Source organism: Mytilus edulis, chromosome 1 (genome assembly GCF_963676685.1).
Source record: "Mytilus edulis chromosome 1, xbMytEdul2.2, whole genome shotgun sequence".
In the NCBI taxonomy this organism is placed as follows: Eukaryota; Metazoa; Mollusca; class Bivalvia; order Mytilida; family Mytilidae; genus Mytilus; species Mytilus edulis.
Window position 1 is genome coordinate 114,074,102 of NC_092344.1, and position 60,997 is coordinate 114,135,098.

Below are 60,997 nucleotides of genomic sequence, written 5' to 3' on the forward strand. Positions count from 1 at the left end.
GAATTTTATAAAATTTTGAAATACGGTTTTGGAATCTTTATGTAATAAAATTATGAAAAGAAAAATAGGTGTTAGTGGGCATTTTTTTTAATGACAATACATGGATAAAACTAGGGGATTCCGAAAATTTGGCAAAAAATCAAAAAATCGAGGAGCAAAAATCCTTAAGATGGAATATATGTTCCCGGTGATACAAAAGATGTTGTTCTGATTCAGGACGATTTACTGCAACCACAATTTAATTTTTGCTACTTTGGTTTGTGGAAAACTATATATATGCGTGCATTGTAACATGTCACAGACGTCATCAGCATTGATGTGCTCATTACGAAAAAAATGCTCCTTCAAAGTTATCAACGACTAAATTCGACACTATGCACGTTCCCATATTTGTTGACCAGTAGTGTATTTCTATGTCCCAACTGTATGAGAGACAGGTATTCGAGGTCCTCGATCTTCATATATACAAGTATATTCGTCCTATACCCTGTCGAGAGATTTTGAGTCTGTATTCGCATGGCGTTAGATATATACACATCGGAAGACGTTTACCATGAAGATGTGACCAATAACACTCCTTTCAGAGTTCATGCGATAATCTCATTTTTTTCACTTGATTTATATATTCTAAAAATATTTATGGTGTATCTAAGTAAAAAAAAATGAAATAAATCCCCATCTAATGATATTCGTCCTTTTATAAACTACCGTACTTTTAATAATCCAGGTTTGTTCTGATATTCTGTCGCCCAGTTAAACTATCATTTTATTTCATCTAGACAAGTTGTAATTATTTAAAACAATACCCATTTAATCAATTAAAAATCTCAACCAGTTTAACTGTTAGAGACTATAGAATTTGTTACGTTTGAATGTCTACCAAGGAATTCGGAGATAAATTTGATAAAATTAATAACACATCAATACCTGTAAATCAATAAAACATATTATTAATATAGGTAGTAAATCCGTACAATCTAAGACGGATGATTTCCTCGTCAATAGATGATATATTTCCGAGACACGTGACAAGCTACTTTGACGAAGTTCACAATCAATAAAGACAGAGGATAACAGATAAACGGTAAGTTCTTCAAAATAATATAACACCGAGTTTCTTGAAATTCTACCTAAGTTCTAGCAGTAGTAGTGCCAAATCAAAATTACAAGATTATTTGGACGTGATAAAGAATCTAACTATAAGGTTTATATTTTATTTTGAAAATGTAGTGCAGATTTTATGCTTTATTGTTTTTACAGTTGATGTTATATGCATTGTTCCACAGAATAATATAACAACTATTTATCAGTGATTAACTGTCGTCACGAAGTATTGTGTATACGTGTTGATTTTAATAGTTACGTTAAATAATTAAGTGATATACATTTGTTTCCGTACAATCTGTCGATGCACTGGAAATAAGCTTGGCAACATATTCAACAAACATTTTCCAACCAGGAATGGGTTGCTCATTATAAAATTATATCATTTTTTTTTTTTATGAAAGACGGGTACACAGGAACTGTATTACCAGATAAAGGGTCAAAGTCAAATGCAACTCAAAGACGAAAATAAAGTATTTAAGTACAGGTTTACATGTAACAGACACAGAAAAAAAGTAAAATTCCAAAAATATTGAACTCCGAGGAAAATTCAAAACGGAAAGTCCCTAATTAAATGGCAAAATTAAATGATAAAAACACATCAAACGAATGGACAACAACTGTCAGATTCATTTTCAAATGTAGAATATGGTGGATTGAACCTGGTTTATAGCGCTAAACCAAGTCAAAGATTAAGCTTAGGTCATGACAACTTAAATAAAAAAAAAAGAAAAAAACATAACTAACAAACAAACACACAAACAAACACACAAAAAAAAACGAACGATATAATACTGATGTTATATTTCATCGAAAATGAACGCATATTAAGCGACAATTCTCAGTTTCTTGGACAGTGTTATTGCAGTTGAAGCCCATCTTTTCCACTCAGATATAACAAAATTAGATTGACTGTAATCTTATTTTCAAGTTGGGACTCTTTGAACCCCCAATTTTTTGCATTTCTGCATCCGTATCTTCATATAAAACACAAGAATGCCTTACATGTATGACCGAACAGCGTTATATACCGGTATAAGAACCAACAAATAAAAGGAGTACGCTTTATTTTCGCGCAATATTCTTGCTTATTTTTTGTATGAAATTGTATTTCAAAAGAGCAACATAGTTATACACTTTTTCATTAAATTGGAGCAGTGTAAGAAAGTGCGTAAGTGTAAAGTTAATCAAATTAATAATTCTAGTTCATGTTTTGGCATTAAAATGGGGACATTGTGGGCTGTCTTGTCATAGATTACGTGTTTCTGTATTATCTTTTAAAAATTATATTTTATCCAAGCGTCAGCTGGCGTACTAAATGTTATTTTTGTTAACTATGATGAGTTTCTTTACAACCACTGGATCGATGACAATGCAAGTTGAGGTTTACTTGTCCCAGGGAATCACCAAGCATGTCGTTAATACGGCTGTGTTTACATAAATTATCATTGCTATGGTAACAATTATAACTAACTGTTTACATATTTTCGAATTTTTGGAAAAACAAAGTATTTTCTAACGTTAGTTGGCATTTATTTCATGCGAAATCAGGACGAAAACCTTTTACAAATTTTAAATGCGATGGATACGGTTGTCAATATGATACTACTTGGACGCCAATGAATCTCTCTCTCTCTCTCTCTCTCTCTCTCTCTCTCTCTCTCTCTCTCTCTCTCTCTCTCTCTCTCTCTCTCTCTCTCTCTCTCTCTCTCTCTCTCTCTCTCTCTGGGGCAAAGGATTAGACATCTGATTGCATAGGGCTTTAATTTATACAAACCGCACAGCCAAACGTATTTTTTTTCTTAGGGTTTTTCTGCCCGTCGGAAGGAAGTGACCATGTTTCTAAACCTCAGTAACACTTCGGGTTTAATACGAATTACAGTAAAAATCATACTCTATCCATCTGAAGATATTTTCATCGCCACTAATAAATGATGCTGGCGGAATGCCTTAGTTAACAAAAGTCAACAACCGTGCAAAGGACCGTATAACCAGTTTAAACTTCCTTATATATAACAAAAATCTCAAGATAGTATGATAAAAAAAAAAATTTTGAAATTATGATTTCGTTATGGAGGTCATAATTTTTTTTTTTTTTTTTAATCTTGTTGTTAATTGGTATATCACTTCATGTTATAGTTTACATTTATCAAGTCACAATATGTGACTGAGTATCAATTGAAAACTTGCCTTGTAATTCTTATTTATTACTTAAAATTAAAATTATTTGTATTGAATGATTAAATATTGACCTATAAGAACATTGTTCAACCTTTTGACATATATAATACTTTACTACCATATAAATTATGTTTAATGTTATCGTAAAATGAATAGAGAAATTCAAAAATGAAAACAAATAGTGTCTCCTTTATGTTCGTTCTTGAGAAATAATAGCAATACTCAGATATTCCTTCTTATGAGTAAATAGAATGGCAAACATTACGTTTGTCTATAAAATCTTCAAGGTATTCAAGTTACGATAATCCAAAGAACAACAAATATTGTTTTTAAAACTTGTCCATAGCACTTCAGACTATAATGGATCGACATCACTTAGTTATTCGAATAGAACATTATTAATTTTTTCACGACAAGGCCCTTTTTAAAACAAAACAAGAACGGTGACTTAAAGTTGTCAATTTCTGTGTCATTTTGTCTTTTGTAGAGAGTTGTCTCATTAGCAATTATACCACATCTTCTTTCTTATATCCAATGTAAATTTAAAAAAGCAAAAATTCACAAACTGTCAAACACAACATATAACAAATGGAAAACAAACGTCATATTTCTGACTTGGTACATGCATTTTCCAACGTAAATAATTGGTTGAACCTGGTTTTATAGCTAGCTTAATCTAAAACAAAATGAAGAAAAAGGCCTCATTTGGAGGGTCACTGAAAGGTACTGGGATCATAAAACAGTCAAACTAATAAAGTATTCATTAGACAGTGGAAGTTATACTCGGAGTCCTTTATTCGACCGACACGCGAAACCTTTAATTCTGCTTGGACATTTTCTTTATCTTTAATTATTCTCAATTTTTTTGTCAATTCAATAAATTGATACTCTCGACTTTATTATCTCCTAAAGTACACATCAGGAGGAACCAATCAATCAATGCCTTTTATTGTTTAACCATGCACGATATTTACAAATACATCATCGACATTTTCACTTTTTGTTGTTGTTGTTGTGTTGTACTGTTTTATTTTCAAGTGCCATTTAGACCCCATACTTTCTAGATTGTATACTGGGATAGTGCAACAATGATACTATAGCAATATAATCAACGTTTGGGTGCTGAATACCCATACTTGTTAGACCATTCATATATAACTATCTTTCCTTAGTGATGTGCTCTCAATTGTAAAATTCATTCAATCCAATAGAATCTTAGCCAGTTAGATAATTTATTACAGGCTCATTCTAAATCTCTGACAGTAAAAACTATGCAATTATTTAAATGCAGCTTGGAAAATTATATCACATATATTGTCATAATATTATTGTATACTCTGTACCTACTGTTCTCTGCTGTCTTTTGTTTGTCATATAGTGTACATATTTTCGTTTGCCATAGCATGTATATGCTTCTTGCAAATAAAATATTCATTCATTCATTCATTCATTCAATGCTCTTCAACTTTGTACTTGTTTGGCTTTATAACTATTTAGATATGAGTGTCACTGATGAGTCTTATGAAGACGAATCACGCGTCTGGCGTATTAAATCATAATTCTGGTACCTTTGATAACTATTAACATCACTGGGTCGATCCCACTGTTGGTGGACGTTTTGTCCCCGGTGGTATCACCAGCCAAGTAGTCAACACTTCGGTGTTGACATGAATATCAATTATAAGGTCATTTTTTTTAATTTTCTGTTGACAAAACTTAATGTTTTTCGTAAAACTAAGAATTTTCTTATCCCAGGAATAGATAACCTTAGCTGTAATTTACACAACTTTTTTGAATTTTGGGTCCTTAATGCTTTTCAACTTTGTACTTGTTTGGCTTTATAACTATTTAGATATGAGCGTCATTGATGATTCTTATGAAGACGAAACGCGCGTCTGGCGTAATGAATTTTAATCCTGGTACCTTTGATATCTAATTATACATCTGGAATTACAAAATATCATGTTACGTCTGAATATTTTCCAGTATTAGAGATAAGTGTTTGTTGTTATTTCAACTTTGTAGTTGTTATGGCTTTCAAATATTTTACATCTGAGCATAGTTGTGTGTGGACGTAGCGCGCGTCTGGTGTATACAAATATTTTTTAACCTGTTACCTTTTGATAGCTATTATTCGTTTGTTTCTCTGTCCTATATTTTCTCCAATTTATCTGTTTATTTATTGTAACCCTGTCGTATAATGTTGTCATTTTAATGATATAATTAACACTGCCATTAAAGCGGGAGGTTTGGCATGGCACAAAACCAGATTCAACCCACCATTTTTTCATAAAATGCCCTGTACCAAGTCAGGAAAATGGCCATTGTTACATTATAGTTCGATTATGTGTGTGTTACATTTCGGTGATGTGTCTCTGTTGTGTCGTTGTTCTCTTATATTTGATACGTTTCCCTCAGTTTTAGTTTGTAATCCGGATTTGTTTTTTTTCTCTATCTCTGATTTGAAATATTTATTTATTGTCCTTACTTATTATTTCTGATTTGCAATGTTTACGTATTGTCCTCACTTGTCAGTTCTGAATTGCAATATTTATGTATCGTCCTTACTTGTCACTTCTGATTTGCAATGTTTATGTATTTTTCTTACTTGTCAGTTATGATTTGCAGTGTTTATGTATTGTCCTTACTTTTCACTTCTGATTTGCAATGTTTATGTTTTGTCCTTACTTGTCACTTCTGATTTGCAATGTTTATGTTTTGTCCTTACTTGTCACTTCTGATTTTAAATGTTTATGTATTGTCCTTACTTGTCATTTCTGATTTGTAATGTTTGTGAATTGTCTTCACTTGTCACTTCTGATTTGCAATGTTTATATTTGTTCTCTGTAGTTCCAAATTTTGACTCCTGTTTTGAACTCATTTTGTTTAGCATTGCCTCTCGTCCTGATAATTGTTATATTACAATAACCAGAGTTCGTAATTATTCCCCCATCAGAAGTGTTTACAGTATGTCTAATCAATGCGGTTCCCATTTGAATCTTCACTGTTCTAACCTGTAAAACAATTAAGTGTTTAATGAACGATATTAGGTCGTATCCTTTAATTACAGAAAGTTGGTATACCTTTATTATAGTTTATATTCTCAGTTGTAATTATTTTCCGATCGAAATTTTTGAATTTTATTGTTTCATTGTTTGCCTCTGTTATCGGAAATATTCATTATTTCTTCTGTTTAATCAGACATTCGATCATTAAAATAGACTTTATTATTTACTAAGTAATTGACGCAAGCTAGACCAATTTATGACATGTCTGCTGTCAACAAAGTTAAGTTCATATTTGAGGTAAGCTTAGTTTTTCCTTGATTTTGTTGCACACCAGGGTCAATTAAAAAGTCAATCTTCAACAAATTCAGAATATCAGAGCCTAATATGTGAACTTTATAGTTTTAACAATATCATGCCTTTTTTCTAAATAGATTACATAAAAATAGTCGAAAACGGTTATTTTAACTATTCTGTCAAATCTGAGTATTTATCTTCAAATATTCATGATTGACATAATAAAGCTTAACCAAATTTTGTTGGAAGTAAAGTTACTGATTCGTTTTAATTTATTTTGGTAGACACATCATTCGATGAAAAATGACACAAGCATGCAGAATCTACAATTTGTATACAAATGCTTTCAACAGTAATATGTGGCCTGAATAGCATTTTATGTTTTGCAATGTGTAAAACTGTTGAAAAGTACTAAAACTAAAAAATAATAAAGATTCTTCAATATTCAATTTTCTATAGACTTAAGCATCTTTTATTTTGACCCTGTGAATGAAACAAACTTTAATAAAGATAATATTTTCCCTACCTCTTATAAAACAGACAGATTTTAAAACAGTGAATTCTTCGTTATTAGCTGATAGCCTGTTAAAAGAATTATATTTTCATATTTGTTGACTTATATATGAAACAACAAGTTGCTGCCTTTCTGGGGACACACGATAGTCCACGTTTTTACCTGTACCAACATGTATTGTCCTTTCCTTTGTCTGTGTCGGGATGTATTGACAATTATGTAGCAACAAGTTGCTGCCTTTCTTGAAGCCAACAATACCTATGGGATACAATACTGTTTTAACACCCATTTGTAATCAAATAGTTCGTTGTATGTTTGCGTTTATTTTTGTTCATTGTTTCTGTTGTTCTGTTGTTTTCCTCCTATAGTTGATATGTTTTCCGCCGTTTGGTTTGAGATCAAGATTTGTTTCAGTTAAATCGATTTATACCTATTGAACAGCGGTATACTAGGCTACTATTGCCTTTATCTACATTGATTTTTATTGTGTTGCATTGTATCTGGTCTTGTCTTACCTTTTTCATTATCTGCATCACATTTGTGCATGACCATGCCTAGTCCATTCCTCTACATGTGTCATAGTGTGTTGATCTCGTTTTTAACTTGTGGTGGTTGTATTTTGTCATGCCTACATACCTAGTGCTTTTCCTTACCTGTGCACAGCAGTTTTTTTGGTCATGTTTGGTCCTTTTCATTGACTATACTATGCAATATTGGGTCTTGCTTGGTTCTGTGTCTGTTTGATAGTTTTTTTTTAGCCTTTTTCTCTTCCCTACATCTGTTTAGCTGTATTTGCTCTTGCATAGTCCTTCTCTTAAACTGTGCTTGGCTGGGATTTGTTTGATTGTATATTTTCGTCATCTACGTTGTCATATTGGTATCTACCTCTCTATTTCGAACGCACGAATTTCAATTAATTTTGATCTTCATTTATTAATTCACCTTTTTAGACAGGTTTTGTTTTATTGATTATTTTAATGATATATATCAGATAGAGAAAAAAAACTATTCAGTAATACAGTAAGATTTGGTAAAATTGAAGGAAAACACGTCACTAACAGCAGTCCAAAAAACTGTAATGTGTATTGTAGTAAAAAGACAATTATAATTTTAATACCACTTGAAGTTATATTACATTTTGGCATTGATATTGAACGATTGTATTTTCTTTCTGAATACAATCAGAAATTTGAAGAGGCAATTGACAAAATGACACGGTATATGGCTTATTTATTATTTGCAATCAGATTACTAGGTTGGTGTTGTGACATAATAACTTGACATCAAACAACATTTCAAATTTTTAGTGATTTCATTGCATTTTCTTGATCGGACCATAAAAGAACGTGACACATTTTTAATCGCAATTCGGTTTCTTTCATTCCTAAGTTGAAATCGATTTCTCTTATTCTTATGTTTGTTGCATTTAATATATATTACTAATAATTTAACATAACTTTTTCTACTTTGGAGACAAAATTGTGTTTTAAAAAGATTTTATATAATCATAAGGTTGAATGTTGATTATAGTATTTGATACTGGTAGATATGTCATATTTTTGTGTAACATATATACTGATATTTTTCTTTTTGCATTCTGGAGTTATTATTTTTCAACTTTAAATTAACAATTATTTGCTTCTTATCTGAAATTAATGTTCTACGTAAAATAAATGTTAAAATGTCTCGACAGAAAATTCGATAATTTAATGAACCATTTGTTGATTTAGTAAACTGATTAAAAATAAGGGAAAACCAATTAAGACATTTATCTCTTAACAAGGTCGGTTGAGATTTAAAATAAAAATTCAATTAACCATTTAAAGATTTGCTTGAAAGAATCTCTATTATCGGAAATTGCAGACTAAAAATGTTTTTGACGCAGTTTTTATCCTCTCAATAAACACTAAAATGCATACTTAAGATAACCCGTCTGTTCTGCATAGTAACGTGCATTATCTTGCTTTGGTTGTGTTGTTGCTTCATGCATGTGAAAACACTGGTTTAGATTACCTTAGCTGTATTTGGCTAAACTTTTAGGAATTTTGGTCCTTATTGCTCTTCAACTTCGTACTTTATTTGGTCTTTTCAACTTTTTTGGGTTCGAGTGTCACTGATGAGTCTTTTTTAGACGAAACGCGCGTCTGGTGTATATACAAAATTTAGTCCTGGTATCTTTTTTGTGATTTTACTATTTATAGTAAATTTTTTGATTCCGAAAATTGAATGAGCAGCGATAAGAATCATGTAAGAATCCCCCCCCCCCCCCCCCCCCCAAATATAGACTGGAAAATACATGAATACGCCTTCATGTGATTACACAGTGTGACTATGGGATGGGAGCATGGACACTTAACATAGCTTACCTTTCCAGAGCACCAGAGTTGAACCCCCCCTCCCCCACACCTCAAACCCACCTTGTAAGTGGGTTCCTGTTAATTGTAAATATAAAGGCAACAGTAGTATACCGATGTTCAAAACTCAATAATCGATAGAAAAAAAAACAAATCCGGATCACAAACCAAAACCGAGAGAAACGCATTAAATATAAGAGGAAAATGACGACACAACATTAAAATGTAACACACACAGAAACGAACTAAGCATTAGATAAAATCCGATGAGAATAACAAATATAACATCAAAACTAAATACATGAATTTGGGATAGAAAAGTACCGTGACACGTCTTATAATAATGTGAATTCACACTCAAATATAAGAGGAAACAAACAAGACAAAAGAAACACAACGTTAAAATGTAACACACACAGAAACGAACTACAATATAATAATGTCCATATTCCTGACTTGGTACAGGACATTTTTAAAGAAAAAATGGTGGGCTGAACCTGGTTTTGTGGCATGCCAAACCTCCCGCTTTAATTGCCATGTTAAATATAACATTAAAATGACAACACAACATTACAGGACTAAAATACAAATAAATAGGAGAACATATTTGACAAACAAACACACGAATAATAGCTAACAAAAGGCACCAGGTTTATAAGTTAATACGCCAGAAGTGCGTTTCGTCCACACAAGACTTACAAAATCCAACACATTAAAAATAGACACACCCGAATTAGTCAAAGCCTCAACGCAAAGTGACGTCACATTTAAAATTGTAAAAAAAGGGACAAAAAAATGACGTCACATTTGAATTTGTAAAACAGTACACAAAAATTGACGTCACATTTGAATGAATAAAACTATCTATCAAAAATTAGATAAAATTAAGATTGATTTAAAATTATATTTGTACTAAATACTGATATTACATTTAATATGAAAATTGCAAAACTTATTAATATCAAACTGAGGTAGCAATTAGAAAATTAACTATATTCAATGTCCGGTTAATTCTGAATCAAACAAGAAAACGTAATACATCATACAAATTACGTTGAACCAAATCAAATCGAATAAATGAAAACGGTAATTAATTTTCTTTACCATAACACATGAATATAACCAATTTTATTGTATATTAATATAATATTTCCCACAGAAAGTAACCAAAAGTTAGCGTGCAATAAATTTTAATTTTGCACTAGTGCAATAAATCTTCAAAATTCATGACGTCATCAACCACAAAATTTTGGTTTAAACCAAGTTTTACTTTCAAATATTATATAACTACAATAAAAGGGTTATTGCATGAATATTGGGGAATATTGTCCCTCGTAGAACATATATTGCACTCGCAAGCTCGTGCAATATAAAATTCTACTCGGGACAATATTCCCCAATATCCATGCAATAACCCTATAATACTGCAATCAGCTATTTTACTATACAGATAAAGCTATACGTATAAACGTTAGCTTTAAACGTCAATGACCTCAACTAACCTATAAGCCCCGCCTTCTTACCGGAACTACTATATTTCTTCAACAACGTCACGTCACAACCATGACAACGTGTAGTAACAATGGTCAAACTTTTATGAATTTAAACTTGTTATGACAGTATGTCTTCAAATTGGTAATTTATATACCATGTTTATTGTTATTAAGTTCATTTTTTCTTTTTAATTCCTTACAATGTCAATGTCCTGCCGCCTGGACTACGGTCATAGGGAAATACCCCAAAAATGGTACCCCAAGAGGGAAATTCCAAACACTTTTTTTAATAATATTTGTTACATATTTTTTTTAATTTTTTAATGTTTTATCGATTTCAGTATAAAAACAATATACGTATTGTGTCTTGAAATATGAAATTTATTTGTATTCGGCACGAAACAGTGGAAATGCTCGGTAGAACCTCGCATTTCCCCCGGTTCTAAGCCTCATACAAATAAATTTCATATTTCAAGACACTATACGTATATTGTCTAAAAAGACGTCAAGACATTTGACAAAATCTGATGAGAATTACAAGTATAACATCAAAACTAAATACATGAATTTGGGATAGAAAAGTACCAAAACACGGCTTATAGCAATGCGAATTCACACTCAGCAAAACAGTCACAATCGGGAACAAGTCACGTTCGGTAATTAAAAGATTAGACGACGTAATGACAAACCACATTCTAACATGTGGTAAAAATGTCCTTAGCTACTTTGGTCAAAGACACATTGTATGGGTCAACCAATTCGTAATTGTGTCCGTAAAATTTTCGGAGTATCAATTTTAATCTGTCCTCCTCGTAGCTTTGTTGGGACAGTTTCTGCGTAAAGAGCACACTCCTGTATTTGAAGTCCGTATAGTGTGAACAAGCACGAGTATAACTGTTAGATTCTTTTGACCACAGTGTCGTCTGTTCTTCTTAGACATGTTATTTAGGTTATATCTACTTATTTTATTTCATTCAATATGCTGTATGGTTTGTTTTTACCTGGCAGTATTTATATTTTCTCCTTCTTATGTGCTATGAAGTTGATACACGATGATCTCTTCAAATTCATCCAATAAAATTATACCATTAAGAAATATACGGAGTTTTACTTCAAATACGTCACGCTTGAAAGGAACAGCAACAATAACGCAAAGATGTTCCGTCTCCTGAAGTTTTTTTAATGATTTTTCTAGTGATGTTTGCTTTATATAATTTGTCAAGGATATTTGCTTTATTTAATCTCCACAATCCTCCATTTCCACAAAGCATCTATCACAATGAAATCTTTCATTATAAATGTCAATATTTAATTTGAAGATGTAATTACAATTCCGAATGAGCAATATTTATTATATGCTTTAATACACAATTTAATTGCAATATGTAAATATAGTTGAGATATAATATTTACTTTTCATTAAATTGCTCATCAATCTTTGTTTCCCATGAGACAACAAGTTAAGCTATTGATTATAGAAAATATCAATTTCTCTGTAATTTGAATATTTATTTTAAAAATAACAAAAAAAAACTAAGTCTATCAGCATTGGGGGTATAGATCTATAAAAATATATATTCTAAAAAGAGAGGCAAAAGATCCCAAAAGGAAATTCATACTCAAAAATCGAAACAAACTGATAAACGCCATGGCAAAAGAAAGAGGAAAGAATAAGGCAAAAAAGACAAATAACAATACAAAAAAACTCGACATAGAAAACTAAAGACTGAGCAACACGAATACCAACAAAAAAGGGGGGGGGGTGATCTCAGGTGCTTCGGAAGAGTCATCAGATATGGTTCTAAATGTGGTATCCATCGTGTTGCTCATGTACAAAATAAATAGTATGAAACCATAACGCCTGTTTACGTATAATACTTTAGCTTTACCCGAAAATCTTCGTGTAGCTTCAATTTAAAAGCGTATCCCCAGTGTATTGTGACAATTTCTTATATTAGATAGAAGATTCAAAATTAATGTCGGCTGTTCAAAACAATAGGATAGTTCCTTGAAATACTAGTAGTTCACCTCAAGGTTATAAAATTTAAAACATGATCGTATATTAGAGTCAATGAGTTTTGAATTATTTGCAGTAGATATTTGATTGTATTTGTCTTTGTTGAAATGGTGTGAGGTCAACCATAGCACCAATTTAATACATCTTTATTATATACCTTACAAATGTTTTGCTGCTTTATCTCATTGGGTTTAAATATCGTTTCCAATGCCATTTTATGATAAAACCCGAGGTCATGCTAAAGCTCCTTTTTATTTAAATATCAAACGTAAATCAAGGTATACCAAAATAATGGTGTATTTTAATTTTGACAATTTAATTGTCGCTCAGTTGCTATTTACACCTTTACTTGTTAAAACTGACAAAATTTTTTAAAATGATTAAAACTGGAGTTTAACTTTGCAGGTAGGGAGTTTTGTTTTTATATGAATTTATAACTCGGTTAAAAACAAATGATGAAAATCGACTTAGAACAGGCAGACCGAAAATTTTGGAAATCACAAGCGAATAATTTAAAATTTGTTTTTAACAATAATCTATCTTATTGCATAATGTTTCAGTTTAATCATATTTGCCGTCTTTTAAAAGTCATTATACATACTTCAATATTTAAAGAAATATTGTATGTGATTTGGTAATTATTGCCTTTAAAGATTTTATTTTCAAAACGAAAACTAACTTCAATTAAGATAGTTTCCCACGATGTTGATTTATACATGTATACACTATTATATTTTGTTGTTAAATGGTCCACGTTTAAAATTAAATAGTTTCATATATGTGTTTTATATGCATTCGGCTGACTATTTTTCCCGGTAAGAATGTTTAAAAAAAAATGTTTAAACAAAAACAAACAGCAAGAGCGCAAATAAATGCAAAACAATAATTAAAAGAATAAAGAAATCTTGCTTTGCCTCATTGAATGTAAATTTTTGGGAAGATTGCTCCAATTGTAATTGTACTATTGTTTCATTTTGATTTCAATATTAAAAGCATAACTTTGATAGTAACTTGATTTTCAATCTTAGACTGAATTTCCCAAACCTATGTATCATTAAAAGAGGGACGAAAGATACCAAAGGGACAGTCAAACTCATAAATCTAAAACAAACTGACAACGCCATGGCTAAAAATGAAAAAGACACACAGAAAAACAATAGTACACATGACACAACATAGAAAACTAAAGAATAAACAACACGAACCCCACCAAAAACTAGGGGTGATCTCAGGTGCTCCGGAAGGGTAAGCAGATCCTGCTCCACATGTGGCACCCGTCGTGTTGCTTATGTGATTACAAATCCGGTAAATAGTCTAATACGGTAGGTCACATTCATGAAAGGGAAGGGGATTGTAGTTACGACGTAAGGAACATATCCGATATCATTTGTGAAACGGTTATTCTATAACGGTCAACCAACTCGTGATGGCGTCCGTAAAATTTACGAAGGGATGATTTCAACTTCACCATTTGGAACTCTTGGTTTAATAGCTTCCTTGTGAGCAGTAACTCTCTATCAAGAAAATCATGATAGGAAATGCAAGTACGGGAATATCGTATTAATTGGGAGAAATATAACCCGTATGCAGGTGCTGCTGGAATGTCGCTACTTAGAAATGGAAAGTTCACAATTGGAAAGCTGAAATCATCTCTTTTGTCGTAAAGTTTTGTTTTCAACCGACCCTCATTGTCAATTTCTTGATGTAAGTCAAGATATGAAGCCGACTTAACTGTATCTGTAGTATCCTTTATCTCCAATTCGATGGGATAGATGCGTTCCACATAGTCACCAAATTTTGAATTGTTTAGTGAAAGAACGTCACCTATATAGCGGAAAGTAGAGTTAAAGGATATTGCTAACTTATATCTTTCTTCATAAGAAGTTCCTGCATGAAGTCAGCCTCATAATAATAAAGAAACAAGTCGGCAAGTAGAGAGGAACAGTTTGTTCCCAATGGGATGCCGACAGTCTGTTGAAAAACACGTCCTCCGACCGTTACAAATATGTTGTCAATCAAGAAATCAAGCATCTTGATAATATCGGTTTCAGAGAATTTTTTGTTTGAATCGGAGTGATTCTTTACAAAGTATGATTTTACATGATAAACACTCATTGAAACATTATATGTAAAAATGATTGCCATCAAAATCATATATCGAAGAAGGACATACATACAGAAATGATTTCAGGTTTACTGACCTTGAATCCTGGTATCTATGAGGAGGTTATATACAACCACTAGGTCGATGCCACTGCTGGTGGAGTTTTTATTCCCGAGGGTATCTGACTTTCAAATATTTTGGCTACGAGCATCACTGAAGAGACATGTATTGTCGAAATGCGCATCTGGTGCAGGAAAATTGGTACCGTTAATGTTATTAAGAATCTTTAATCCTGATATCTATGATGAGTTTATTTAAAACCACTGGGTCGATGCCACTTCTAATGGATTTTCCACCCGAGGGTATCACCAGCCCAGTAGTCAGCACTTTTGTGTTGAAATAAATTATCATTGATATTACATCCCAGCTCCTTTGTTTTAACAGGGGTGATCTGAGCCGGATCGTCCCTACCAGATCACCCCAGTTTGAGTTTCTTTGTTATGCATCATGCTTTCTTTTGTTCTGTAACATTTTGGCGGGAATATCAAATCCACTATAAAACTTATAATTAATTATACGTATTCACGTAGAAAAAATCTAGAGTATATGCTGAGATTATACCTTTAGCATATTAAGCCAAGACACATACCAATACACCAGGACGACAGGATACGATATACAGTAATTTAACATACTTAAAGGAAGCAAGATCTTTTTATAAGTGGGGCGAGTTGGCAGACCTATATTCAGTGGGGTTTAAACCTTTTTCGAAAATAAGTGAGTTGTCAGACTGATTGTTCAATTTGATTTTACATTTTTTCCAAAAGTGTGGCGAGTCGGTAAACAAGAGTGGAGCGATTTTTTTATAAAGTGGCGATATAGTGTAGGCCAATAGGCAAGTGGGGCGAGTTGACATTATTTGATATCTACTCATCGGGTTCGGGGGGTCATAAAGGGTATACATCATATAGTAATATATAAAGTATTATATTATAATGGTTGTGTAGCGTTCTAAACTAGATTTTATGAATTGTAAATGTTTTTTCGTCTAATCTAAAAGAGCTGGGATGTAAAATAGTTATCCAACTCGGACTTGGTGTGTCAGTGTTAGATCACCCGCTGGCCTCCTGCCATCGGGGTGATCTTACACTGACACACCGCGTCCTTGTTGGATAACTATTAAAATGGTCATAATTATAAATTAACTGTTTACAAAACTTTAAATTTTTGAAATATTTAAAAGGCTCTTCTACCTCAGGAATAGATTTACCTTAGCTGTCTTTGACAAACATTTTAAGAATTGTTGGTCCTCAATGCTCTTCAACTTCGTACTTTTATTTGTCTTTTTTATGCTTTTCTTTTTATTCGAGTGTCACTGATGAGTCTCTTGAAGACGAAACGCGTGTCTTGTGCAAGTATAAAATTCCAGTCCTGGTATCTATGATGAGTTTATTATGGGTTAGTTGCACCCTTAAAAGAAAGAATACTTTGCCACGGAAATTCTTATACACAAAATAATTTCAACATGCAGATTATACTAACTAAACTGCTGTTTTCACATTTCTGAATGGACAAAATCATACAACAGCTATTGACACACTGCCTTATGTTTTTTTTTTATTTTTTTTTTAGATTAGTGACTCAGTGTTTCTTTTATCATCTAGATCATGAAAATAAGCAACAACGGGTATCAGTTTAGCTTTTTTTTTTTTTTTTGCAGAAACTTATTTTTTTAATCCGAAATTTGTTGGTATGATTGGTTTTCAATTTGTTGGTATGAATATATTGGCTGGAAACAGACACACGAGGCAGACTATTTGCCACAGTTCTGTTTGATTTAGTCAAATGCTTTAAATTAAAGATTGACTTTTAAATTAGTTAAAATGTTTGTAGTCTGTCTGCTATCTTCTTGCATTCTTTTTTGAGAAATCCTACTATATAGTATGTCAAATATCAATAACCAAACACTTATAATGAAAAGTATTGTAAACTTACAAAAATAAGAGTCGTAAAGACATTATAATATACCTCAATAATACATACTCGATATTAAAGAATTAAAATCATAATCCATTTTTCCTCATTAAATATTAATAAGCATATATTTGTGAAATAAATCTATTAGATCAATATATAAAATGAGGATTAAGTTCAGATTTCTTTCGTTCCATTCAATTTCAACGAATGAATTATTTTTAAAGAGAGATATGCAGACAATGTTTTATTCATGGCCGTGTTACGTACAGACCTAATATAACTTCTGTTGTGACTCTTGCTAGAATAACTTCCACTGGGCTTCTTCTTTGAATATAACTTCTCCCTCAAATACAAATGTAGACATGAGAAAGCAATAAATGATGCACTGCTATTACTTTCAGAAGTGCCATCAATTTCTGTCGTCCTAACAAATGAAGTTCTTAACGACCTTGACTGGCTATACAGCCCTTGAACGGTCGGTGTCGTCCTAATGTGTTTACTATGATATTATATAGTATAATGATATTGAGGAAAAGCAAGTGCGTGGTTACCACTACTAAAAATATCGGCGCTGATTTCGCCTTGTGTTTATGATATAATATTGTATGATCTGGTCGCATTTTTTTAAGCTATCTCCATATACACATGCACACGTAAAAGGGGTGTACCAGAATAAAAAAACTAATAAAAAGTATATTTTCATTTGAAAAATAAAGTCAATATTTATATATTTGTTAGTCTCTATGTATACACGATTTTCGCTTGCCCACAAACGCATGTCGGTTTGAAATATTTACGACTTTCTACCGTGATTTTTTTAGTTTGTTACTACGCATCTGCAACGTTGGCAAGCATTTAAATGTTTTAAATCACTGTAAATTACAAAATTTAAAATCTAATGACCTGCTGTGAAAAAGAAAGTTTTAAATCTGATATTTTTACAAGGAAGATTGTTCTTTGATAACATTTAATGTGTACGTTTTACAAATACAGCATGACAATTATACTTATATATTTTAACTAATGTATATTTCATGTATTTATTACAGGCTATTCACAAGGAGCTATAACATCTTAATGGACAAGGAATAAAGGTAAGATAAATGTTTGTTTTCTGATAAAAGATTTTGCTACAATTTAGTTAAAAATATTATTCTGAAACATCGAACCGGTACACGAAGAGCTGTAAAAACAGGGGACAACAAGTGTTCGCATTTGAGACGTTTAAATGTTCAGTGGACCGTAAAATTTGGGGTCAAAACTCTAATTTGGCATTAAGATTAGAAAGATCATGTTATAGGGAACATGTGTACTAAGTTTCAAGTTGATAGGACTTCAACTTCATCAAAAACTACATTGACCAAAAGTTTAAATGTTTTGTTTGTTTGCTGATTGAAATATGAAAAAGAGGAGGATTTTGGTTAACTTTGCTTCGCCCGCCACCTTTGCAGTTGTCTTATCTTACTGTGCTTTATTATTTGGAGAATTTGATGGTAGATCTTTTATGAGTTCTGTTAAGTTTTTATACAAATCAAGTTAATACGCTCGGAACGATTAGGAGATTGACACCCAACCGTATGATATCATCTAGATGTATTTTTTTTTAAAAACTTTGGATGTTTGGTAACTAAGAAATGGAACTGTAATTTTAATGCTGTTATTCGTCTCAAGCCACAGTTTGACCTTCAAAAACCCTCGCCTCACATCAAGTTTAAGATCCCCTAGCACCGGTTTGAGAGAATTTCCTTGCAATCTGACTACTTTATATGTTGTCATAGTCAATAAATTAAGTAATCCTACCCTTATCTATTCCCTTATCACCAGAGTTCTCTAAAGTTCCACGGCACCCCTTTGACCCTTTCTTAGATTTTTATACTATTTTTGCCTCAATGATAGTCGCTCTATACCAAAACGAAGGTAAATTAATACAAATTCCTTAATGGCGAAGATAAAAACATTTATTTTATTTTCAAATCAATGGACAATGTCTTTTTATTCAATGATCCCTTTTTGAGATAATCCTTTCAGATCAATCATCCCCGTAAACATATAATAAGGGAGGTACTATAGATACATAGTGTTTCTTGTTTATTTCAAAGCCATTTTCATTCATGTCACCAAGAGACGTACATTTTTCACTCGATCAAACCCTTTTGTTTTTGACAATTTTCTGACCTTTAACACCGAGTTATTTATCTTACTACTTTCAATTTTATTTAAACATTTATTTTGTCGTGTAAACGTTATATTCATTTGATATAATTCGATGTCTTGGTGTCAATAAACATTAATTGTTTGATATTTTATTAATATTTTAACATCTAAAGAATTATTTGATTAAATACCCATTGAAAACAAATTATAAACGATCAAAACTGCGTAAAATACTAATGATAAAGAATCAATTGTTTAACGCAAATTGTCGACATTGTTAGTATCTATAGGGTTAACTGTTTAACGCAATAGACCTTTTTTGTTACAGTAGACAAGTACTTTTTTATTTATCAATACAAGTGTGGACACAGACGAGTGTGGATAGTATGTTTGGATGTTTGACTGTGTTTTATATGACAAAAGGAGTTCTATGTTTTTCCTATATATGGTGTTATTAATTGTGTTAACTGAGACACCAATTGCATTAATTACCAAATGATTACGATAGAATATGTTCCACATCTTTGATTTTGGATACATTTTGTAGCTAGGAGAACAACACATTAAAGGTTAATCTGTTCATGTATTTTTTTCTTAAATGGGAGATGATATCTAAGAACATGATATAAGGAGCCTGTAATTCAGTGGTTGTTGTTTGTTTATAAATAAATTTGAATTGTTTTACATTGCCATTTCGGGGCCTTTTATAACTGACAATGCGGTATGAGCTTTAATCGTTGTTGAAGGCCGTACGATGACCTGTAGTAATTTTTGTGTCATTTTGGTCTCTTGTGGAGAATGACCTCATTAGCAATCATACCACATCTTTTTTTATATGAGTCAATGATTCAATATGTTATTAAAGTCTCACTACTTGCAATACATAAATATACAGGACGTACAGAGTATATACACAATATAAAACAGAAAATACACAAATATAAAATACAAGTACCATTCTATTAAGAATTATGAGAGACTGTAAAACAATTTCTGTATAAAACTAGTTAAAATAAATACGATTATTAAAATTTCCTTTTGAGAATATAAAAAGGTATTTCTTCTACTTAAAATATCAAAGCAGGTTTTGGCAACCATATCATAACAATTAATGTTTTTAAATAAATAAACAAATTTATCATCATCAGACAAATCTTTAAAATCGACATTATATTTCTTAGCTTCACTATATAGACAAAAGCGCAAATCTGCATATAAAGGGCATGATAATATTACATGTTTTTCGTCTTCTATGCTATCATTACACATAAATTACACTCTTTCGTCTACATTTTTATTTTCATACCGCCCTGTTTCAATTCTCAACGGAGCTACTCCGCATCTAAATTTAGCAAAAGCACTTCTATATCTATATGTACATGTATTTGCTTACTACATAAACATGTAGTTGTATGGTTCTATTATATAACTTTGTGGTGGATCATCAGTATCATTAGTAAAACATTTTGCTAAAATGTCGAATTGTTTCTCAGATTAGAAGAAATTTATTGTTTTTTTTTTAAAGTAATGACAATGCCTGACATGATGCTTGGGGCTAGTTTATCAATATAAGTAGTTGTAGTAAAATATCTTCTCTGATGACAATATGAATAGTTTACCTCATTTTCATATAATATGCATACTTGTTTTAGACAGTAATTATACATAAATTTAAACAAGTCATAGCTAAAACATAATAGAAATTAGAACTTTTGAAATGATATTTGATGCTTTGCCAATGTTACAAAGGGGATTTACAATTTGTTTGCTTCGGCGAGTGGCCAAATAGTACTACAAAAATGAACGAAATGGAAAAAAAAACCCACAGCAACAACGACAACCACTGAATTACAGGCTCCTGTCTTGGGACAGGCACATACATACATAATGTAGCGGGGTTAAACATGTTTGCGGGGAACCAACCCTCCCCTAACCTGGGACTGTGTTGTAACAGGACAACAGAAGAACAACTGTTAACATCAGTTGAAAAAGGTTTAACTCACCAGATGGAGATAAATGAAAATACATCTAACAAAAACATCAAGTGGACGTGGCTTGGTATTTATTTTTCAGACGAACTTTTGTGCCCTAGTTTAATTATTTCTGAAATTTTAAGTTGAGATACATTTCTCCTAGATATTAATATATTTGAATAATGATTATTGTCCATATTTTCTTGTTGACTGCATTTTAACACTTATATAATTTTAATATTTTTATATTGAAAAATATATAATTTGGAATGAAGGATTTATTTATTTAGAAGTTCTTTGATAGAAAATTGTCCTTTTATATTTATTTACTTTGATAAAAACTTTATCAATACATCAAAGCATATTTTTTCAAAGTATTTTTTTTAAATGTATCTATCATTTAAATCCTACTTCTATTGTTCTGTTTAACTTCGTAACGTAATTGATATATTTTGTTATTAACGCTGTGAATGTAATCGAACACACTGATTTACTTTCGTTCTGCATGATTAACTTACACTGTTCGATTGACCGTACTGGGAAAGGAGGTTTGGGGCTTAGCATCTATTCAATATTCATAATTTTATCGTTGCCATTGTTGTGGGACTCAGGTATCTCCAGCAAAAATATACTCATCTTCTATCAACGTTTTGTCTTTATCATATGAGGGACACTAAGAAATTTCAACCAAATGTCTACTCAGTAGTAAAAATGTTGCCCAGCGTTTATTAATTTATTCGAGAAAAATTTCATAAAACAAGAACAATGGTTGTTCTCGTTTATGCAGAGTTAGTTCTATAGGAATTAAGCTATGTAAATCTATTCTTACAAACATTAGATTATGCAAACCAAGTCTTACAGGGTTTTGGCTATGTAAATATTTTTTCCTTACTAAGATTTGGTTATGCAAACCAAGTCTTTTAAGGTTTTGACTATGCAAATTTATCCGTATTAATATTTTGGTTATGCAAACCTAGTCTTACAAAGTTTTTTGGCTATGAAAAGACAGCCTTATTAGGTTGTTTGATTTTCTTTGGAACCAGTTTTTAGTGAGCTTTATCTTTACTTTAAGCATTCCTTAAATTTGCCTAACCGTATATATACAATCCAAGAAACGACGATTACGCAATACGTTGGATGGTTTCACTTTTCATTGACGTTTTCAAACCAATTTCAATATTTTTACCCCGTTTTTAACTTGAACATATCTTTATACCAGTTTTAGCTCCCAGTAAATGGCAGTTATCTGGTATTATATCAACGTATTCTTTGTCTTCTATATAACTCACCTGGCGTGATTTGTAGATTTATATCAGCTCTTAGTCATTGATAAAAGTAAAGTATGCATATCAGCAACTGGGATTATTATTAATTAATAATTTTATTTTCAGGTTTCTTAGAGGACCGTATGTTGCACTTTGTTTGAAATATTTACTTGGATAATTGCTTAATATGGATGTAATACTTATAAAACAACGCATATATAAAGGAAGTTTTTACATATAATTCCAAAGTAGATTTAAATTTTGTATTCATCATTTTGACATTATGACAGAGGTTACAACAATGCGAACTCAATCTGCCGGGCGGGTTTACCCCCTGAAAGAAATAAAAGACCAGTATCCGTATCTTAGGAAAACACAAAATGATCCAAGACTAACAAGCTCGGCTTCTGTCGCCCTCAGAGGAGAAAATTCACCAAGAAGGTTCACAGACATGAAAGATAATTTTCAACAAGCTGCTTTGATAAATATAGTTGCTTCTGTGAATAATGAAAACAAGCAAAGGCATCCATCTTCGGCAGACACCGTTCGGAATACAGTTAATGTTATATCAAATTTGTTTCTCCAAAGGGACCGACAAATATCAATTCCAAAACCACAGGCTTTCATGGAGGTTCCTCAGAAATTTTCGAAAAAGAAACCTTTATTCAATAAGAAATCTGGTCATCAAGCATCTGAGAAAGAAATAGAAAATCGTAAAAGAAATGTAACATTATCAAGGTCAAGGCCTCTATCACGTGATTTGGAATCAGCTCCAAAGCAAGAAATTAAAATTGCAGTGTCGCTACAGAAAAATATGGATGACATAAACAGTTTGGACGGATCTCGTGATTGGATATCATCTCCAGCTAAGGTAAGATTAGCAAGATCAAATAGTCCGCGACACAGGTATGCAACCTTGAAGAAGAAGCCAGAACAAAGGGCAACTACGTCAATATCAACATGCGAGGCTATTGATATATTGGATGCAACAGAATCAATCAACCAGCCGAAACCATCATCAGTGTCGTCAATCCGTGAATACGCAACATCCCCAAATCAAGATTCAAATATGTATCGCGCCAAATCTTTGCCTGCCTTATTTCCGGTAAAACGTAGAAAATCATCTGACGCTCAGATTTCTTTGACATTTGAAAAGAAACAAAACATTCATCCATTTAAAAAGACATCCGTAAAGGCATATGGTGGGATGCCAAATTTACTAGTTGGTAAAAATATTCAGGGGAAATCGAATGAATTTGAAGAAAATGCGGAAGAAAACCCAAGGTCTGCGCCGAAACCAAGTTCAAATACAACAATACCACACGATCATTTAAAAACTCATCATAAGGAAGACAAAATTTTAAAAGAAAAACCAATAATAATAAGTCAAGAAAATATTACCCTAACTGGACGGTCAATTCCAAATCCTAGACCTTCATCATTTCAGGTGTCAAAATCGCTCAAACATCCAGAAACAGACTTGCTTTATTCTACTCTGGATCACATTTATGAGAAAAAGATTGTAATGAAACAGTTAGATAAACAATTTGAAGATTTACGCAAACATATATCGGCTAAAATGTCTAATTTAAGTGATGGTGGAAGTATGGTATCGGAATCGACATCTGATATTACTACATATAATGTGGTAGGGAAAGCATTCAAATCAAATTTAAGTACAGCAAGTACTGCAAGTAGGAACGGAAAACAAAAATTACAGAAACGAGTAACATTTGCTGAGGAACCAGAAGAAAACGTTATCCTTCCAGAAAAGCCTATTCTAAGTTACGACAATGATAGAGCTTTATTAAATGCTCGATTAATGCAAACTAAATATCAGTTCAAAGACAGAGACGGGAATCAAATGAAGCAATCAAAACCCATGAATGAAGCTGAATTGGTTCGTTTAAAACATAAATTAATGCCTGGTATCCATAGTGATGATAAGTCTAAAAACGACTTTCTGGGTGACGTACGAATTTCTGGGATGTCTAAGGACCAGATGAGAAGTTCTTCACGAGCCTCTGATACGAACCGGTCGATAGTATCAGAGGCAGACACAATTGCAGTGGAAGAAGCTGCAAGAGAATGGAATGGTATTGATATTGATGCTACTAATAGGGATAGGACTGAGTTTCCTGTTAGTCAAGGTGCTTCGTCGTTTTACCCAAGTGCTCATGATGATGATGATGTAGACTCGTATGATAGTGAAGATGAATTTGAACAAATGGACTCGTATCGTGTTGTGAAAGCCATTGACTTAGGCAAACTTTCAAACTTTCAACACAGAAAATTTAAAAATGTCACTCATAAACATGATCCTTCTACTACACACTTTGTAAAAATAAAAGTAAAATGAAATTTGTTCAATGACATTTCGAACAAAATACTCATTTCTACTGATAAAACCAACAAAACAAAAGTGTCTGCGTGATATCTAGATAGATTACAGGAAAAATCTCAAACGTTGTTAAATTTATCGATTTAACTACTCGGAAATAACGACATTAATTTGCTTATATTGATAAAAAGCTAAATATCTGTACAATCTATCGCGGAATATTTAGGGTGCTTGATCACGCCTTGTATTAAAGCTTAAGCTGTGATAACTTCCCATGCCAAATCTTACGGCTTATGTATTGATCCCAAACGCAGGACGTGTATTGACTTTACATAGACCATATCGGCATTTATTAAGCGTAGATATCAAATCTTAAATCTTATTTTAATTAATTATTCTAGCTAATTGTACCAAAGTCTACACTAGACTTGACACATCCTCTTGTAGGAATTGATTAAAAACAATACTTAATCAGTATCGACATGACAAAATATTATCTACGTTTGTTTAACACAAAGAATAATATAGATACGCCCTGCTGTGCTATTAAGCTGATTAAAAACTGTTGCACTATGCATATGTACTGTAAAACTAGGTTTCATAATTCCATGGAGACAGTTATTGTCTACTCGGATAGACTAGATTTTTGCTAAAATCCGCGATATCAATAAACAAATACCGAGATATGTGCACACGACACGCTTTTTTTTTCTCGAAAAATAACATTTATCAGGTACCCGACTGCCAAAATGAACAGGGTTCCTGGTTAAAAATTCATCAAAAACACTTGAGTTCACGACTTGTGTTTCTGAAAACAACTTTTATTTGGTGCAGTAGAGACCACGAAACTTGCTTCTCGTAATAACATTCATCCGGTATGCCACAGATGACGACATGTGCTTCTCGTAATAACATTCATCCGGTACGGCCGAGACCACTACACGTGCTTTTCGTTATAACATTCATCAGGTATGCCAGAGATGACGACATGTGCTTCTCGTAATAACATTCATCCAGTATGCCACAGATGACGACATGTGCTTCTCGTAATAACATTCATCCGGTACGGCCGAGACCACTACACGTGCTTTTCGTTATAACATTCACCAGGTATGCCAGAGATGACGACATGTGCTTCTCGTAATAACATTCATCAGGTACGGCCGAGACCACGACAAGTGCTTTTCGTAATAACATTTATCAGTTATGCCAGAGATAACTGTACGTGTCATTGAAAGTAGCATTCACCAGGGACGCCAAAGACCAGGTCACGTGTCATTGAAAAATCACATTCATCGGTTATGCAGAGATCACAACATGTGTTTCTGGTCATAACAATAATCATGTACGCCCGAGACCATGACACGTGCCTCTGCTCGTTGAATAACTAGATTAAAAGGCTTCTCCAATGCAACAAGTGTAATGACAAGGATGTACACAAGTGCAAGCCATCGTACATCCTTTATGAACAAAACTAATACCATACAATGAGCTAAACAAAGGCCCTCGGTCTGACAATTGTGAAACAATTACAAAAAAATAAATAACCAATTGGATAAATAACCTGCCAATGGAAATTTTGTGCGTTTAATATACAAGTATTACATCATTTGTGTTCCATTCGATTACTTTAAGCTCATATTGTAAATAAACCAAAACAAAAAAAATTAAAGGAACACAAATAATAATGTATATTTTACAATCAACCAGAAAATAGTTTTACGGAAACAATATGACACAGATCTGCTGTCTACAACTCGTGTGAATATTGGTCCTCTCTTTTCTTTAGTATGATATGAAAAATACAAGTGTTTTTAAAATTAGAATAACCTGTAACATAAACTTTCTTTATTTGTTTATTGGATGACACTATCTCTGCAATGACGAAGGCTTTTATCAGACCGACAATAGTAAATCATGGTGCAAAATTTATATTTTAAGACACATTCCTAAACTAATGACTAAAATATTGATTTTATGACAAAGAAAGTAGGAAATAAGTTCGCCTAGTGCTTTTATAACATTTAGAAAATTTCATTACACATGGATTCAAATTGAAAATTGTCCTCACGAAGGATGACGTTAAGAGTTTGTCCTCAAGAAGGATGACGTTAAGAGTTTGTCCTCAAGAAGGATGACGTTAAGAGTTTGTCCTCAAGAAGGATGACGTTAACAGCATATGATACAGTTTTGATCCTGTAGTTACAGTTTGAAGAAAATTTTCAAACAGGCTAGTTTTTGCCTGCTTAAATCAAATATGTAATAAAAAATATACCTTCATGTGCTACTTTTTGAGTTAAATGATCTTAAATAGGTCGAAATTTTGTATATTTGCTCAAAATTCGAATTTGTGGCCGAATTTTCTCTTTCGAAAGAAAGCCATAACTTTTTTGTTTTAAAAGATAAACACAAATTGTTTTTGTTAGATGATTTTTAATTTTTGTATTTTATAAGTATCCTAAAAAAATATGCATTTTTTATTCAGAAATAACTCAAATTTATCAAATAGTCATGAATTAAGAAAAAACCGTAATTTTTTGCTGTATATTTATCAAAATTAAAAAAATTCCTCTATTTACAGTATTATAAAATTTGGTCAACATAATCTCCCTGCAAAATGAAACAAAATATGCCTTTTAAAAGAGTTTGATACCTATTTTTGTCCTCATGAAGGATGACGTTAAGACTTTGATACCTACTTTTGTCCTCAAGAAGGATGACGTTAAGAGTTTGATACCTACTTTTGTCCTCATGAAGAAGGATGACGTTAAGATTTTGATACCTACTTTTGTCCTCATGAAGAAGGATGACGTTAAGATTTTGATACCTACTTTTGTCCTCATGAAGAAGGATGACGTTAATAGTTTGATACCTACTTTTGTCCTCATGAAGAAGGATGACGTTAAGAGTTTGATACCTACTTTTGTCCTCATGAAGAAGGATGACGTTAAGAGTTTGATACCTACTTTTGTCCTCATGAAGAAGGATGACGTTAAGACTTTGATACTACTTTTGTCCTCATGAAGAAGGATGACGTTAAGAGTTTGATACCTACTTTTGTCCTCATGAAGAAGGATGACGTTAAGACTTTGATACCTACTTTTGTCCTCAAGAAGGATGACGTTAAGACTTTGATACCTACTTTTGTCCTCATGAAGAAGGATGACGTTAAGATTTTGATACCTACTTTTGTCCTCATGAAGAAGGATGACGTTAAGAGTTTGATACCTATTTTTGTCCTCATGAAGGATGACGTTAAGACTTTGATACCTACTTTTGTCCTCAAGAAGGATGACGTTAAGAGTTTGATACCTACTTTTGTCCTCATGAAGAAGGATGACGTTAAGACTTTGATACCTACTTTTGTCCTCAAGAAGGATGACGTTAAGACTTTGATACCTACTTTTGTCCTCATGAAGAAGGATGACGTTAAGATTTTGATACCTACTTTTGTCCTCATGAAGAAGGATGACGTTAAGATTTTGATACCTACTTTTGTCCTCATGAAGAAGGATGACGTTAATAGTTTGATACCTACTTTTGTCCTCATGAAGAAGGATGACGTTAAGAGTTTGATACCTACTTTTGTCCTCATGAAGAAGGATGACGTTAATAGTTTGATACCTACTTTTGTCCTCATGAAGAAGGATGACGTTAATAGTTTGATACCTACTTTTGTCCTCAAGAAGGATGACGTTAAGAGTTTGATACCTATTTTTGTCCTCATGAAGAAGGATGACGTTAATAGTTTGATACCTACTTTTGTCCTCAAGAAGGATGACGTTAAGAGTTTGATACCTACTTTTGTCCTCAAGAAGGATGACATTAAGATTGTGATACCTACTTTTGCTGTGTTGTTCACTGGAGGTCTTCTAAGTCTTAACCCTTTCGCTGCCAAACAAATTGTTAACAAAACCCCTTCAGTGCCAATGCTTTTTTTGATTGTCTTAACAAGACCGCAAAAACGTCGACGTCATAGTAAAGGTATAATAGCGCCAAAAGATGTTAACTGCAAGTGGCGGGAAAATTAAACTTTTTTTACTAATAGTCCATTTTCTTACATATAATACCGATTTTTGACTCCGAAGATATAATATTTAGACAAGTTACGTGTAATAAGATATTCTGGTCCCGGTTCTAGTAAAAGCAACAAGATAAGGTAAAATTAATTTTTTTTTGAGGGAGGGGTCACTATTTTATGTTTTCCATGAAACATGACAAACTAATTGCACCGATTTTAAGTTTGACTTTACTTCTTTTAGTTGCCCTCACTTGAATTAATACCAGAAATTCCCTACTATAGAGACGGTAACCTGTCTAAAAATCATATACTCCCGAGTCAAAGTTCGGTAACACGAAAAGAGATAATGCAAATTAATTTGTCACTACTTATAAATTAAAGAAAGTTTGTGATTATTTTGTGTGAACAACTTCATTATATGAGCTTGATACAAAATTCAAGATTCATATTAACATTTCTCAAGACAGATATTTTATTCGTCGGTGTTACATCGTCTGTCGTGTTTCTTATATTTACTACATGGTTTATGAACAATTTTACGACAGAGAGCACACATGCATATACATGTTTCGGCCCTTTCCTGCAACCAGGGACATTTCGTACAGAACATACAGAACACTCTCTTCTTTTCGACCCTGCAATTTTCTCAAATGTCGTTTTGTTCTTATTATATGATCTTCGGAAATGTCATCAAACAATTAATTGTATAAAATTAAGACCTGATCGAACATTGTCAGAGTTCTAAGTCTTTTAATAGGAATTTTCTATCGTATCTTAATATTAAAAATAATGTGTTCATTAATTCTTGACAACCGTATAATAATAATTTAATGTGATTGTAATTTTGAATGTATAATTGTTCACAAAGTTTTCATGTTGTTTGCGGTTTTGCTATCTTTTATTTTGGAAGACAAATGGAAGAAGGGATAAATAATAAATGAGTACAGACATGCACCGATCAAAGAACATGTAGTTTACTAGGAAACATGTTACATGTATCAATTAAAAGTGTCATGTTGACCTGGAATATTAATTTGGCCGGCACTATCCGGCAATACTCTTTTTTTACGATGCTTTACAGGACATTGCATTTTCACACGATAAATACAATATTAAATATTTTCCTTGTATCTCTTGTATTATTCATGTTTAACTGTTTTGCCTTTGAAATTTATATAAAAGTATGCCGTATAAAGCCTAGAAAAATTAAACGCAGCAAAACAAAAAGAAATTAATGAAATTTATTCCATGCATTAAAATTCTCTGGTGGCGTTTTAATGGAACATGGGCATAAATGTATATTATCAAGACAAACTTCTTCGTCGAATGATTTGTGAAAATCAGCACGATATAGGCAATGGTTTTGAAATTTCCCTGCAGTATTCTTTTATATGGTCTACATTCTGGTTAAATAATGTGTGATCCCTCACTCAGGAGGATAACCACGGATAAGGATTAGCAATAATCCGATGGATGCGTTATAAACGAATCACGTCATTAGATTAATTACGTCATTAACATGTAGTGTAGTGTAATGTAGGAAGTCAGAGATACAACTCAGTATTGTATGATCAACTACAGAAAACAACTTCTATCTGTACATCTGAACTGAACAGAAATAACTCATTTTATTCCGGTTTTGTATGAATTATTCTAATACAAAACGATGTATGATTAACGAGTTCTGTGCCATAGGGCCGATTTATCCTGTATAAGGTCACCAAAAACGCAGCAGTAGTAAAAAATGCAGACATTTTACACAATTCACGGCTTTGCTTACATTTCCTTTTTTGAAACTTACGATAGAAGTTCATTACTATTCCTAGAGTATTTAAAACACTTTCTGTTAAAAAAAAGGACCAATATTAACAAAACTTTCTACTCCATGTCAAGACTTTTGTTGCAGTAATGTGGTATCTCGCAGGTTTTGTATCATACATTGACAATTACTTCTAAAGGGCAGTATGTAGAATTTAAACAGACTAGATCTGTTGTAGAATGAGAAAATTGAGAGCTATATTTTCTGTTGGTTTAATACGAAAGAGTAAGAGAAGGTTATAGTTTTGATTGACAAAATATTTAAAACTCCTTGATTAATGGAAACATTAATATAAATGAATTTTATTTAAATTCTGCTAAAGCAGATTAGTTTTCTACGTAGATATAAAAAGATGCGGTATGAGTAGCAATGAAACAACTCTCCATCCAAGTCATAACTTATAAAAAGTAAACAATTATAGTTCAAAGTACGGCCTTCAACACGTAACCTTAGCTTACAATGAACAGCAAGATATAAAGGGCCCAACAATGACTAGTGTAAAACCATTCAAATAAGTAAAAAACAACGGTCTGATCTATATAAAAAATCGAGAAACGAGAAATACTTGTAAACAACATCAATAAACGACAATCACCAAAAACAGGTTCCTGAATGAGGACAGGTGCATGTACATTATCAATTGGTGCAAATTTTCTGCTCTTCGCATTTTAATGTAAGATTTAAAAACTATATGGTATTTCCGACAATGAGACAGGGAGGACGGGTCAATCTCACCAGTGTTAATTTCCCACCAGGAAGTATTCCTATCTTTATCAGAGTCAAAAGTATGACTGCTTCATGTATGTTCTTTGAAAAAATAAATTATTGATATTTTGAAAGATCATAAGTATATGACTATTTTGCCTGCAATACGCCATTTTCCTATGCAAACAGAGGTAAAGATAATACAAAGCGATATATATATAAGTATACGTTTATGGTCTATGGTGTGTTTTGTGTAATGCAGTTTGTCGTTTCGTTGTTTTCTTATTTTTTGCCATGGCATTGTAAGTTTATTTTCGACCTATGCGATTGAATATCCCTTTGATATCTTTCGCCCCACTTTTAAAAGAAAAACAAGTGAACTTTTCGCCAAATAATTTCACTGTAATAGTTTTTTGGAATAATGTAGAGAATATGCAAAGCAAGATAAACATCCATATTAAGTTAGAATACTTTTTAGATTTGTAACAGAAAAGAAGGAAGCAGCAAGCTTTTTTTGCAGAAAATTATGGCGAAGTAAGTAGAACGGCAAATTATAGTATGTACTTTTTAGTTATTAGAACACAGAACCAAAAAAAGAAAATAATCTGATTTTAATGAATAGTACAATAGTCACACAGATTCAGCAGGAGCGGATCCTAGATTTTGGAAAGGGGACGAAGGTTTTAAAGTTTGCCGAGCGGAGCGAGGCGAACAATTTTTGGGACCTTTTTTGGGCTAAAAACATAAAATAAGTGTAACATACAATTTCAAACCGGTTTTGTCGTTGGGATTGTTTATTTTGTAGTTGCTGTATGTAAGGGTTGGAGATTTTCGATCCTGTATTCTCCCTATTAATTGTCTTTCATAAAATGATAGGTTGGATCCAAAGCTATGTACTGATTAATTTGATGTGGGACTTGTCAGTTAAAAATAGACATGGAAAATCCTCACCGGTTTGTACATGTATGTTGTAAGTTAAGTTGTCATAACCTCACAGATTTCTTGTTGTAAACAAGATATACGCCTGACTATTCGATGGAATTTACAATACGACCGACAAGAGTTAAAAAAGACAAACAAGCAATTTTTATCCCAATGTTTGGTTGATTTGTTTTACCCAACAAAATTAAGGGAAGTGAGGGGGTCTAAATCAACCAAAGCCTACGAATGAGTCTTATGACAACGAATTTATGAATGACGGTCGACAAATGGAGACAGAAAGGCCACACCCAGCAGGCAGGTTGCAGTCTGGTCTTGAAAAAGTATTCAATATATCAGTTCGGCGAAACAGACATTCCGGTCAGACATGCAAACCCCGGCCACAAAAAAATACACCCATGTTTATTTTACATGTTCATTTAATGCTAAATAATTCTGTTGGAATTTTTTTGTGTCTAATAGCAAAAACATTCTGTTTGGTGGAATAGTGAAATAGAATTCAATACGTTCTTGTTCAGTCCTTTGTCGCTCTTAAGGTGTTATGATTGTCATTCCCAGCCTAAGCAATATATAATTGTAATTTGAATTTCAAAATGCCTGAGTGACGCTTGTTCGGCGCACCGGTCAACTCCACCATAGCGAATCACATGACTTTGACAATCAGTAAATTCCCGCGAAAAATGTCTTTATAAGTAAAGAATTGTTGCCAAAAAAATAAATACTAGAGTACACGGGAAATGGCAAAGTTCACGAAGGCTAGTCTAATTTATCATTTTACAAAAAAAAAAGTCCAATCAAAGGGGGGCGTACGCCCTCTACGCCCCCCTCTGGATCCGCCACTGGTTTGATACAATAATGAATTTACATTTCAAGACTTCAAAGAAGCAATAGCAGATACAACTGATATCTTGCGAGAGAATGATAGTATGTTTTGTCATTAACACTAACTATCTAACTTTTAATAATAACAAGACAATAGAGAAAATAGTAAATAATAGACTAAGATAAGGTGTTTTTTTTTGAAAAATTATCAATATACTCCGATTAGAACGGTTATGGAAAAAATAAAAGTACAATACGATAATGCATATGTCTAGAAAACGACATTAAAAAATCTTATACTATAAGCCATAAAGACTTTAAAAAAAACCACAGTGTACCTTACAATTTGATTTTGTGTATTTCTTTTTATTGTTTTGGGCAAAAACTTACACGATACGTATATAACTTACAAAGAGGTTGAAAGAGTAGTTACCTTGTTGCTGTTTGTTATATGTATGCATATTTTGAACTCCTGATTTGAGATGAAGCATATGCATCGTATGATTTTTTGTTTAATACTTTTAAGATTAATGGTTTGAGGCGACATCAAATTTTAAAGTGATTTTGGGTTGTCTTGTCCGCTAAACAATCTTAAAATTAGATGTCTTGGATTTGAGAGAAACTAAATTGATAGTTGAAATAGGGAACAGAAATTCCGGTAAAAAGGTTGATCTTTTCTTATGAATTGATAAAAATAAATTTGCATATCAAACTGTCTTAAAATTTACATATCCGTTTTTCAATCGGACTCTGTACTTTATATTAAAATCAGTAGAGAAGCTTCGTGCAACGAACTGTTCTGTTCCTACTATTGACATAATTATGATGAATTGTTTAATTATAAATTGACCTTAAAGTTAAAAAGGTATATATGTTAGACTTAGATCGACGTCCGGCCTCTAATCGACGCCCGTTCCTCAAATCGACATCCGATCCTCAAATCGACGTCCAAATCGGATGTCACATTCACAAATCGACGTCCAATATTTTCATACTCTAATCAGACGTCATGTGTTGCCAAAACGACGTCCAATTGATTGTAGTCGTCTTTAGATTACATCATCCCAACAACTGAATGTTTTGAAGCGCATTGGCTGCTACCTTACTAAATTGAATAAACTGACAATTTTCCACACATTTATTTTATCTAATTTTAATTTTTGTCCTTTGGCATGGCATTTTTGCAACAAAAATAACACCACCAAATTGGAAAAAATTCAGGAAAGGGCTTTACGATTTATATATGAAGACTATGTTAGTTCATATGATGAACTACTTTTACGAGCAAAGGTTACATCACTGAAAATAAGACGTATGCGTAACATGGCTATTGAGTGTTTTAAAATTTTATATAAATTGTCACCACCATGCTTACATGATTTAGTTGTATTGAAAGACTGTAAATATAATTTTAGATATTCTAATATTGTAGATATACCTAGGGTCCGAACAACAACCTATGGTAAGAACTCTTTTAAATACACAGCTGCTGTTTTATGGAATGATCTACCTGATGATTTTAGAAAAATTGCTAATTTTAGTCAGTTCAAAAATATTTTAAAGTCATGGAATGGAAATGACTGTAAGTGCACAGTTTGTGCAGACTTTTAGTTAATATATTATGCAAATCTATTTACCATCTAGATCATATCCCATTTTTTCAATTTTTATGCTATGCATTTTTACCAGCTTTTATGCCTAGTTTACACTTATATGCTTTTAGCCTTAACACCTAGCTTATGCTTATATTCTGCTTTTAGTGCTTCATTTTTGTGCTGTGATATTTATTGCATGTGTACTATATTATGTATTGTGTTGTTATAAATGTTGTACTGTTATATAATGTCTCATATGTCGGTTAAAAGCTCATTAGAGCTTATGTTTGTCTATGTTTTATATACCATGCCGACTCTAAATAAAGCTTATTTATTTATTTATTTATTTAGTACGTGTTCAATATCAAGATATAATAAATTACTGGGTACCGTTTCACAAAGCCTTCGTAAGTCTACGTGTCATCGTAAGTCCATCGTAAATAAATCGTAGGATTTACAGCCGTTTCACAAAGCCGTCGTAAGTTAAGATGATCGTAAATAAAGCGTAAATCCTGGCGTAACTTACTACAGCTATACCCAGTCGTAACTCCATCGTAGTTTTTCTACGAAAATAAATTAATCCATCTAACATGGCTGCAGCGTTCTTTATTCTTTTTCAAGATGCCTCAAATGTTAGAAGACGAAGAAGAATCTTCAATATTATAGAACTACACTTGAAGTCTTTCTTCGTTTGATTATTTGTATATTCAAGCAACTAACTTAATGCAAATCTAAGGTATTAATCATTGTTTACTAATCTTATTTCCTACCGGCGTACGTCTTCACAATTTAATAAATAGGCTTTCTATCACGTCCGCGTTCTGAAATCTATTTATAATTATATCACTACAGGCACAGTGGTAATCGATAAAACGTTTAAAGAAGGATGTTTTATTCCCATTTTTAAAGTTATGTGTACAATATAAATCTGAAATCAGTGTTTCACAGTCAAACCAGATAATAATTATTTTTTTTGTAATTTCGGCCAAAAAAGAAATGTATTTTAATAAGAATATCGAAATAAATATCTGACTGTAATTAGTTTCGTGGTTAATGGAACTTATTGCAACTATTTAGATATATATGCCTTTCGAGTGACTATTTTTGAATCGAATTTAATGTAGATCACATATACCAAAACTAATAGGGGTAAGCTGCAGATCAATAAGACAGGCTTTGTGTAGATGCGACATGTCTTCAAAAATTAATACAGTAGAAACAAATTTGGAAGCGGGAGGGGAAGTTAAAGATTGAAAAGTGAAGCATTTTTTTCTGTTTACTTTATTTTTTATTTAGGGACATCGCCACATGCACCTGTTTCTATCAATGGGAAGGTCGACTATCAATATGTAATATATATGGATAGTCGACCTTCCTATTGATAGATCGAAACAATTGCCTGTGCACATCTCTCCTCGGTCCTTCTTCTTTTAGGCATATTATTTAGGGAAGAAAGACAATTATTCTATACACATTAGCCGTTTTAGCTATACAAAACTGTTGGAAATGTAGTTTATACGTTAATAAGACAGCAACCAAATGACAAAGACAAACAAAGGCGGGACATCCAGAAGGCAACATAGTATAGTATAGTTTTCAACAATATAGATAGATGTCTATGTTCCAGACCATATGAGTATTTGTACCGTACGCGTACTTTTTCAAAATACGCGGCATACGTCGGACTGTTCGCGTACGGTCCGTCAGATTTTAAGAAGTTGGTCAAGTTTTAATACAAATAAATATATAATTACAGATCAACATGACATAAATCTCGAATTGATATAAAAAGTTCAATTGTAATTGGAATAAAAACTTATTGTTTTGACTATTTTAATAGGTCGCGTTAATTTAATCTGGTAAGTTTCTGTATTTAGCATGAAATTCAATATTACTCACTGAATTGAAGCCGACAAAATGTGGGTGAAAAGTTTTTAGAATATTTAGGATTTTTTTCTAGAAAAAAACGTCAAAACAGCTGTTTCCTTGTGAGACAACAGATCAATTTCTAGTTTTAATATAAAAATAAAATTTGATAGAAATGATACAAAAAAATTCTCTCCAAATAATGTAAAAAATTTGGAAAAAAAGGAAGAAGCCTAAATGTAAAAAAAGTTATTAATTTAAAATTACCAATTTTTAACTACATAAACGCGTATTTCCCGCTTTACGTTACACTACAAGAAACTTTCCTAGGAGCCGTGGATTGCGAAATATCGTCTGTATATTTCCAAAGTATTTACGTAAATTGATGGCGTCGTGTGTTAAAGGGGGCACTAGCTGTCAAATTCATTGTAACCGATTTGACTCAAATTCTCATATTTGGTTTATAACAATGTAAAACATTTATCCAAACTATCAAAAGTCTAAAATAAACAGTTTACAGAGCATGGGGTAGATAATATATAGGTTCGTTTCGTGTGTAGTTTAGTCCAGACGCCATCTAATTAACTATCGATTTGACCTCAGATGACCATATAAGCGATGTAAACAAAAATGAAGATACGAATAGATTAAACCAACACGTGCAATTGCATTTTTATAGGTCTGTTTGATTTTATTTTATAGATTAAAAATAGATGTTTCTCATTGTTTTTAACCATATAAGAATGATTTTATGTGCATCGAATTAGTAATCAAATGATTTACCGTAGTTTCACTTTCATTGTTGACATTCTTTTTCTTTAAATAACCAGTACACGTACAATGCATGCGTTGTCAATCTCTAGCTAGGGGTTAACTTGAAGTTCACATGAATACCGGTTAGAATGATGATGACGTTTTCACTTGCAAGTGAATCAGTCAAAAATTATGTTTAATCGCTTATTTCAACAAAATTAAAGGAAATTGATTGCTAAAAGCAAATTATTATTCCAGTATTCTAATTTGATTAATGATTGATCTAAAAAAAAATCATACTTTATTTTTTTATATATATCGTAGCTAGTGCCCCTTTAAAACATTTATTGGCCAATCAAATCGGTATATATTATTTAATATTCACGGTTGGGAACCCCTTTAACCCGAACTCCTGCGTCGTAAAAATCACCTGCTTTGCATTTTCTTTAGCTTTTATATACTTAGTAGGCAACCCTTTTTGTTGGTTGGTTGTAGCATAATATTCTCATGCACCGACTTTTAAAAGAGACCATTGAAACTCTACTTGTGGATACTCTTATATAGTATTAATCATCCTATCCCATTAATAGGCGCTTGAATACCAGATATTTATTTGAAATAACTCAAGATATATGAGGTTGTGAATGAGGTTTACAGAATAGAGAATAATGCCCCCCCCCCCCAAAAAAAAAAAAGAGAAAAAAGAGAGAGAATATAATGTAAAGTTGACAAAATAACTAAACTCTGCGTTTTCTGCATACCAAATTAAATATTGATATACGTATATCATTTGGAATGAAATGTTGAACTGGTCCTTATCAGAACTGGTTCAATGATTTTAGCCATGCAGATTATGTTCATTAATAAGCATCGGTATTTTCGTCCACTATTGCAGACTTAGTTAACCTAACATCCTTCTCCTACATAGTGTCAATAATAGTTACAACAAGTTATATATATATATATATAGCACGCCTTTTACGAATTAACTTATGATTAAATATGTTAATGAGTAAGGCGTGTCTATATATGATTTGTAACATTAATGGGCTACAGGGTTAGGGTTTAACCTTTAACACATGTTAAAGGTTCAACCCTAACCAATTAAACATTTCTGCATTTTTAGATACGTCAATCAAGTAGTGGCTTGATACTGTAACTGATTTCAGAAAATTAATGTTAGTTGGATTTGTTTGTACGATACTAAAAGGTTTAAAATTCAAAGAATTGTTGCCGTTTGATTCTTACTCGATAGTCATTTATTTTTTCCTCCCAAAAATTCTTGAAAAAGGGTGTGTGGAGAGAAAAAAAAAGGAGGGGGAAAGGGGGGGGGGGTAATGCAAAAATTTATTCTATTATTATTTGCCATCAAAACATAAAAAAAGACTTGTAGTTTCAAAGGACGTTGTGATAAAAAGGAAACATATCCCTAATACCAATTATAAAGATAAATCAAAATGTTCTTTCGTTCCCCAAAACTGGGGAAGATCGGTTAATTGATTGCGTGTCGAATTCATGTAAGGTCCAGGGACAAATGTTTGAAGCTTGTCCAATACACGAATATAGAACTTTATGTGGGGGCCCTGGAGGGGGGGGGTATGTTTCCTATTCTTCTAAAAAGATATTCTTATCCCAGATTTTATAAACAGTTTTTTTTATTCTGGTCAAGCAGATGACAAAAAATAAATTCTGAATCCAGATTTTCCCCATACTTTATAGTGTTAAATATTGGGAAAAAAAACTTGAAAGCGTTGAAAAACTAAAAAAGATTGATCTTTTTGCGAAAACAAATTTCCGACTGAGACAAAAAAACATAGCCCCCATGAAGTTCAAATGGTTGCTCCCTAATAACTACCCCAAGGAGGCGGAGCTAGACTGTGCATTAACAAATTTTGAGATGGTAGTTAATGCACTGGTTTAAGCTTCTCCCATTCTTTGCTTTTCAAACGAGAAGTTCTCTACGGCGGGATTGGAGAGTGAAATAACTAAAAAATCATTCAGTTAACGCACTCTGCTAAAAATAACCGAGTTAAGTCACCAGAAGATCAAAGGAAAATTTACCATCCATGTTACAATGAAATTTCGTGAACGAGTTCCGACAAAAATAACCATTGACAACAAAAAGCTCTGTACAGCTGGAAAAAAAACATACAACAACTAGTCATACAATCAAAGAGCTATAATTCTCGATTTTTGGAACGAAGCATGCACAAAAAACAGAAACAGTTGAAGAGCTATCAGACCAAAAAGAACCGAATAAATAGCCAAATCATGCAGACGAAGATCAACTTTGTCTAATGGAGTTGAAACCTTAGTTTCTTTATAATTTCAAAATTTATGGATAATTTTAAGGGAGTTGCAGAATACAAACGTCTCTTTCGCCGGAATGATTCCTACGTCCTCAGTTTCATATTTGAGAGATCCATAATTCATTCCAATTTAAAAAAAAAAAACCAAAAAAAAAACAATATATTTTTTATATAGGTCTGGAAGACGAATGCTCGAAGACGGATGACATTGTTTTTGATTTTTTGGGGGTTGGGGAAAACCTATTTTTCTCTCACTACGAATAAAGGTAAAAAAAAAATTAAAATCCTCCAAAACGATTATATTGATAAGCATTTTTTTTTATATTGGGCTATCAATAATAAATCTAACCTGTTCTGGTGATAAAATTTTTACTTTGTAAGATTCCAGATAACTCTTAATGTCGGATAACTAATTATGCTGTATATGTTATAAAACTTTATGCTCAGCGCTAGCTTCTCATTACTATTTCCTCATATATTACAAACTAGATAAGATCAAATATAACTAATTTCACCTAATCTACTGCTTAAATTGTTATCCCATATATCCAAATTATTACAAATAAGTTAAGTTACAATATTTATACTTTTCTGTGTTTCGTTTCAATCAGACATTTAACAAAATTGATAAATGGTTTCATTTGTGTAGTGCAAATTCTAAAGGGGCACATAATTTAAAGTATAAGCATATTTTAATGCTGAAAAGATAAGAATGGCTAAAAGAATTACAGAACAAAGAAAGAAATGCACCCCCCCCCCCTACCCCTCGTTGCCCCTAATCTAGACCCTCACTGTGTCGGATAGTTTCGTTGAATATATTTGACTTTTTTTGTCTCCAAAAAGAATATTGGTACAAAGTGTTGTTAATATATGTATTTTAAATTACTGACGACACGGTGGGTATGGTTGTCCTGCGAGAGAACGTTCTGTGCTGGTGATTTGGTCCTGTCAGGTGCTGGTGGGTCCTGATTCTGTGCTGGTGGGTTTGTTTACATTGTATCAGAACGGCAATAAAACGAATGTTTTGTTGCTTAATTTTTCTCTGATGCGTCATAAGTACCATGCAAAGTATATTACAACAATATTATATTGCAAAAGTCGTGCAAGTTCGTTAAACGGAATTGTCCTGACGCTGTGCTGGTGATAAGAAAAACGGTCCTGGTTCTGTACTCCTATGTCCTGGTTCTGTGCCTTTATATTTTAGTTAAAAGTGGCATATATTCAAGATCATTGATGCTGTACTGCTATTGACTAATTAACTGTTGTCTGCTTTCTTGAAATTGACATTGTTGTGAATCTGTTTACTGTTATTATGAGAGAAAGAATACCCCTATTTTTTTTTTAAATTAACTGTAATCTTATTTATTGGCCTGTTAATGGAACCCTTCTTGCCCCCTTTTAAGATAAGAAAATATGTTTACGATTTTCGGGATTACGATCATTTTGCAAGATCACCAAAATACGTTGTAATTTATACAATACTTATATAAAGTATATGATGTGGTATGTTTGTTGTCAATGGACAAATCTCCATAAGAAACCAAAGGAAGTATGTGTTAACAACTATACGTCATCGTACGACCTTCAACAATAACCCATAAAATAAAAATGTAAAAGGTTTTGCATAAAAATGGAGAGCAAAAATATAGAACAAAGGACTTTCTGAGCGTTTGAATCATATGTCTTTAGCAGCTTAAAACACATTTGTTTGTGAACAATTTAGTGCTGACTATAAGAATGACAATAGTATTGCGGGTTTGTTTGTTTGGTTTTGGTTTTTTTTTTGGGGGGGGGGGGGGAGATAAGTTAGAGCGAGGTTACAGTGAAAGTTTTAAGCTTGGAATAGTTTCCCTTAAGATTTAAAAGTTGTATTTTAAAAGAAAAATGTATCTTATAGCTATTAAGAATCACTTGCTGTACCTGTAAGATTTTTTCAACATAATTTTTTTGTCTGAACGGTTATCAGGTATTTTTTTTTCGAAAGTTCGATAGAACACTAAAAAAAATTCACTATTTTATGAAAGGGCAGACTAGAATATGTCAATTTCAAAATTTAAAATATCTCGTAGCTTCATACTACCAATTGAGTATAAAACAAGTATATAAGTTTAAAAAAGAAATTCTTAGATTAAACACCTACATTTAACTTTAAAAGGTCATAACAGTTTAAAACAATACAAATCTACACACACAAAAAACTGGCTTAATTTCAACTGGTTATCAACCCGAATCGCTATAAGATCATATATAAGCTCACCTGTGTCGTGTGAGGTTCATGTATTGTCTTGGCGTCCGCAATTACAAAAAGATCTTTTCTGAAATTACTTGACCAAATGTTACCAAATGATTTTTCAAGAGTGAATCTAGGAAAAACAATATTCATCAACAAACATGACCACTGTCTGTTAAAATGTATTCGAGTTTTTAGTTACAGCCGATTCCATTGAGTATGTAGGCAAATGTAAAATCTTTGGTTAGCTTGCTTGTTAGCTAAACCGTGAAGTCATTGTTAGGTAAGGTATACTATCCTCCTTTCGAAGTAGCCTGGTCCTACAGACAGAAAGATGTGTCATTTGTCGGACTAGTCTACTCTTAAAGTAGGGTAGTTTACATAACCTAACAATGACTTTTCTGTTCAGCAAGCAAGATAACCAAAGATATTCCCTTTGTCTACACACTAATTGAAATCGGCTTTAATATTGCAAAAGTTCAAGCAATTAGGGCAAAACTTACCGAGTAAAAAAAATCAAAAGGCCAATGTCTATCTACCTTGCACATTTCAGAAAATTCAAATCAGAAAACGAAACTGGGTCCAGCAACATTTATAAGCAATTTAAGATTTTGACCCTCACAGTTTCCATTCACAACAAATATTCTCGTTACAACGAATCATGTTAAATACAAAAATACCAGTTGCAGCCTTTTGTTTATCTATTAATATATACGGATAAAGTTATGAAAGGCAGCAGGGTCACCAGGGTGAGGAGTCCATGTCATCTGAAATAAATGCTAAGCATAGATCTAGAAAGCGACAGATAATCATGACATTAAAAAAACTCTCTTCTTTTCGACTTTTTTCGAACAAATTGACACATAAAATGAATTATATAGTATTGTGGAATTTTTAACTTGTGTTCAATTCATTGGTTACACCTTTTACTAGGATAACAATCCTGTCAAGTATAAGCTGGGTAAAATATTTCAGAAAAGAAGATGGAAATGTGAAAGTTTCCGTGCGTCAGGTGCAACAGCATACGAACAGCTAACATGCCTCGTCAGGGTGGAAGCTAAAAAGTCCACGAAAATTTAATTTAAAACCTTTATTCGTTGAGATTTTGTTGAGGATTTAACCATCTACGACAACAAGAATTTTTTTTTTTAGAATTTACAGCTCTTCTATAAATATATGCAAAGCAAACCATTGATCAAATTGCTTGCTATGATTGTTTGGATGTTTGTAAACGACAGGTAAGTAGTCTGTTTACTATATACTAGAATTTGTTTGGACAATAAACATTAACTTCAATTCCTGTCAGTTTGTATTTGTCCAATCAAATCCCAGTATGTATTGAAACTCCGCCTACCTATTGTTTGAAAACATCCAAGCAAACACAGCAAGCAAGTCAATCAAAGTTTTTTTTGCATGCTTTTATAGAAGAGCTGTACTACTAGTATATAATGCAAAGAAGCGTTTAAGTCTTTCGCCAAAAAATACTATCAATTTCTTTTTGTCCTATGTAAACTTCCATACCATTTCCTTCCATTCATGATCATTAAATTGAACTGTAAAATATTTCTTGGTACCTTCTTAATTCCTTAAGTCTTATGTAAACATAATTATGACAATAACTGTTGTGAGCACAAGATTCACTGCACACTTTTAAAGTTCTGCTTCGTCAAACATTAAAATGTGAACTTAAGTTTTGAACCTTTTTAATCGACACGATTGGGATTTTTGTATATGAGAACATGGTTTATCTATTAGTTGAAAATGCGGCTTTGAACTAGCTTTCAGTACCTGCGAGCATTCGTTGTTCAATAATGTGTGTCTTTGTGTTATTATTTTATGTGATTAATTGTTGTGTTGGTACACCACTGTAACAATGAAGGAGGAAATGAGGAGGGTTGGTTGGGTGGAAGTGGGGAGGGGTATGCGGAGCGCTAACAAACATGTTTATGCGGCATGGGCTTTGATCATTGTTGAAGCATCAATGTAAGGGGCATTTCATATCTTAACAAAACTATTCTTATTTTAGATACTATATATTGTTATCTGATATTGGACGAAAGATGTTGCCCTTTTATGTAATTATGTAATACAAGTTACGATCATTTGAAAACACATATTAAACAGCCAAATGGATGCACAAGAGTTAAAATAGGAGTCATAGATCCTATTGACAACAATTATCTGCCCAATTTTATTGATTTTGTAACATTTGTTTCAAATATGACCAACTTCGTATCCAAAATCACCAGCACCGTATCAGGACCCACCAGCACAATGACAGGACCCACCAGCACAGTATCAGGACATGAATAAATTGAGAAAATGCTTAATTTTGATAAATTGCAATGTTTTTTCACAAAATAGTTTTGTCGTGTGGATTGCGGTATAGAAAGCGGACTCTATGAGCATTTTTGTTTTATTTTTTCAGTTCTAGATTTTCTGAAAATGAGCATTTTTGTGTTACGCTTACTAAAACAGTTTAGAGGGTCAACTTTTTAATGGTTTACATATGAACCCATAAGAAACAAAATTGAAAAATCTCAACTGTTTTCTTTTATTTTTTATGAGTGAAAACGTCAAAAATCATCATTTTCGTCTTTGTTTACATTTTTTCATTGATCACCAGCACCCGTCAGGACCAAATCACCAGCACAGAACGTTCTCTCGCAGGACAACCATACCCACCGTGGACGAAGTGAACACAAAGAAAAATATTGCTTGACTCACGGCAAAGTTTGCTATGTATTCTAACCAAATAAAAATCGTAAAAAAATTCATTTGTGTTTAACCCATTCAATAATGAAAAAAAAACCTCACTAAAAATATAGCCAAATAAACAATTAAACTTCAGACATTTCTGCATCTTATGGTATCTATTTTATAAAAATCACTCATAGACTTACTTGGTAATATTTTTTTGAAAAATACCGATTTTAGTTGAAATGATCGGACAATTTTTGAGTGGGAACTCACTTTTGTTCTATGACTGTAAGCGTCATATATCTTGAATTAATATTGAAAACGGACTAAAATTCTTTAGTTGTATTAATTTTGATATAAAACTATCTCCATAATTCGCCTTCCATAATAATTATTTTTAAAAATGTTTATTTGGCATGCCATACTCGATAAAAGTGCTGACGTGAAAGAAAGCACTCTTCTCGGTTTACGATACACTTACGATGATACACACGACGTAACTTGCGATCAACTTAGTAGTTCTTTACGATGCCTTTTTGAAACACGTGTAACGGGAACGTAGAACCACACGTAAACCGATCGTAAACTGATACGATCATCGTAAGTTAAGAAGGCTTTGTGAAACGGTGGCCTGGACTTTATTTACACTTATACATATACATTTTTTCAACCAGAAATAGGTAACATGAATATTAATGTTTATCTTGATAAAAAGTTAATTCAATTGATCTGCATAATAGTGTGACATTCCTATTTATAATTAATAATACATGACATGCATGTAAGAGAAAGCAAACCAAAAGACATCTAGGAGCATTATTCAGTCTTAAACAATAGACAAAATAAAGAAGTACAGCCAAATGTTTTGAGAGTATTATAATTCGGACTCTGTAAGTTTTTTTCAACAAATTTCTAAGTTTAACACCTGGAAACATAAACGCAAGCAATTAGCATTATGATTTCATGTTGTGCTGTTACACCATTGTTCTAGGTTAAGGGCTCACACACATGTTTAACCCTATATCCTTATGGACCTGTTTTATCAATGGTTTATGTCTTTCATATTTGATTTTCAGAATTTTATTATTTTCATAAATAAGACCGTTAGTTATTTTCTTATTTGAATTGTTTACATTATTCATGTCGTTGACTTTTATAGCCTTTGTGGTATGGGTTTTGATCATTGTTAAAAGCCGTATGGTTTATATAAAACCAGGTTCAATCCACCATTTTCTCCATTTGAAAATGCCTGCACCAAGTCAGGAATAATTCAGATGTTGTTCAATCGGTTGATGTGTTTTATCATTTGATTTTGCCATTTGATTCGGGACTTTCCGTTTTGAAATTAAAATTTTCCTTGGAGTTCAGTATTTTTGTGATTTTACTTTTTATTATTGCTGACTTCCACTTTATTTGAACTCTGGTGTATATATATTTTGTCGCATTGGAAATCATACCATATCCCCTTATTTTTATGTATATTTAAAAAATGATATCACAACCTGTTAACATACTTAGTCTAATATGCAATAAATTAAAAAAAAAAAAAAAACAAAAAAAAAAAAAACCAACATTTTTTTTAAATAGATCTTATTTGTCACACATATGTTTAAAGGTCTAAAGGTTTCAGCTGCCATCTGTTCAGTTCATTTTTGTATTCTGAGTCCAAAACAGACGTTAAATAGAGAGGCTAAAAAGAGGACGTCGATTAGAGATTGTCAAAAAATGGACGTCGATTAGATAGGCCTAAAATTGGCCGTCGAATTGTAATGTTATTTTATTGTGACGTTACATTTGGATGCCGATTTGAGGAACAGACGTCGATTAGAGACCGGACTACGATCTGAGTCTTACATATATTTTCGGGAAATTAAGTTCAAAGTGACAAATTCTAACTGATACATTGCCACCCACCAAATACGTTGTGTTTTAAAAATCAACATGAATTTTCTTTCAATGTTAAAAATAATCATACGAGCTTGAAATCTGTTTAATTTTATTGTCCTTAGTTAAGTTATCCCTGAGATATATCAGATTTCTTTTTACATTTCCGCGATTTATAACCTCTCATGTTCACGGACATGTCACATTGTTTTTTAGGTTCTTTAGGGGTAAGGATATAAATGACACAAGTCTTACGTTATACTTGTTTGAAGTATCCGGTTCAGCCAAGGATTAAGATTATTTTTTAAATGTCGCTCAGATAAGATGATTTCAGTTACTTTTCGTTTGCATGTTGTCGTTCTATTTTCAGAGTATTACTAGCTTTGGAGTATTACAATGTCGTTTCATGTAAATAATATAAACGCCTAGTACAACTCGTCTTAGCTGTTTATCTCCATCTTATTTCTCCCTTTTTTTTGAACAAATGCCTGACGAACTGTTTGTTCTTCCACAACGATGACAGGTTTTACATTATCAAACTCTGTTTTCTCGAACGACATTAGTTTAAACAGTATTTTCTTCAAATACATTGAATTGGATTGGGCAACAGGCGAAGCCTACAAAAATTTTGTAAGCCCTCTCCACTACAAAACTACCAAACTATAATTGGCGCAAATTGATTCAGACTCATCATATCGATATCTTTTTGCGCCAAAAATGAACTCTTTTGCGCCAGAACTTATGTGTGCCAATGCTTCTTCTGTGCCACTTCAATTTAAAAAGAATAGGTATCATTTCGCCAAAAAAAATCATCTAATTTTGCCAATATTCTTACTACATTTATTTTTACTTATATATGTTACAGTGGTTTACTCCTGGTTTGCCCACTTTTTATTCTACCAATTATCTATTAGTTAAGAAAACAAAAAAGACAAAAGGTTTAAAGAGCATACAATTGTATAGTCTGTTCCAACTTAGGTATATAGTTTGTAATTGTTTTTCTAGATATTCAGGTTGTTTGTTTTTGTATAGAAAAATAATTAAAAAAAATCAAATATTTTTTCTCAATAATTTAATATCAATTCAATCAATTAATTCAACATACCTATACAGCAAATAACTATTGTTCTTGAATACAGTGATAAAGGTAGTGTATGTGTATGTGGGGATTTGAACAGTCGAATTGGTGAAACGAATAATTTTCTGTATAATGATGATTTAGATAATTATGTTAATTGTGTAGAACACGTTGAAAGCCCAAATATTCCGAATAGAGTATCTATGGACAAGACAGTAAACGCTTTTGGTCGTAAACTTTTTCAGTTGTGTTACGATACAGGTCTAATTGTAGCAAATGGTAGACTAGGAAATGACCAAAATGGAAACTTTACTTTCTGTACTAAAAAAGGAAACAGTGTGAATGACTATTTATTACTTTCACCGTCAAATTATAATCAAATTAGTGATTTCAAGGTACTACAGTTCAATGAATTTTCAGATCATGCGCCTATATTTTTTGAATTGGACTTTTCTAATAATCATCCGACGTTCAAGCCTCCCATGGTACATACTTTTATAAAATGGAATAGTGACCAAAACAATGAATATATACAATCGTTACGTTCACACCAGGACAGTCTTTTCTTATTAGTAAATGACATTTCATCTGTCGACGATATGAACTCCGCAGTTAGAAAGATCACGGACATATTATATGATTGTGCTTTTGATATATTTGGTCGTACTGTTTTAATCAGAGACAACAACAGTTCCGAAAGGCCAAATAATGAATGGTTCAATGAAAAATGTGAAAAAGCTCGCCAACATTTTCATAAAGCAAGGAACTTTTTTCAACGTCATCCTACCGAAATATATAGACACTCTTATGTAGTCGCTAGAAATAGTTTCAATAAAATAAAACGCCAAGCACAATATACTTTTAAACGACGAAAAGGCATGGAACTGTGTAATATAGCCAAAACGGATCCCAGAAAATTTTGGTCAGCACTTAAGCATAAAAGCAAGAAAAACTGTGTAATTGATAATGAAAAGATGTCTAGATACTTTGAAAATGTTCTCGGTGCTGATCCTCCGGAGCTTTGTGAGGAAGTATTAAATCTATTAAACAATGAAACTTTTGATAATTTAGACATACATGTTTTAGATTCTGAATTCACAGAGGATGATATTGTAAAAGCGATAACGAAACTGAAATCTGGGAAAAGTGCGGGAAATGATAACATTGTTGGCGAAATGTTCAGTGCCAGTCCGGCATTTTTTGCACCAATTTTAAATACATTATTTAATTATATATTCAACAGTGGAATATATCCTGATTTTTGGAGTGAGTGTATCGTCATTCCCGTACCGAAAAGCGGCGATTTATCTGATCCCAATAATTATAGACCTATTGTGCTTGTGAGTGTCCTATCCAAACTTTTTACAAGTATACTTACCGACCGGTTACTATCTTGGTGCGAGGAAGAGGAGAAACTAATAGACACTCAGTTTGGGTTTAGGCCAGGCAAATCTACCATAGATGCAATATTTGTTCTCCACGGTATTATATCGCATGTTCTTCAGCAAAAAAGTAAATTATATTGTGCATTTGTGGACTTTCGTAAGGCGTTTGATAAACTCAGTAAAAGAATTCTTATATACAAATTATTACGAAACGGAGTAAGCACTAAATTTGTAGCTATGGTGAAATCTATATATTCGTCTGTGCAACTTCGTGTTAAATCTGGAGGTTTGCTGTCTGATTCATTTGAAAATCTGCTTGGTGTGAAACAAGGAGAACCGTTATCTCCTCTGTTATTTTTATTTTTCATAAACGATATAGTCAATGATTTGTCTATTGATGCAACTGATGATGTCGTAACTCTGAACGAATATTTGATATACCTAATTTTATTCGCAGACGATACTGTTTTGTTTGGGAAATCACCTGATATTTTACAACAGTTACTTAATAAACTGTCAACATATTGTATAAAATGGAATATTGAAGTAAACACTGACAAAACGAAAGTGATTGTATTTAGAAATGGCTGGCAGCGGGTTAAGAATATTTTTTTCTATGACAACAAGGAACTCCAAATAGTTGATTCATATGTTTACCTCGGAATATTACTGCATTCTAATGGCAAATTTCTACAAACAGAGAAACGTCTGGCTCAGCAAGGATCCAAGGCCTTATCAAAACTAATGAATACTCTCAAAAGCGTTTACATTTCAACTGATCAATGTTGTATTTTATTTGACAGTATGGTTGGTTCCGTTCTTAGTTACGCATCAGAAATATGGGGCTTTCATCGTGCTCGTGATGTTGAATTAATTTTTAACCGTTTTTGTAGATTTCTTGTAAAAGTTGGTAAAAATGTACCTATTATTTTTCTATGTGGTGAACTTGGGCATTTGCCTATGTATGTTTCAAGGCGTATTAGAATTTTAAAATATTGGTTTCATATTTTATTGAAAAAGCCAAGTGTTGTTTACGATGTGTACATGCTTCTGTATAAAGATGTTATTAATGGTAAAACAAATTGGGTTTCTTATGTACGAGATTTGTTGTCTAATCTTGGCCTGAACTTTTTGTGGATTTCACAGGATGTAACTAATGTAGTTTTTGATATTGTTAAAAAACGTATTACTGATCAATATTTACAAGAGTGGTCCACATCTTTATATGACTGTGAAAAACTTTGCATGTATAGAAGAATCAAGACAGATTTTTGTCTTGAAAATTACTTAAATTTCTTTTGTGATGTTCGATTACTTACGAAACTACGTAGTGGGACACTTCAATTAAATATCGAAGTTGGTAGATATACCAATACGCCAAGAGAATTACGATTGTGTCTTTGTTGTAACATGAACGTTGTTGAAGACGAATATCATTTTGTTTTAGTTTGTCCTGTATACAGACCTGTAAGATCACATTATTTACCAAAATACTTTTGTTCTTGGCCAAATGTTTATAAACTGGACCAATTGTTAAAAGCTGTCAATAAAACTGTAACTATAAAATTATGTAATTATATTAAGGCAGCATGGAAAATGAGATGTCAAATTCTTACTTAACTTTGTATGATGTGTTGTTTTCTGCTGTTTATTATTGTGTCATATATGTAATATATGTTTTGATTGCCATAGCATGTAAATGCTTTTTGCAAATAAATAAATTCATTCATTCATTCAACTAATGAAATGAACTAAAAAAATGATATTCAGTTATACAATTGTCTTTATGTTCATTAGTTTCTGAATGATTTTCATTATAGAAATATATTTATACACTGAGTTCTCTTTTATTGCAAACTTTATTTAATAAATTAATTAATTTTATAAATGCATTGCATAAGGAAATCAATTAAGCACAAAAAAGTAATAAGGGCACTATATGTAAAATGATGAGAAATACAATCTTTTATATATACATCAAAAGTAACAAAACATTTAATATATTTACAAAGTCACAATTAACAATAATTCATTTCATTGTTCAGTTCAAATGGAGAAGATGGGATGTTGCGTCAGAGTAATCTACCACGTTGATGGGTCCTTGTTGGTATCTGTATATGAGTCTGGTGTCTATTACTCTGCATGGTTGTCTTTAAGGTGGGCGGGTTCCTCCTGCTGCATACTGGATAATGTTGCATTATGTTAGTGCCTTTGTTTTTTTCAGTAGCTCAATGATCTCGTAGATGTTTGGGTGGGCTTGTTTCAGTCGCTTCTTATGTTTTGTTGTGCCATCCTTCCAGGTGATTTGTGCATGGTGCAGGGTCCTTCTGTGTAATAGTAGTTCCATAGAAAGCAGTAGTTTTCAACCCAAAACCCTGTCACATAATCTGTAAATGAAGTTGTAGCGGGTATGTTTTCAATTTCTCCAATGTCTTCTAAAGTGTTTAGCCAAACATCGTCAACAAGGTGGTGGAACAAGCGGTACCAGTAGTACTGCGGCTCGTCGTATCAGTTAAGTAATGTCTTCATTTTCTTTATAATAGGACTGCAGTCCATATTTCTGTGTCTTTCGCCATATACACTGGGTGATAGTGTTTCTGATTGAAGTTGTAACTGGTGGAGTTGGTAAATGGCTACTGAACAGTTGCATTTAGTATGAAATTCAAAACAGTGTAGCTGTGGCCAATGATTGACACATTAAAATCATTCATTGACTGGGACAATTTAGGTGAACGTTTGTATGTAACGACCAATGCTCACTATGTACTTTTTAAAGACACTTAAACTATGGGGTCACCAAAGGTTCTCAACACCTAAATAAAGTAATTCGAAAAATTAATCAGAAATAACACGATATTTTGATTTATATCAATTATATAAATCAAAACACAAAGGTTATTCCTGATTAATTTTTCGAATTATTTTATAATTAAAGGCGTTAAGAAACCTTTGTTGACCCCACAGTTTAAATGTCTATCGTAGGTACGTCATGAACAGTGGTTGTTACAGACAAACGTTCACGTAAATTGTCCCAGTCAATGGATGATTTTGATGGGTCAATCAATGGCCACAGCTACACTGTTTTGAATTTCATACTATATTCTAGTTGTTAAATTCAATTGGATAATTTTATATTTTACTAAATTTTGAAACAGCGTATTGTATTGAACATTAAAAAAAATTAAGTTGAATAAATTAAAAGATATTCAAATGAGATTTATTCTATTAAATCTTTAGTTTCATTATTTTACTTTTCACCTTTTTTTTCAGAATGTACCAATAATTAAAAATATTTGTTGATAAATTGAAATATTTATTCATTTTAGAACACATTTTTTTCTAATTTTGTTTGTTTGATAAAATACATTATCCTGCCAAATATATATAAAATATAGAAAATTTTTGCACATTTTCCTTGATTTAATAGCAGAATATAATATTCTTTTTTTATTTTACAGGTAAAATAAAAGGTAAAAAATATGACTATCATTCAGAAATAAACTATAATTGTTAAAACAACAATTCCCTCTATGTTTACATATACATGTAATTAAATGTGGGCAAACGGTGTCTTCCCGATTGTCCCACTTTTTGAAATGGTTTATTCCTTGAATGCCTACATCCTTTGTTCTACCGACAATTTACCTGTAAAATTATGTTGGCGTTCAAGGAATAGGTGCAAGTAGTTATCACAACAATAGTGCATGCTTATCAAAACAATCATACTAATTAAACAGATAGGTAAATATATGTAGCTAAATCTAGTTTATATTTGTTAAGTTGTAAAAAAAAATCGTATTTTGCTGCTCCTACTTGAACAAATATGGATTCTCTTAAAATGAAACTTTCAAAAGTTTTGCATCACAGAGTCAATATTGACAGGACAGGAGTTCCAGTTTGCCCAAATTCTACAATAGACTCTGGACTTTGAAGGTTTTTTTTCCAATATTTCTATAGTTGTGTGTGCTGTAATATCCTACCATATCACAGATTAAATTTCTTGAAACTTTGTATCTCGTGTTAGATTACTATTTTGTTTATTTCAGTTTGTTCAGGATATTTTTCTTGGTTATACAATTACACCCCCTTTTTTTTTTATTGTAAGTGATTCGTAAATTAACATCGTTTAGTTGTTTGTCATGTTCGCAACTCATTTGAATTCTTGTTGCCATATTTCATGAATTTTCTTGAAACTTTTGTTGAGTTTCCAGCTAAGATGTTATCAAATTAACTTGATTATTCTTTTAATTTAATTAATTGTACAACTGAAATCTTCATATACGTTTATATTTACTAACAAAATACATGAATTGATATGGAACTAAACAAATATCTTATATCCTTTATTTAGTTTGAAATAATTGTATTAAACTAAAATTTCATTAAAATTTTTAATATTTCTTACGTTATTAACATATTCCTTCCAAACATTTCTTTTGATAAAAAGTAATAAAACGTTTTAATTTTCTTTATTTCTTAAAAATTCATAATAATTTTACCCCTAAAATCTACTATTTTTCCTTAAAGTGATAAAATGTTGCATTTCTATAAAGTTCATTAACTATTTTTAACAGTTAAATACTTATAAAAACACCTATTGTTATTATATAAACATCTATTGAAATAGTTTTGTTGGCATTCAAGGAATAGGTAACATATAAAATGTTGGCATTCGCGGAAGACACCTTTGAAATTACAGGTAAAAAGGAAGTAAAATTTTGTGGGATTCAGATTCAGATTCAGATTCAATATTTTATTAAAGTCTCACTACTTGCAATACATAAATATACAGTACATACAGAGTATATACACACTATAAAACAGAAAATACACAAATATAAATTACAAGTACCATTCTATTAAGAATTATGAGAGACTATAAAACAATTTCTATGTAAAACTAGTTAAAATACATACGATTATTAAAATAATTTCATTTTAAGAATATAAAAAGGTATTTCTTCTACTTAAAATATCAAAGCAAGTTTTGGCAACCATATCATAACAATTAATATTTTTAAATAAATAAACAAATTTATCATCATCAGACAAATCATTAAAATCTACATTATATTTCATAGCTTCGCTATATAAACAAAAGCGCAAATCTGCATATAAAGGACATGATAGTATTACATGTTTTTCGTCTTCTATGTTATCAATACACATAAAACACACTCTTTCGTCTACATTTTTATTTTCATACCGCCCTGTTTCAATTCTCAACGGAGCTACTCCGCATCTAAATTTAGCAAAAGCACTTCTATATCTATAAGATAATTTTTTAGATAAATATAATTCACTTCCGTAACTGTCTTTAAACAATTTATAAGTCCGCAATTTTTTACCAACATCTTGTGTTAATATTCTATTTTGCCAGTTTTCTATATACTTATCAAGTAAAAATTCTTCTATCTGCATAATATTTTGTTTACACAGTACATTATTTAAATCAGTATACAAATCTAAATTACATTCTTTAAACTTAGACATAATCCTAAAACACCAATTTCTTCTCTTATTAAGAGCATTTCTATAACACCATTTAAATATTCTATAATTTAATCTATCTGTGCACATTATGTTACACCTAGCCCAGTGTCGAAAAACACAAGTCCACTGCTTAACACTTGGAGGTCTCCAGCCCATATCCCCTTGAATTGCATCGTTTGGGGTATATTTACCCACACCCATAAAAGACCTGATAGCTCTGTTCTGGACAGCATTTATACATGAAAAATCTCTGGTGCCCCAAATTGCTGCACCATAACTTATTACTGGCCAGACCAGGCTATCAAATAATTTAGTAAATGTACTGTACTGGAAACCTCCATGGGCCTTACTCTTTACAATAATCAAACTTAATGCCCTGTTCGCTGATTTGGCTACAGCTTTAGCCATTACATCATAATTTAAAAATTCAGTTAATAGTAAACCCAGATATTGATAGCATTGTACAATACATATCTGCTTATCATTAAATAAAAACAATGTTGTTGTCTGCTGTACAGAAGGATTTCTAAAATGTACAATTTTAGTTTTCTCGTGATTAACATTTAATAACTTATTTTTACACCATATATTTAAAACATCTAAGAGTAATTGCAAATCGCTTTCATTCTCTGCAATCAGTACAATGTCGTCTGCATATAACAAAATGTCAACTTTTTCACCATCAATATCAATACCAATATCTAATGCTTTAATATTTGTAACTAAGCTGTTTATAAAAATATTGAATAAAATTGGCGACAAAACACAGCCTTGTTTTAGGCCTGAATTTACGCTAAACCATTCAGTCATATGCCCATTTAATTTAATAGCACATTCAACTTGAGAATAAATAGCTTTAATAACACACAAAAAATGTTTACTTATACCAAGATCATTAAGATCGTTAAACAATAAATTTCTATTAACCGTGTCATATGCCTTTTTAAAATCTACAAACACTGCAAACGTAGATAATTTTCGTAATTTTCTGGTTTCAATAATCGATGTTAGCGTACTCAAATGATCAATAGTACTTCTACCACCACGAAAGCCGTTTTGCTCATCGTGTAAAATATTTTTGGTTTCTAACCAAGATACTAGTCTATTATTTAAAATGCTACAAAATAATTTATAACTACATGGTGCCAATGTATAAATGCCCCGATATGACAAAGGATCCCTATTGTCTGCTGTAGAACACTTAGGTATAGGTGTTATTATCCCTTTACTCCACATGGATGGGATTTTACCAAATTTAAAACACTTATTAAATAAATTATGTAAAACATATAAAAATATATCATTTCTATATAATTCTATAGGTATCAAATCAATACCTGGCGCTTTGCCATTTTTTGCTTTAATCAATACATTTAAAACTTCATCAATAGTAATTTCACAATCTAAAAAATCATCTGAAATATTATTTGTTATACTTTCATTCGGCAAGTTATCTTTATCTTTACAATTCAATAAATTATCAAAAGAAATTTTCCATTTATTTAGAACTACATCAGTATCAGTACAAATTGAACCGTCATCATGTAACACTTCCATTGGAATGATCTTCTGTCTTTCATTCCCAACACCAATTCTTCCTATTTTCTTCCAGAACTCCCGGGGGTTACCATTTTGGACGGCACAAAGTTCTTCTTGGCTACGATACCAGTATTGTCTTTTCGCTTGTTGGCAGTTTTTGTCAAAAGTTTTACGTGTCTTCACAAATACATGACGTGCACTTTTCCTTTCGTTACGGTTAGGATTTTTACGCCAAATACGTTCAGCTGCACACACTTCATTCCATAGTACTGTAAGGTTGTCATTCCACCAAGGCTTCTTCATCTTCCTTCTCTTATTACTGATACCATCCGCGCAATACACCTTCCGCTTATCTAGTTTGGAGTTCATTTCATCTTGAATAATATTAACAAGCTCGTCGTATTTATTGTCTATTTCTAATTGATTGTTTTCTGAATGTTCAAGATCAAGTATGAGTTGGTTTAACTTAGATACTACTTCAACATCTGTTAACCAATCATTTGGCACATTTCGTGTATCAAATTTCACATGTTCAGTTGTTTCGTTATCGGTCGACTGAGCATGACGAACCATAATTTGGTCATCATAAACTAAAGTATTAAATGTCCAGCATATCAATGAGTGATCAGGAATATGTTTTGGGTCGTACGCTCCTGTGGTAAAAGTACTATTAACAAGACTTTGAGCTCTAATAACTTCGAAATCTACAAATTTATTCAAATATTCATATTATTACACCAGGGTTTTCGATATCACAAACTGGTCAAAACATTTACTAAATTTTATCACCGGTATAAGGAAATAATTCGTAAATATAACTCAACATGCAGACATCTTATACGTTCAGGTATTTCACATCCAAAATTTTATGGAAATATTCTTTATAAAGCACAAAAATGTCAGTATTCTCCTCAGAAACTAACAAAACCTTTAAATAGACTTATTAAAAGGGGATATAGTTACGATACTGTGGTCAGGTCATTAAAGATTGCATATTTTGGCTTTAACATTGATTCACTGATAGGGTCTTTGCATCGGAACTAAACACATTTATTTCTAAAAAAAAAAAAAAAAAAAAAAAAAACAGTTGTTGGCATGACACGGGTTATGTTCTTCTCATATATTTTATGATAGTATGATACTAAACCCCTAACGGGAGGGATTGTACCTGATATTCATATGATGAAGACATAATCTTTCAATCAGTTTAATTGAGGTCTGGAGCTGGCATGTCAGTTAACTGCTAGTAGTCTGTTGTTATTTATGTATTATTGTCATTTTATTTATTTTCTTTTGTTACATCTTTTGACATCAGACTCGGACTTCTCTTGAACTGAATTTTAATGTGCGTATTGTTATTCTTTTACTTTTCTACATTGGCTAGAGGTATAGGGGGAGGGTTGAGATTTCATAAACATGTTTAACCCCGCCGCAATTTTGCGCCTGTCCCAAGTCAGGAGCCTCTGGCCTTTGTTAGTCTTGTATGATTTTAAATTTTAGTTTCTTGTGTATAATTCGGAGTTTAGTATGACGTCCATTATCACTGTACTATTATGCATATTTTAGGGGCCAGCTGAAGGACACCTACGGGTGCGGGAATTCTCGCTACATTGAAGACCCATTGGTTGCCTTCGGCTGTTGTTTGCTCTATGGTCGGGTGGTTGTCGCTTTGACATATTCACCATTTCCTTTCTCAATTTTATATGGCACTATACAGTAATCAACGACAGCTGTTCCTCTAGTAGATATAAATGTATAATCATTGTTTAAAAAGTTCCTTCCGTTTAAAATACAGCAATTAACATTACTCAAAAACTCACAGAAAATGTCTCCATAACTGTTGTTTGTAAAATCAACAACATTGCGCTCGGGTAAAATATCTATCCCTTCTATAAAATCCGGCATATCGGATACTCGACTGTTCCAATCTCCAAACAAATAAAATGGGCTACCATTCGGGATTGTATATATATCGGAAGAAAGCGAGTCTAAAAATTCATAAATATTCACCGATCGTGCGGAGTTTTCTGGAGGCAAATATATCACACATGTATGTATAAAAGGGCGAGTCCGGGTTGTTTTTTTTCTCGGAAAAACGTATCCATAAAATCCCATCAACAGATCGCTCACTCTATCAACATTATAATTCACTAAAACATCGTTTCGTACTAATACACCAACACCTCCCGATCCCGTTCTTGCACGCACGTGTATATGTTTACGGTTATGTCCAAACCACGTGTAACCTTCGATATCAACAACTGATTGACCAACCAGGTGAGTTTCGGCCAACCCTAATATATGCAAATTACTCTTATGTATACATGAAGCTAGCATAGAATTCTTTTCACTATTTACAGTTTTGCTCCACCCATTAATGTTCCAAAACCCGCATGTAAGCTAATACCACCTCCCACGACCACGCCTACTGTTACCTTCGTAACTCTTTCGTCCATCCGAATAATCACGGTGTTGATCTCGATCACTATGTCTATTTCTATCGGTACGGGAGCGTGGATAATTGTTTGCTCGTTGACCGTTGACCTGTGGCAAATTGTGAACACTAGTATCATCAGACTGTTTCCTCACTACACGTCCAGATTTAATCATGAAATCGTTATCCCTGCCTAAGGCTTTGAATAGTGTACGATTGTTATTGTTATTAATTCTTTGTTGGAGTGGTAAATCGTTCTCAATATACACACGTGAATATTTAGTTGAGTTTTTCAGTACACGTTTAGCTTTCAATACACCTTTCTTGTGTTCCATAGTAGCGAAAGTTATTACCACAATACCCGGTCTATCATCATATCTGCTTGTTTTCCTGACTAATTTAGCTACATTTATATCTGCCAGTTTCAAACCATCCTTAAATAAAGCTGAAACCTTGTTTTTTAGTATTGAATTGTCATTTTCTTCTCGTTTGTCGAAGGGGAGGTTTTTCACAATAACATTAAGCTGATGTTGGTCTTTTAATTCAGAGTTAATAACCTTACCGCTAGATGCCGCAACTTCTGCATATGATTTTCCTATTGAAACAACCTTTTCTTTCAATTCATTAACTTCACTAGAAATTTGGTCTTTCAATTTACCTACTTCACTTTTTACTTTATCATGAATAACTTTGTCGAATTTAACAGTTAGGCGTTTTTCCACATTTCCCTCAATTTCAGACATTCTGCTCTCTAACCTGCTAGCTACACTATTAAAATTGTCTGATAGGTTGCTTATCATTTGAACAATTGCATTAAACTGGGTGTTGTCAGAGTTTGGTAAATGCGTGGAGGGGGTAGCGGAAATACTGGAATGCTTCATCTTCTTATGTTCGACCTGATCTTGGTCTGTTTCTGATAAATGACGTTTTCTAGGAGTATAGATACAGACATTGTAGGAAATGACATAAATGGAGGATTAAACCTGGTTGAACAGCTAGTTAAACCTCTCACGTGTATGACAGTCGCATACAATTCCATTATATTGACAACGATGTGTGAACAAAAAAATACAGACATTATAAATAAAATGTCAAAACATTAGGTCGCAGCATTCAGCATTGTGTGTTAATCCTAATCACTATAAAAACAAACAAAAAGTTTAAAAGAAAAAGAAACACAAATGGCATATATAGATAAAGCACATTAGTATAAATGAAAGACAAGAATACAAAATTTAACCATAGCACAATCACAAAATGAAGGGATGTTATAAGTACGGAGCCACCTTATATGTAACAAAGAAACACAAAAAGGCATATAGACAAAGCAAATAAGTAAAAATTAAAAACAAGAATACAAAAAATTACAACATCACAATACCACAATGACGGGATGCATAAGTACAGAGCCACTTTAAATGGACATCACAAAAAGTAGACTAAACAGTAAAAGTGATATTCATAAAGGAAGATAAAAGAATAGTATAATACAATAACACGTTATTAAGATGATAAACAACGTCAGTAACCATAATATATACTTCAAGACCATTTGGTATTATTTGTGAAGTTGATACGGAATCTTGGTATCTTCCGATGAACTTTTTTTTAGAAAAAGGCCGAGACGTTCTTTGACATATCCATGGTTCGTCAACTTTCTACTCAGACACTGTTGACATTTTACAAAGTCTGAGTAGCAGCTGCATGCTCTTGAATACCGAATAAGTTTTGAAATATGTATCCAATATGCAGGTGAAGTTGGTATTATGCTACTAAGGTGGGGGGATTGATAATTTCAAAATTGAAATCGCCTTGTTTGTCATAGATTCTGGTACTGAGATGACCGTGCATGTCAAATTCAAGGTATTAGTCTAAAATTAAGGCGGAGGAAGCCGTGTCTGTTGTATGTTTTGATTTTTAGTTCGGGAGTTACTAAACCATATATATTTAAATCTTCCAAAAAAAAAATTAAAATCCGAAAACGTGACCTAAACAAAGTTGACAATAACCTAATCAAAAATGACCTGACCGTTGGAAAGTTCTAATTTCATTGTTATTACTTGCAGTATTTTTAAATTGTTAAATGCTATCCTATGATTAATAAGATATTATAAAAAAGAAAGAGGAAAATATATATTTTGCGTTTAAAAACTTTAGCTGACCAACGTTGACTGTGTCCTCATCGTACTAGTACTTATACTTATGTATATGTTATAGCTCTTGCTTCACATATATAAAGTTTTGGGGGATATATTAATGGACCCCCCCCCAAAAAAAAAAAGTTTTGATTGTTCATGGAAAGAACAGCATCAATATTATGAATGTTGAATTAAATGGCCAGGCTTAAAATGGGTACTAATTGTGCACCTACTGGTCGATTTTTTTTTTGTACTCGTATGAAGCAAAATTCATTCAGAACCTTCTAAAAGACAAAAGAAAAGGCACCTTGCGAAATTCTTTAATTTGACTTTCCGTTATATTGATGTTCTATCATTGAATAACCCATATTTCAGCCATATATCCCAGTGAACTTGAAATTAAGGATACTACTGATACTAGAAGGACTGCTTTATACCTTAATCTTTTCCTCAATATTGACGCAGATGGACGACTTCACACGAAAATCTATGATAAACGGGACGATTT

General features: G+C 32.3%; 1 protein-coding gene across 2 annotated transcripts; it reads left to right on the plus strand.

The window, feature by feature from the left end:
• The first annotated feature begins 959 nt into the window (after positions 1 to 959).
• LOC139500425 (uncharacterized) lies at positions 960 to 24,802 on the plus strand. Of its 2 annotated transcripts, none has more exons than XM_071289171.1 (3): positions 960 to 1,084; positions 18,096 to 18,140; positions 22,565 to 24,802. In XM_071289171.1, the coding sequence occupies exon 3, from the start codon at positions 22,722 to 22,724 to the stop codon at positions 24,795 to 24,797; it is 2,076 nt and encodes a 691-aa protein (XP_071145272.1). In that variant the 5' UTR covers positions 960 to 1,084; positions 18,096 to 18,140; positions 22,565 to 22,721; the 3' UTR covers positions 24,798 to 24,802. The 2 variants fall into 2 exon arrangements, with proteins under 2 accessions (XP_071145272.1, XP_071145267.1); XM_071289166.1 differs by lacking the exon at positions 960 to 1,084 and adding an exon at positions 13,188 to 13,370.
• The last annotated feature ends 36,195 nt before the right edge of the window (positions 24,803 to 60,997 follow it).

Coding starts and splice junctions, on each gene's coding strand:
- LOC139500425 (XM_071289171.1), top strand. CDS start 22,722: ATGACAGAGGTTACAACAATGCGAACTCAATCTGCCGGGCGGGTTTAC.